The 69,573-nt window shown below is 58.4% G+C and overlaps 1 protein-coding gene across 9 annotated transcripts; it reads right to left on the reverse strand.

Annotated features, from left to right (window-relative positions):
• Window positions 1-2,313: 2,313 nt before the first annotated feature.
• IGSF9B (immunoglobulin superfamily member 9B) lies at window positions 2,314-54,779 on the reverse strand. Of its 9 annotated transcripts, XR_004477272.2 has the most exons (21): window positions 45,273-46,541; window positions 43,678-43,824; window positions 38,680-38,831; window positions 38,313-38,430; window positions 37,095-37,236; window positions 36,672-36,817; window positions 34,389-34,531; window positions 33,961-34,104; window positions 33,760-33,876; window positions 33,365-33,515; window positions 32,465-32,588; window positions 30,259-30,434; window positions 28,649-28,875; window positions 27,844-27,928; window positions 25,877-26,038; window positions 25,572-25,617; window positions 23,361-25,010; window positions 22,626-22,715; window positions 21,917-21,962; window positions 16,031-16,152; window positions 13,096-13,111 (listed from the first exon to the last, which is right to left on the reverse strand). XR_004477272.2 is itself a non-coding variant. In XM_049713229.1 (20 exons), the coding sequence occupies exons 1-20, from the start codon at window positions 54,557-54,559 to the stop codon at window positions 12,903-12,905; spliced, it is 4,323 nt and encodes a 1,440-aa protein (XP_049569186.1). In that variant the 5' UTR covers window positions 54,560-54,779; the 3' UTR covers window positions 2,314-12,902. The 9 variants fall into 9 exon arrangements, 7 of the variants coding, with proteins under 7 accessions (XP_049569186.1, XP_049569187.1, XP_049569185.1 ...); XM_049713229.1 differs by lacking the exons at window positions 21,917-21,962; window positions 22,626-22,715 and adding an exon at window positions 54,496-54,779 and having other exon boundaries at window positions 2,314-13,111; window positions 45,273-45,470; XM_049713230.1 differs by lacking the exons at window positions 21,917-21,962; window positions 22,626-22,715 and adding an exon at window positions 54,496-54,778 and having other exon boundaries at window positions 2,314-13,111; window positions 32,477-32,588; window positions 33,961-34,101; window positions 45,273-45,470.
• Between the last annotated feature and the right edge of the window lie 14,794 nt (window positions 54,780-69,573).

Below are 69,573 nucleotides of genomic sequence, written 5' to 3' on the forward strand. Positions count from 1 at the left end.
ACACTAGGAGGCGCTCTCCCGGCACAGCAGCCCTGGGGCGCACAGCTTTTTGGGCATTTATATGGAGACTTTTTACCACGGCAGGTGTTTTCAAATTTGTAGATGGACCTGCTTTTTTTTTTTTTTTTTTTTTTGGCTGCTGGGTTGGCTGTTTTTTTCTTCACTTGGAACCATGAGCATAAATAGAAGTATCATATTTTGGTATTTGCCCTCCACCTAAAGACCAGATGAAACTAAAAATAAGCATAGTAGGAGCTGATAGATTACCAGAGTATTGCCGAGACAGAACATAGGAAGAGAGGCTGTTAAGGAAGAGGAGGGGTGCCGGTGTGGTAGGGGAAGGTGAGCTGATCTCGCAGTCGGTCCCGCAGATCCACCCCAGGGCCGACAGCCTCTCCGAGTCGGAGGAGGCGCTGCACTGCTGACTTGTACGTGAATGTTGCTGCAGGCCCATTAGAGCTGGGACCCGCTCAGACAGGTGGAGTCAGGCCCCAAGACTGTCTTCATCACACAACTGAAGTGTCAGCTGTCTTCTCCCTGTTCTTAAAGATGTCAAGCATTGTGAAGTCTGCAAGTTAAAAACTCTATGAGTGGTCCGTTCAGCTTTTGCTCAGGGGCTGACTTCTGTCCTTGAGGGCCCCCCGCCAGCACTGATTCAAACTGCGCCCACGCCTCCTCCTCACTCCACCTGCCCCTCATCCTGCCCTAGTTTCTTCCCAAAGCTAGTATCACCTTATTCTACAACATGTGATTTTCTTACTGCGATAATTGCTTGCTGTCTGTCTCCCTACCACTAGAATGTAGGCCTAGAAGGGTAGGAGCCTTGCCTACTTGTTCATGATGGATCCCGAGTGAATTGTACAGTGACCCACACATGATCTACCCTCAGTGCACGTCTGCTCAGTGAATGAAGAGTATTTCCTTCACCTCCAGCCTCAAATCCTTTCACAATCACGTTGAGCCATGAGTTTAAAATCTGGGGTCGATTAAGGAGACCAAAAGCCAGAGAGGTGAGATTAGATGTCATCAGAAAGTACCTCCTAGGTATAAATAAAAGTTAGAAAACGAACTTTTTTAGCAAATGTTTATTTATATCAAAATACAAAACATTTCTGAAGCAGAGTAATGTTACATGAGAAGCAGTTAAATCCTAAACTTCTTTAATTTTAACTTGCAACACTCCCGGCATTCCTTCACTGGCTACACATCTTGTCTCCCATTGTGCCCTTTCTTTTCCCTTTGCTTGTTTGCCCATGTCTGTGTTTGCTTGTTTTGCTCTTTAACTCACTATATGAACATGCAGTGTTACTGGCGATGCATTGGTTAGTATCCAGCAAGCCTGGAAATGCCAGCGAGGGGAGCCTGGCACAGTGACCTGAGCCGAGGCTAGCCACAGGTCCTCTCCTGAGTCTGGGGTGTCACTCAGCTTTCAACTGGCAAGAGCCTAAGGCCAAAGGTCACTGTCTGTGGTAGGCAGGGCAGGCTTTATTGCTTAGGCCACAGAGCAGGCGTGGCCAAGGGGCACCTCTGGCCGGGTCTTCTTTGTGGATTGGGAAGAAGGGGTTGGGCAGCCTGAAGGGGTGGCAGCTGGAACAGGCCCAGGACCAGGACGGGAGGTCAGGGGACCCTGCAGGAGGAACCCCTTCTCCAAGAAAGCAAGCTGGAGCTGGGAAGGAGAAAGGTTCCTGCCCGTCCTGTGATTTGGTGGTTGGAGGTGCCTGCCTCTTGGACGGGCCCGTTATAAATGCTTAGACTTTGGAGATTTTGAAGAAAAAGCACCTGGTTGAGAGTGTAGCTATTTCCATAAACCTCCATTCCCCGACAGAGAGGAAAGGGAAGGAGACAGGAAATGGTGGAGGACACCCTACCCCTCTCATTACAACCAGCCCACTCCCAGAGCCAGCCTGGGTCTCCCCTTCAGGCCCCCGGTTGGTGCATTCTCTTTGGCATTGTGCACCTGTAGCACACCTACACACATATGCACACACACACACCCGAGCCCCCCCACATGCACACACATACACACACACACACAAATGCCTGGTGTCTTTCCAGAGTCTACTCAGGAAGCAGAATGGTGTCCCATCTTCACCATCATCCTCCGCTCCAAGGGGTCTCCTTGGCCCACAGGTCCCCAAGACCTGGCCCCAGGCTTGGCACACACTGGCATTCCCAGGCTTTGAGAAGAGGGTGACAGAACAGGGCACTCACCAGAGACAGGTTGTACAGAGTGTAGAATATGTTCATATAAGGCTTTGGTACAGCACCGATTAAATGTTCTTATCGTTTGATTTCTAAGTTGTCTCTTAGAAGAAAAAAAAAGCTTACTGAAAAAATAGTGTTTTTATTTACTTTTGAGTTACATACCTGAAGTTCAAAAAGTAAGCCTCTAGTTGCCATTCAGATTCACACTCAAAGGTGTTCTGTGTGCATCTGTACAATTTGTTGGTTTGTCTTTAATGGTTAACCAAAGTCAGCCAACCAATACCATGAAGTCAGCTGCCCATGATAACTGACTTTTTCCACTGCATACATACAGAAAAGAGAGAGAGAGTGAGAACACAAAAGCCACCCCTACGTCTCCCACCCCAAACCCCCAGGGGAAAAATCAAATAGAGGACAAAATACAGCAAGATTTAAGGAACCAGTTGGACGAAGGAGGTTCAGCCCAGCTGGCCTCTTCAAGAACAGCACCATAAAGCACCCTAGCGCAGTTACGTTGTAGTACTCAACATTCAAGAAATGGAAACGAGGTTTGAAGGATCTTCACAAGAAGACCTGGCATGGATGGGGGCAACCCCCAAAGAAAGCTGAAGAAGGAAAAAGCGTTTGCTATGAGAGCAGGAACTCCCATGACCAAACCGAGAGTCATACCCAGATTCCTCAGAAAAGAACTAATGCAAGAGGCCCCGGGCAGACAGAGGCGCAGGGCTGTTGGGGTGTGGTGAGGTGGCCACGGGACCCCGCCCCGCCCCCCTCCGTGTCTACAAGCCACTGGGTGAAATGAGGAAAAGAAATCCACACACGTTTCCAGGTGCGCAATGGAAGTATCATACCCAGGGTGATAGAGTCTCTCCTGGTGAAAGAGAAAAAGCTGGAGACGAGAGGAACCGGGCATCACTGACATGAAGCCGACAGAGTCCCTTCGGATCAGCGGCTGTGAAAAGGAGGAGCAACTGGTGAGCGCACACCCACCTGCACCCCTACCTCTGGCCCCGCAGATGACGGTTCGGAAATGAAATCTGAACGAGGCATTAAGACCTCTGGAGACTGATGTATACGACTTGGCAAGGGGGGCTTTAAACTGCTATTCTTCCCTAAACCAGCCATTCCATCTAAAGTCCCAGCAATCAAGACCCCTGCACACAGTGACCCCTCCCAGGCCCAGGGCATGGCGGCACAGAAGAGACCCCTACGTGCCAACACCGGGGCCAGACCCTCAGGGACAGGGAATGTGCTGTGTGGGTTCTCCTGTTCTCCCACCTTCTGCCTTGACGTTGCCCAAAGTGGGTCAGCATGAATACCTACAGCAAAGAGGAGCGGAAGGGCCAGAGGGCAATGGGCAAACCCCGCTTCCCCAAGCTACTACTCGATGACCAAGGAGAAAGGATACAGCCCACGCTGATCCCTGGGTGAGCAACGCCCAGTGCATCTGTCTACTGCAAACCCTGTTCCATAGAGCGGACAGAGGTAGCAAAACTAAAACAACTCTGTAGATGCCCCCACCACCTACCAAGAGGGAGAAGCACCAACATTCAGTATCCCTTCCACCACATGGGGACCGAGGAGTACGGCACGAGCACGTGGGCCGGCGCGCGGCTCCAGCCCCCAAAGACCTAACCAGAGCACCCATGCCACCCGCCTGTCTTAGCAACTGAGAGATTCAAAGACAGAAAACTTTGCTTACTCCACATATAATCAAATCTCAATCCGTTTTGCCCCACCTGCCTTTGTGAAAGGCTGGTTCTTCAGAGAAACTGGAGATCTCGGCTGGGCTATCTATCCTTTCCCCGCCAATGTCTACCGTTTCGCCATCTTTCTGAGGCTCAGGGCCAGGATCACAGACCAGGTAGAGATAAACATCACATCCCTTCCAAGCTCTGAAATCTCAAGGTAGGGCCATGTCCCTTGTCTTCACTTTTCTTCCCATAAATGAAGACTCCAATTGGAGGTAGAGGGATGGGATGGGAATGCACAGGTCAGTGACTCCTTGATGCTAAGGACCACATCTAGGCTTTCATATGGAAAGAAGCAAGAGTTTGAGAGTAACCCCAGACCCAGTGGGGTACTGACCCTCTGAGGGGCCTGTGATGCCGAGGTGATTTGTTTCGCTGGTTGCATGGTACCAGAAGTGGGACAGGGTCTGTGGAGAAAGAGAGGATCGCTCTAAGAGCTAAAAAAAAAAAACAGTAATGGAAAGCCCTCTTGGTGTGGAGTTTTTGGCAGGTTGGAAAAGGGTGCAAGCCGGGAAGGGACATAGAATGTGCTGCTTTTCCTCTTGTTCAACCTCCCTGAAAAATCTTACAAGAAACATCTGGCCATATCCTCCTTTGGCCTCCTGAGAAGACTGCAGGAAAGATTAGTTACCTGCCAAGGATGGACACACAGCCAGTGGGACCCAGTATTGGAGCTCCCCTGGTATTGCATGGACAGAGCCCATTTTCCTTCAGTATCCTTGGGAAATGAGAATGTCTTGAGCAGGAATGCAAGGGACTAAGGACAGTGCCTGAGTGAATGCCAGGGTCCCTTAAGTCTACAGTATGGTGGGAGAAGGGTCAGGAGTCAAACTCAAGCTCCACCCCTACCTACTCTTCCCATTAATATCCCAAATGTAAAAAAATGCCCTTCCCATGGCTGAGGTATCTGAATTCCTCTAATGACCAGACTCCATAAGACAAAAGCCCTTGGCTAGCATGACACTCTAGTTGGGGAGGAGGGGTTAGTATTGCATTTTTTTAGTTGACCAGCAGGGTGTGGGCAGAGAGACTGCCTCCACAGGTCTCTCCTGGCTGTCTGCACCATTTGGCCCTGCACCAGCTTCAAACACATCACTCTGAGCTCTTGGCAAGTCGACAAAAAAGCTAGCACCCAGAGACGACTGCTGAGGCTGCAGGGTACGTGGTCCTTGCAGCATATTTGAGGTCTTGAGTTCTCAGCGAGGTATTCTTCAGGGCACACAAAGTTTCTTGCTGAAGTGCCATTGAGTGCCTACTCCCCAGAATCTCCAGTTCTGGGTCAGACTCTACTGATACATTGTTCAGTTCCGGAAGTCCCAGGCCAGGTGCCAGAAGGAGGGTCCAGCGGCCCCATCCTCCCCATTACGCCCCAGGTTCTCCTCCCACTTCTCCTCCTCCACTCAGTGTCCCAGGATTGGACCATTCTGTTTCCAATGCCACCTATTTTCCAATTAAAATAATAACTGGAAAAAGCGTCTATGATGTATTTATACCAGACACTACACCCACACTGGTTCCAAGAACCTGCAGCAAGAATGACCAGGGTGTTCTTCTCCAAGACCAAGCCCATGCCAAAGGCCTCACAGAACTCTCCTGAGATGCCTGCAGGGGTGCTTGCGTCAAAGTGCTGCAAACACCTGCAGAGGTGCTGCGTCAAAGTGCTGCAAACCAGGATAGGTACTGCTGTCAGCCCCCAGGTAACCTCGATGAGGGTACCACCCCCAGCAATATGGGGACGGACTCAGAGTCTTCCCCTCTCCACACTCACTATATTATGCACCTGTGCCAAAGCTTTCAAGCCGCAGTGTCTCCTCCCAGTAACAAGAGACGCTGTGGATCCTGGCTCTCCAGGACTATCAGATCCAGTAGCTTCCCACAACCCTCGGCTCACTTGTCCTCTCTGTGGGAGCACTGTTTGTTTTTTTATTTTTTTAACTTTTACATACACATTTCCATCAGAAAGACCCAAGCAACTCTGAACAGAGAGTGTCTCAAAAGACGAGGCATGGAGGATGTACGGTGAAGGGGGGGCACCAAGGCATGAGCTAGAATCCCAGGTCACCCCAGGTGGTCCTGCCCACACAACTCTAAGCACAAGTACAAAAATAAAGCCAACTATGACTGCATATAGATATATAGACAAGCTAGATAGACAGACTTTATATAGGCTTTCTGTCCATTTATATATGTGTGCCGAGGGCATGAATCCCCGATCCTCTCGCCCGGCTTTAGTCTCTTGCCCTCCCATTTCCCACTCCCCAGATGTCCCACTACCTGAAGCCTCCCAATCATGACTGTTGCATTCTATCCCTGCACCCGCCCCCCCTTACATAAGCTCCCCTCTCTCCTTGAAATAGAACAAATTATATATATTTATATAATTTTATATACAATCTCCATAAAAAATACACTAGAGGTGGTATATTACTCATTTCACCCTCCTACCAAAGTAGGAGCTGCCTCGCAAAGAAAGAGTCAACCAAAAAGAGGATCTCCTAGGCCTGAGGCTACTCAGGCCAATTAGTGTGTCCCTACAAATCTCTTCTACATATATACACACTCAAATACATACCACAAACACACCACACATACACACCACACCACAAACATACCATACACACCACACACCACACCACATACTACATGCATAGGTACACACACATACACACCACACCACACACACACCCCACACCACACACACACACACACACACACACACCATGCAAACGTCACATACCACATGCATGTGTGCGGGGACTCTCTCTCTCTCTCTCTCTCTCTCTCTCGCTCTCTCTCTCGCTCTCTATCTCTCTCTCTCTCTCTCACTTCCTGAGCCCAGGAAAGGAACATGGACAAGACAGCTGGCTGGGGCTAGAGACCAGGGAGATAGCCTGGTGACTGCAGAGAGACAGGTGAGACAGTCCCACCTCTCTGCCCCAGCCTGGACACTGTCTGTTCACAACAGACCCCTCTTGGTTCGCAGTAGGCAATAGACATATTCGTTGAGACTGACAATTTCCCTTCCAAAGACTGCAAGATGGCCGTCAGGAGGTCTACTCCCCACACCAGAAGCAAGGTCTCTTAGATGCCATAAGCCAAAAAGGACCAAAAAGCCCCTAAGCCCTCATCAACCAATAGGAGGAAAGTCGGCATTTGCCCCTTCCTTCTACGTATGTTGCACATCATCAAAAGCATGCTGGCAGTGTTTGTGAGGCTGAAAATGCAAATCCCCCCTCCCCAGCCCAAACCTTCTCCCCTCTCAGATTCCCTTCCCCACCCAACCACTTCCCCATCATAAACCATGCACAAGGTCAGGATCCCTGGAGCCGTGAAGTGGGATAGGAAGGAAAAGGAAGTAACTGGTGTGTATATGGGGCGGAAGGGAGAGTGTGGCCTGGGTCCTACAATAAAGACGGGGAATCCAGTGCCAGGGAGGGGAGGGATTGGTAGAGCATATTTCTTCAAGCTCCAAAAGAAGAGGCCCAGCAGCCATTCATGTCACCATCAAGTGGGATGGGAAGGACAGATGGCAAAGGACCAGGGACAGGAACTGAGGACTTGTACCACTTCTCCCTAACCCCCCAGTCCAGCTCTCCCAGCCAGTGATCTGAAGCTAATGACTGTTTCATCAGCCTTCTTCGGAAACCCTAACTACCACTGCTGACCCACCACGGAGGAGACTGTCCAAGTGATTTTATTAATGGCTGCTGTTCTACCAGAGTATTTAGCAGTCAAGATGCACCAGCTCTTCTAGAACGTATGGGCAGCCAGCAGTGATGTTTGCACTTATGCCTCACTTTTCCTCATCCTACACAGAAACCCTTGGGGTGTGGGAATGTCTTTGGATAAGAGTCAACCTATTGATTTATTCTTCTAGCTTAAAATGGGTCATAGAAACACTTCTACCCGCTCAGTAACCCAACAAACAAAATATTATACTTGCTCATGAAAAACTTATTTGAAAGCACAGACAGGGGGCCCAGAAATAAAGCACTGGACCAGTGTGGATTCACTGCCAGTCAGAGGGGGTGGTAATGGACACCCCTAACCAAACATCGAGTTGCTCAAGCGCTGAAGTCCAATCTGGGCATTGATCCTTGGTTTATCAACTTTTTAAATTCTGCCTCTTGATGTGAAAGGAGGCAGATTTGGAGACATCAAAGAGGACAGAGGAATGGCTGGTCTGATTTCAGGGTGAACCCTTTCACCCTCCTACGTCCACCAGACTGGTAGCTTTCATCTCACAAAAGAAAAGAGGTGAGGACGAAAGCTGTAGGAACACAGCCACTGTGTAGCTCTGTGATCTGCAGCAGTCTTGCCCCCTCAGGAGGAAAGGTGTAACCCAGCCTCAGTCCCTCCTCTCCACCCCCAGCGACACTGTCTCAGGACCAGTTTCAGATCATGGAAGAGGCCAGCTGCCCTTCTCCTTATGAGAACAGATGCAAATCCCTAACAGTTCTTCCTTCTCCACTAACACAGAGCTGCTGGTAGCACAGGGACCTCAAGACAAGTCTCCCAGCTTTGGGCCTGAGGAGTCCCCACAAACTGGCATCACAGAGAATACATCCATGCTTGGTTTGGGCACTCAGCGTCGCAGGCTGACTCTAGAGGGAGCAAGGACGCCCAGCCAAGAAGCAAGACCCCTTCGGGATCCAAGACTCACCCCCAGGCTTCTTTCAATGACTGCATCGCCCCCCGCAAAGGTCTTCACTGCCTCCACCCCACCCCAGGGCAGCCTCTCCTCTTTCTCTTCCTGGGGCCACGCCCAACCTGTACACGGCACCCTGAATAGTAACTAAGTTACCATGTGCCCAGAGAGAAAGGTAAGCTTGATGTCCCTGGCTTTGGTCTTACTGTCACATCCATCCCCGCCTCCCACTCCGGGGCCGACCTGGCTGTCTACTCCCCTTCTGGCCTTACAGACACGCGGCAGAAAGCCGACCTCCTCTCCACACTCCAGCTTTCTAACGCCCTTCCCAAAACACTGCTGGGTCCTCTCCTCAAGGCAACAATGCAGACCCACGGGACTCCAAGCCTCCAGCCTCCCTTTATTTTGAAGATAGAAAGGTAGAACTGAGCCATGGATGCCCGCTTCCCAGAGGGGCTGGGGGACGAACTCAGGGGAGCCCCCAGGAACTCTACCTTCCTGCTGTTCCCCAACAATCCCTGTGATGCCCCCGCCGAAAGCTCTGTCACACGCAAGCAAAGCAAGCCTCGGGTTAACTATGAGCTTTTCTTTCCCTATGTTTCTCTACATAGTAATAAAATGTACTTTATGTACAGTTCCTTCCCCCAGCCCACCCCAATCCACCAAAAGGCTTTTTCTAACAAAATTGGAAGAAACAGCTCCAGCTATGCACACCTTGGCCCCGAATTCTAATCCTGGCGAGTGACAAAGTCGCCCTGATGCTCTGTGAAGTCTGTTTCCTCCCTGAAGCTATCTTGTCAACCTTTAAAAAAAAAAACAAACCCTAGTCAGGAAATTTCACCTGTTAATCCTACCAGGCTTCCTCTGCATGAAAAGGGCAAAGGAAAACAGGTGACATCAGTTTAACCCCAAATATTTTAGATCTCAAATCAAAAATAAAGATAGTATTGAAAAATATTAATAATGACTCCAGTCCACCCCTGCTTGAGACTCGCCCCTGCACACGACCATGGGACATGGGCTCCTCCTCAAAGGGGGCGCAGACCCCGCCCACCCTGTGGGATGAAGCATCCTTCCCCTGGAGAAAGCGGAGTCTCAGAAGGCCTCTCAGACCCGTGTCTCTGAGGAAAGCTGAGGGAGACAGGCTGGGAGCTCACAGACAAAGTTGACCACCGCGTGCTGGGCGGGGCCCACACTCAACCCCAGCTGGTCAGCCAGTGAATCAAGAAACAGGAAACCCACTTTCCTTATTAAACAGCTTATGGCATCACTTTGCCCTTTCCCCGGGCTCCGAGTCACCTAACCTGAAACAGCTGCAGTCTCCAGGCAAGATGCAGGACGAAGGGGCAGGTTACTTCTATGCAAGGCTACCAGATCATCCAAGGGGCAGTTTGGAAGACACCTGATCTCCCATGGACTGGAGCGTGAAAGTCAGAGGAAGCTTCAGAGTCGTCACTGCAGTTGTTCAAGGGCAGAGCGCAAAGGACATCTGGTCCTTAGAAATGGCTGCACCCCACCATGCAGACATTCACGAGCACACCCTCTCGCACATGCTCACACTCAGCACTTCAGTGTGTGCCTGTGACATCCCTGTCTCCATCTCATGGACAGAGGGAACTGTATTCTGCCAGTTTCCATCGCAATCCTTACAGGAAGTACTGAACCAGCTCCCCAAGGTGCAGGAAGGCTGCCAGTCTCCATGCACACTGTCACAAGAAGGAAGCCCTCTTGGGAGGAGAAATGAGTCCGAAGCTGTTGAGAGATAGGTCAGCCTTATGTCCTTCCCCAGCTTTGGGGACACCCAGCCCAGCTGCTACCCAGTGGCCAGCAAAAAGCACAGCTCCAACCATTTGGTCTTATCTGCTGAGGTACAGGGCACAGCCAGAGAAAGGAAGGAAGGAAGGAAGAAGTCAGCACCTTTGTCACCACTGGGGATGGCTCAAGGGCGGGGCCCTGTATGCCACCGTAAAGCAGCAGAGCCTTCCCCCATCTCCTCTTCTGTTGTAACCTCGGGGCCTACAGTCCCAGAACGGGGCTCAGAAAGGGTGGCCTAGTTCACCCTGAAGACACACAGCCCTGACGTCCCACGTACAGTCCAGCAGGATCTGCTCTGCTCGAGAAACAGCCACCATGAGAGTGCGCACAAAGGCCACAACCGACCCCAGGGCCCAGAGGAGGTGCCCATGTGTCCCCTGTCGGGCACGGTGGCAGAGGTAGTGCTGCCTCAGGAAGGAAGCAGAGTCGCTACTTCGCTGGAGCTGCCGCCCGGAGGGTGGCTTGGACTTGGACTTGGTGCCCAGCGAAGTGCACTGGCCAGATGGCGCAGGTTCCACCCGAGGGCTGGGCAGTGGACACGGCGAGGCTACAAGTGCTGCCCCTCCCACTCCTTTCTCCACGATGTGTTGCGTTTGGAAAGAAACTGTGGTTTTTGTGACCTCTGAGGCAGAGCCTCAAGGGTGGAATTGGTCCCCACTCGCTGGGCAAGAGAAGGAAGCACGGGGCGGGTCTGCGTGGCAGCAGATTCACCCCTAGGATGGAAGCTCCCCGGGATGTGCAGCTGCCTGCTCTCGGGCCGCCTCGCCTGGGTCACCGGGCTGAGAGCCACAGAAGTCTCCAGTGCTTTGACTGGGCCAACATCCAAGCAGGCATCTGGGGACAAGGGATGTCCCCAAACCCACCAAGACAGCAGCACCAAGAAGGAAGTACTTGGCGGAACCTGATAGCCCCCTCGATTCTCGGGTGGCCGGAAGAGCAGGCTCCTGCACGAGAGGAGGAGAAGGACGCCAGACGCACCCCAGCCACACTGAGGCCTTCTGCCCTGTCGAGGGCAGCGCCGTTACCTTACTGGAAGAGAGAGATAAATCTGTAGTCGCTGTAAGACGACCTCGCAGAAGCTTCTGGGTGCTAAGAGTCTGAGTTAGGACAAGAATTCGGCAGGGAAAGGATGGAGCCTGGCTCCTGCCTCCCACCCCTTCCAGCTTCACTCCCAGGCCTCAGCCAGTTCTATATAAACAGACCTGGGGGAATAGGAGCCTGAGCACCCCCAGAACCCAGAATCTGAGGCCCCCCAGCTTTATCTGATCCCATCCTGTGGGAGCTCAGGTCTGCGGCGGGCTGCACGTGGGAAGCATGGAGAGGAGCGCGGGCGGGCTCCCCACACGTGGCAATTAATCAATCTGGGGAATTAGCTCCCACAAAAGGAAAGGAGGAATCCAATCAGGGCTTTGGAACAGCGCTCCAGAGGGTGCGGAGCCAGGCTGGGATATAAATAGAGCCACGGCGCCTGGTGCTCGGCACAGATGGCTCCAGAGCGGGAGGCCCTCGGCCACAGGGCTCCAAGCCCGGCTGGACCAACGGGCTGACGATGAGCTTGAGTCTGAGCACAGGGCCACCTCCCGGCCCCGCTGCTAAGCAGCTTCTACTTCTGAGCCAAACCATGAAACGAAGAGAGATGCCTGTCTGGCCGTTCACCAGCCACCCTTCTTCACCCAGAACCAAGAAATAAAGGCTATGTTTAGTTCTGTGGTAACTCACTGCTGAACCCCCCAAAGCAGGCAGCAGGAACCATGGCAAGCCCCTACTTCCACTCTGAATGGGAGAAGGTCAAGACAAACGGGGAATTCAGCTGAGAAGGCATGAATCCCACTTCAGAAGGACTCACTCCCGAGATAGAGACACCAGGGCCCCCGCGAGCCCCTCACAAAGCCCACATGCCAGCTGCCCTCTCCCTCCTCCTTCCACTGACCACAGAAGTAAACAGCATTTGCTTCCACGTACATATATATACATAAAGAAACCCACAAACTACACACATACGCATTTGCATCTATATCTATATATATGTAGAGTCTGGAAGATGGCAGGAAGTCCAGCCCTCTTTCAGGACTTGAGAAACTGAACAGAAGCAGACAGCAGTGAGAGCCATTGCTTCCTCTTTTGCACTCCAGAGATATTTGAGGAGGTGGGAAAAATCCATCCAGTGAAGAGGGGAAGGCGGGGGAGGAGGCATAGCTCTCCCTGTCCCCAGTTCACTTCCCGAGCTCTACACACAGCCACGGCGGCCAGTCTGCCCTCAGCCCTCTCTGCTGGACACGAGGCCAGCAGGCCAGGATGCAGAGGAGACACCCGCTCAGGCCAAAGGGAGAACAAGCAGAACCAGGGTCTGAGCAGCCCTGGAAACTAACGACCAGGCCACCCCTCCACTGGCAGGAGAGGACGAAGCCCTGCACACCCATCACCCGTGCCCACCCTTGCCCCTCGGCCAGCATCCTCGCCCAGGGGACGCTTAAGTTGTGGCATCACAGCAAAGTGGCGTGGCCAGGATCATCGTGCTCCACGCTGCTGAGAATTGCCGTCTGGTCTTCCGGAAGCTGGCGGTGGCACAAGTCTGAGAGTCGGGCAAAGGGGTCGGGCCGGGAATGTCTCTTCTTCCTCCGGAGGCAGACAGCTTCGTCGGGCCACAGGACCTGAGAGTTTGGAAGGTTCTGAGCCTGGGAGGCAGAACCATCTGAGGAGGAGCAGATGCACACACACAGGAAAAGAGAAGACAGTGGTGAAAGGGAGAAGGCAGCCTCACACACCCAGCCGTCCTCTGCAGGGCACGGTGCCCGGCCTCTAGGGTTACACGCCGGAATCACCCAAGTGCAGAGTGTGCAGCAGAGGAACCACGAAGGGCCAGTGCCCGGGGCCACCCCAAGTGCTGTCCTAGTGAGAGCCAGGAAGCAGGACAGCTGTGGCTGTACTTCCTGCAGATTCACAGATCTAGTCAAGCAACATCTCTTTTTCATCTTGTATTTAATATTGAATATATTCAATACCTTTTATCTAATATTTCTTCTATTTATCGATATTAAAGAAATATTCATACGTCTCTTTTAGTGCCTCCTGGGTACCAGGCATCATTCTAGGTACTGCGGTTGGGACTCAGCACACTTTTCCCCCCCACCGCCTCCCCCAGGCAGTGATGGACGTCACACAGATTTTATCCATAAGCATTAGAGTCAGGTCTGGCCCACCCTGGACTGCCAGGGCCATCCCTCTGCCTTATGGTCCTTCTGGGGACACAGAGGTAAAGCCCTTGCATTCTAGAAGATTATACTTCAATGTGGCAATGGGGAGGAAGAGACAAACTATAAAGACTTAAAAACTACAGATATAAAACCGTCAGATACTGCAAGTGCTACCAAGGAAGATAAAATAGGATCACTAGACGGCAAATGAACGAGGCGCTGCTTCTACTCTGAAGGAGTAACCCCGAGGCGCGTCTTGAATTATGAACCTTCCACAGACCTGGGGGAGAAGTGTTCCCATGGTGTGAAAGCCCCAGGCTGAGAGCAAATGTGACCTGCTGACCGAAGGAAGGACATCGCGGTAACTCAGAGCGAGCAGAGTCGGTGAGGCAGGAAGGGCGGGCAGAAGTCTGTTCTGATTGCAGGGGGAAGGGAAGCTTCTGGAGGGTTTTAATCAGAAGCGTGTGTGTATGTGTGCATGCGTGTATGTGTGTGCACACTCCCGGGACTTTCTAAAAATCACTCTGGTCGCTGTGTGCTGAATACACTGCAGGAGCCAGGACGGAGGTAGGAGGGCCAGAGAGGAGGCCGCTGCTCTGGGCAAGGTGAGAGATGGGAATGACTCGTAATCTAGCTTTAGCATTTGAGACAGAAAAAAGTGGTCAGATTCAGGATGTGTTTTAAAAGTTAAGTCAACAGACCTTACCAGATGGACTGGATGTAAGACGTGAAAGGAAGAGGGTCAAGGATGAAGCACCCTGAGCAACTGGGCAGGTAGGAGTGCCTTTTATGAAACTGGGAGAGAACCGAGAAGCACATCTGGATAATCAGTGACTCTATTTTGGACACGGTAAAGGCTTACAGGACATCCAGCTGCATGTGGAGCAGGCACCTGGAAATATGAGACTTGAGCTCATGGACAAGATCTGGGCTAAATACGGGGGGCATCTGCGAGTTGTGGACATATGACAGGAAACAGGACCACTGCAAGCAGAACAACAGAGAATATAGGCATCTCGTGGGACTTTTTTGCAAAAAAAAAAAAAGGATAATAGATAAATGATAGGTAGGTAGGTAGGTATGTAGATGGGTCTTAACCTGAAATGGGCTTAAATGGGTTGAAAATTCAGCTTGGGGCTCTAATTTCTCTCCCAAAACCTAAAAAATTCATTTTCTTTCTCTCCACCTCAGTATTCCAACCTATAAACTAACAGGATAATAGTACCACCTGAAGGCTAAGTGAGAACTAAGTGCTCACTGCCTCCCAAAGATTCAAGGGCCTCTGTGTGTCACTCTTCCATAACCCAGCCTCTGCAGAAAGCTGCACTCTGGTAGATAAGGAAGACTGGCAAGGAAGCTGTGCAGTGGTCTTCCTGGACGGCCTGTCACAGCACTTCTAAAACCACTGGTAAAAAGACAGCACGTGATAAATATTTTCTAAGGCTGAAAAACGGCTGAATTATTTTTGCATTATATTAGAAGCTACCTATCGCTGCTGGATAAACGTCACACATTTCAGTAGTGGTGTCCTTTTCATGAAATACGGCAATTTCACTCTATCTCATGGAGAAAAGTCTGGCCAGCCCGCAGAGGCTGAGTCCATGCCACAGTGACCCCTTAACACTGAGTAGGACCCCAGAATTTCATGTCCAACCAGAGGCCTGAAATGATAAAGAGGAAATATTTAAGGAGATAGGGATATGTCCAAGGCATATGACAGAATGAGAAAGAAAAGTACTATTTATGTTGTTAAAAAATACAGGGGACTTCCCTGGTGGCGCAGTAGTTGAGAATCCGCCTGCCAATGCAGGGGACACGGGTTCGATCCCTGGTCCGGGAAGATCCCACATGCCGCGGAACAACTAAGCCTGTTCACCACAACTACTGAGCCTGCGCTCTAGAGCCTGGGAGCCACAACTACTAAGCCTGTGCACCACAACTACTGAAGCCCGCACGCCTAGAGCCTGTGCTCCACAACGAAAAGCCACCACGATGAGAAGCCCGCGCACCGCAATGAAGAGTAGCCCCCGCTCGCCGCAACTAGAGAAAGCCCGCGCACAGCAACAAAGACCCAACGCAGCCAAAAAAAAAAAAACACTGAAACAATGCCATGTTTTCTAAAGGCGTATGCACAGAAGGGTTCTGAACACACATACCCCCAAGAAGGATGGTTCCCAGGTTGGATGAAACAGAACTGGGAGGATGATCTGAGACTTTTAACCTTACTTTTCTCATTTTTTGATATGAAAATTCTATTTGTGTATTCCTTGACAATTAGTATTAAAGAGAAGCAAAGAATGAGATAAGCTGGAGGAGTCGATTGTGCAGAGAACCCAGGGCTGGGATCCTGAGCCAGACAAGCCCGTAGTGGCGGGTCAGGGTGGGAAGAGAGGAGCAGGGTGCTTCTCGACATTTACCGGATCGTTTCTTTGACTTCGAGGAGCCCTTGGATGACTTTTTGGGCTTCTTTATCCGTTGGTATTTCAGAGCCTCCAGCCTCTCAGGTACAGCAGCATTCCCAGGAGCAGGTGGATGTGTCCTGGAAGGGACAATTGGAGAGGCACAGGTCAGCTCCCGGACGAGAGAGCTTTGGAAGAGGAGCTGGAAGAAAGCCAAGTAGCTGACCCAGAGGAGACAGAGCACAGCTCTACGGAGTCCCAGGTGCCCGTGACCAGCTCCTTGACACCTGCCTTCCTGCTGCTCCTGGAAGAGAGAACCCCAATGGAGAGCTCCAGCAGTGGGAGGCCTGCTGCAGGTGGACACCAATCTGTAGAGCCATCAGATGGCCTAGGAAAGGGAGAGACAGGCTTTAATGGCGAACCCATCACACGGCACTCAAGCTGGGGCAAGGAAGTCGGAGAAGGAAGCAGCTGGGATGTCTGAAGTTTGTGGATCATCACAGTCAAGACCTTGAAATGAAAAGTAAAGGGGCAGATTAAAGGACCGGAAGAACAACCCCACCCCACTGACTGTCCTCCTCCGGGAAGGACAGGGCCGGGCCAGATGGGAACCCAATGCCCAGTGAAATCATCTCCTCCATCGCCAAGATTCAGGCAGAACCCCGGCAGCCAACAGCAACTAACAGTTTTCGTCCACCAACATTTCAGCAGCAGACTGGGCTCAGGCTTCATCAGTCATGTGAGAGAACAGAAGAGGATGGAAGTGGATTGTGACGGTGAGAGTGTCCAAATCAGGCAGGCTTGCAAAGCCCTTGATATCCGCAGCAGGTATCCGGTGGATCCATATTTTAAGATTCGACAGAAAAACCAAGGTTATGGGAGAGGAGACCACCTACGTCAGCGTCTCTTTCTGCCCTGGTTGTCCAGTGGGTGTAGCCGTTTGCCTAACAGAGCAACTGCATGGTTAGGACAAAGGCAACAACTTAACTGGAGCCTGTGCTGCCCAGGTGACAAAGGGGCCCAAAGAGAGCTGAGAGGATGGACTGTCTGTGACAGTCTGCGCTTACTGGAGAGAACTGTTCAAGGATCATAAAAGAAGAAAATCTAGAAGACATGGATCAATGCCATTTCTTCTCAAAGTAAGCCAAACTCGGACCCTGAGGAGTAAGGGGGGGAAGAGGGAGACAGGTCGCTCTTTCTTTCCCTCCAGTGCTGGCATTAGCACGCCATCAGGGAAGCAGGGACACTCCAGGACGCTGGTGGATGGGGGCGAGTCACACCTCCCTCTTCTACCTCCCTCACAATCAGTGGTGGGTAAATGCTGACAGGAAGGAGTAGACAGCCAAACCTGTGAGGGGGAAAAAAGCCCCCAGTGGTGAGCAAGCAATCTAAGGTTTAAAAAAAAAAAGAGGGGTGGGAAGACTACAGCCGCGTCTCCCCAACATCAGATATCTCTGCAGGGATGAGAAAGAAAAGCATACAGACTAACTGTAGATAAGCCTCTGGTTCCTGGGGTTTCTTGCGCTAACTGACAGTGAAGCAGCCTACATCTTCTTTGATGGATGCCATCATTCCAGCATCCTTTAGTAGATACAGCATGAAGAAGCTCCTCCCAAGTTCAGGTCAGAGACATTAATTTTCAACAGCCCCCTAAGAGCACAGAACTAAGAACCCAGCTACATGCACACACGGTCTCAGAGAGAAGGAGTCCAGCTCACCACTGGAGGTCGGGTCTTCACCCCGAAGACCTGCCTGCCAACTCCCCCTTCCTTCCTCTTTCACAAACCCCACAGCCTACCCATGGAGACCCTGCACAGCAGCAATAGTAAGGAAACTTGGGAGGCAGACAAAGGTTGGAGATGGCCAGGGCACGAGGGAGCATGACTTCCCAGAGCTGATGCAACGTCCTCACCCCCCGCTCATCCTGGACTAAGGCTTCTTCGTGCTGCCTAAAAGGAAAAAGACATGAATCCACAGCTCAGTTCATCTGCCTCCTGGTCCTGGCCAGAGTCTTCCAAAAGGCCATACAGATGAATGGTGTACAGTCTGAGGAGGTGCATGGCAAGCAAGTGGACCCAGGGTCCAGTAAGCAAACAGCGCAATTCAGGGTGACCCTCTGGGCATGAGAGAAATGGGTACAGGGTGCCCCCGAAAACTCCTAGGGATGCTCCAAGCCAGCTGAAACTTCCAGGGACAACATTATTATTACAAGCAACATATCACTACTATTACTGCTTTGATCATACAGCATTTACTTACCACTTACCACGCCAGGCACTGATCTATGTTCCCTGCAATAATTTTTCTTAACCCTTACAACATCCCTAAGAGGCAAATACTGTATTGACCCCACTTTTCAGATGGAGAAACTGAAGTTAGTTTAGAGAGGTTAGGCAGTCTATCTTATAATCCAGTTATCATGGGGTAAGAGCCAGGACTCTCAACATCAGATAAACTGCGTGTCCAGCTTCTTCCTAAGGGAAGCAGGTGCAGAAGCTGCATGGAAGGAAAACACTGCTTTCGCGTGCACCTGAGCAATCAGCCTGCCCTGCACGCGCTCGCTGCCACGGTCACTGACATCCTCTGCTTCGGCAGCAGAGCCAGAGAAGGCAGACCAGGGAGGGGGAAGGCTGGCTGAAGTGATACCCTCAGGCAATGATTCCCGAGCAGCAACAGTCCACTGAGTGGGGGAAGCCAATTTTCCCCTGTGAAGCAGCCAAGCTCCAGCTCTTCCAAGGCACCTGCTGTCCACCTGTTTTCGCGTTTGGCTTGGTGCTCAGGCTCAGATGCACGACAGGAGAAGGCTCCCCAAGGCACTGGAACACTCTCCCGGTACAGGAGGCAAAAAATAAAAGCAAGGGTCTGGAAGGACGGGAGGTACAGGGGAGGGGGCAAAATGGGTCTTTATATTCAGCTAATTATGTAGAAAAGTCACATGAAATGTGTCCCAGCACACATCAAACCACCTTCCTTCTCTGGGAAGGGGGAAGGGGGGGCCATGTCCCCTATCAACACCAAGCCCCCCAGGGGACTTTCAGGTAATGGACTTTTGATGCCGATGACGTTCAGACAGTAGGAGGCTGGGTGAAGCAGCTGCATCCCATCCCTGGAACAAGGGCAGGTAGTCCAGGGCTGGCCAGTGGGGTGCCCTCCAGGGAGGCGAGGCCGGAGTTCTCTTTCCAGTCAGCCCCAGTTCTTCCAGAACACTCAAGAATTCAGCAAACTTGGACCCCATCCCCCAGAAAGTGCGAGCATTACTATTACTGGAAGGTGAAGGCCTGAAATTAAAGCCCAGGGGCTTCTCCGGACCGTGTTCCCCATGAACCCCAGTTCTCTGTCCCACAGGTGTTTCTTTGTGGTTCACACCTACCAAAGACAGCCTGAAACTGACCTTAACACTCTCTTTTTCTCTCTCTCACCTGTTACAAAATCCATACAAAATCCAAATCACAACCAGATAGCCCCAGAGGCCGTAGTGCATATCTCTATGCTCACCCAGAGCAGGGGAAGAAAGACACAGCCAGGTTCAAAAAGGCAAACCACAGGGCAGGACAGTCGAAATCCTCCGGACTTTTCCTGCCCTCCTGCCCCAAGAGCTGGCCGTTACCCCGGCGGCTGCCGTGCCCGGTGACAGAGCAGTGATGAAGGAGCACTTCCTTCCTCTCCTGAGCGGACACTCTGCCGTCTGACTACAGGACTGGGGTGGAGACCGAGGACACCCACTCACATCCACGGTGTAGCCAGGACATGGGTGAACCCACCCTCTGCCACAGCACAGCCAGCCAGGAGTCCGGAGATCAGTGCCCACCACTGTGCCCACAGACAGCCCCCCTCTGGTGGGGCAAGTGTGTGGCCTCCGAACTCGGCAGAGGCTTTTACCAACGGGACCTCCTTCCCACGGTTCACCCAGTACAAGGGGCCCCTGCACGCTCCCAACCCACCTGCCTCGTGGAGGCCAAGGTCAGTATGAACAGGAAAGGGGATCAGAGGGGAGGCAAGAACAGGGCCGCTACTGGTGTCAGACAGGGAACGGAGAGCCCCATCCACAAAGGGACAGGTCCGAGAAGGGAGCTGGGAGGAGGAGGAAAGGGGAGAGGAGGTGGGGCGGGGCGGGAGCGGAACAGGGGAGAGCGAAGGAAGTGGGAACAGAGCAAGGACACACGTGGACGAGACGAGTCACACCACCTCCAACGAGACCCAGCGGGGACACATGCAAAGGCAGTGTGAGGGTGGCGCCCGAGAAGGAGCCTGGCTCCTGCAAGGGCCCAGCAGCCTCCACCCAGAGCTCTCGGCAGGCAGCACGGTGAGGGCCTGACTCCCCAAGGCTGGAGAGCTGGCCAGGCCAGGCGGAAACCACCCTGCATCGCGCCCCTGGTTTCCTGGTTTACCACAGCAGTGAGAGGGCACCCAGCCCCCAGGTCTGGCAGGTGGGGACACCGGGGAGGGGGTCACGAACCAGAACGGGGCCCAGGCCCAGGCACTTTCCCGGAGTGGAGTGAGAGCTGGGCCTGGAGTCATCACTCCTCTGGGGGCAGCAGGGGGGTCACAACTGGGGGCAGGGAGGAGAGCAGGAAGGTGGAGGGCGGTCCCATCACTGTCACCCCATTGGCCGCTCCTAACTACACTGTCCCTGGTCTCCCCGAGCTCATGGCTGCGGCGTGGCACCCGGCCAGCCTCACACAATCCCGCGACCTCTGGCTGCAGACACTCTCGTGGCACGGCCGTCCTCTTTACGGGAGGCCATCCTTACGCCCTTACGCCAGAGGAGACCGAAGGTCCTGAGTCAGGACCGTTAGCCCTCCTGCCGTCTCCAGCTGGGGAAGGGATGCAGAGACTTCAACCCAGGAAGCCAGAAGCGCCCAGAGGAGGCTCCCTCTCCCATCTGAGTGCCTGGTGCCTGCGTTTGCTTGTTGCCACAAGCACGGGACTGGCGTCCACGGCAAAAGGAAGATCTTGTCAGCGGCCATGAGACTGAGCAGGCCTCAGGGGACCACAAAAACCTCTCAGAGAGACTTGGCACCCCTCTGCTGTCAAGCTCCCGAGACCTCCACCTGGAAGGAGTCGCCCACATGGAGAGCAGAGCTGCCTTCTGCCCCGGGGGCCTGTCCTCTCCTCCGGCGGAGCTCCTCCAAGACCCCTTCCCGGAGCTGTGGCCCAGGGACATCAGGAGTGGCTACTGCAGGGGCCTTGAGAGCAACGTGAGCCCGCAGGCGAGGTCCACGCCTCAGTCCTGTGACAGCCAACAGGCTGCAGAGCAGGCTCAGGAGTGGTGACCTGCCCCTGCCCTCAGAGGACGACAGGTGGCCTGGCCCTGAGAAAGACCCGGCTGGTGAGGAAAGGAGCAGGGCCGTAGCCCAGCCGCATGCTCCTGGGAGGACCGAGCATCAGCAGGATCCCGAGAGGACAGTGAGGGAGCGGCCACCCCAGGGGGAGATCTGCACCCGGGGGGCTGAGGGAGGAAGGGGGTCTCTACGCCTGCTACTGGGGAAACCGGGCAGAAAGGGGCCGGTGCTCCGAGACACCACGTGCCCGGCCAGGTTTCCAAGGTGCAGAGGTGCAAAGCGCTCGTAGGCATTCTAGGCCCCTGAGGGTGCATGCAGGGCCCCAAGGGCTTCTGTGGGAAGCTCTGGGCAGCAGGATGGCGAGGTGTCTGAGTGCAAAAACTGCAGGGAGGCTCTGGGAGGGGCTCAGAAGCTGCAGCGAGGCAGTGCGAGTGAGGCCCGGCAGCTGTGGCAGCAGCAGGGCGTGGGGACCCAGAAGCCACGGGCCATCGGGGCGGAGGCTGCCGCCCCACAGAGGGGTGAGGGCTGTGGTCTGGATTCCCCTATGGAGGAAGCGCTGGCCCTGCGGAAGCCCGTCCGCTGGTCCGCCCCCTGCCCACCCACCCAGCCGGAGCTCCCTTACCTATTGAGCTGAAGAGAGGCTTGTCTCGACAACACTGCCCAGATAGCTGAGATCAATCAGAAACAAAGCGGTTATCAACATGGGTGCGGGGAACCACCCACGCACACCCAGAGGGAAGGGGAGGAGCACGGGGACCAGAGAACCGACAAGCGAGGCCAGAGAATGGGGTGAGCAGTAAGGAGAGAGACAGAGACCCAGACGGCACGATGGGACGAAGCAGATGAGGGCTGCACAAAGCACAGACGACAGGGCACAGCCCCCCGCATCTCCTGCACAGACAGCACGCAGCTCTCCTCCACCTCCCGAGCTGCTCCCCACCTGAGCCGGGGTGGGAGGTGAGGCTTGTGCTTCCAGGTACCAGAGTGGGGGGGAGGGAAGGGGGCAAGGGAAGGGCGCTGGGCTCCCTCCTCTCGACCTCCTCCCGTCTGCCTACCACCAGGCCAGCCTCCTCTGGACTCTGCTCCCCTGCACAGGCGGCCACATCAAAAAGAGACCAAAGGACGGAACCGGGGCAGGGGTCAGGAGGGATGGGGGACTACGGACGGTGCAGACTCTTCCCAGCAAGTCGGGCCAACCCAAAGAGGATGGAGAAGGAAGAGAGACGGACAGAAGGACGGACTTGGGGAGGAAGTAGTGGGAGGAGGAGGGAGGAGAGCAGAAGAAAGACCAGAGAGAAAGAACACGGGCAGGCGTCCAGGCTGACTGGTACCTGGCACACCAGCTGCTACAGTTTACAGTGGGCTCCCCCAGGCCGGCTGATCGCAGGGGCTTGTCTGTCTGTCTGTCTGTCTGCAGCTCCCTGCGAGGCACACAGGTTGGGGTGGGGCGTGTGGCTCGGGCACACGGTTCAGAGGCCTGAGGTTTTGCTCCCAGCCTCCAGGACGCAGCCTCCAGGGAGGCTGGGGGGCCAGGTGGGGGCGGGAGGCGGCACTCACTAGGCTGCTAAGGGCAGGAGGGTGGGGACAGGAGCCTGGTGGTCCAGGGAAGTCAGGCCCCAGGGTCCTGCTTTCGAGGAGGAGAGGCCGAGGAAGAAAAGGAGGCTGGATACAAGGTCTCCGGGCCAACCCTGGAACCGCCCAAAGCCAGGCTCATGGGGACGTGGTGGGCTCTCCACTCCAGAAGGCCCCGGGGGACCACTCATGGGGACACACCACACATCCCCTGGCCACGTCCTCTCCCCCGGCCCCCGGATGGCCTCCTGAGAGCTCTGGGCTGGATGAGGAAGACCCTTCATGCCCCTGGCAGGGTACCTGGGCAGGTAAGCCACACCCCCCCCCAGTGACCACTCCCTGCCGCTGCCAAGACCAGCGCTCCTCTCCCGAAGGGATGCTGCAGCGTGTCCCGACAAGCCCTGTCAGTCGGTGGATGGAAGGGCGAGGGCAGGGGAGGAAAGGGGAGGAAGATGACCAGGCGGCGGTGGGCAGGAGAGACGGCTCACACTCACCCTGCGGTAGGTAATGGTGGCGGGGGCGGCTCCGGTCTGAGCAGCTCCTCCCCCACCCTCCGAGGGGAAGGCGTCTGTCCAAACACATCCAAGTGGTCCACAGGCCCTGCGGGGCCCGGCGGAGGGGAGGGGTAGCCCGTGGCCAGAGTGGTGAAGCCCACGGTGGGCCGGTAGCTGGGGCTGCCGCTGCGGCTGCTCTGGGACGGGGAGCCCGTGGACGGCGTGGACTTGCGCGAGAAGCTGACGGCAGCCGGCGGCTGCAGGGCGGTCTCCGACACCTCGGCCGGCTGCAGGAGGCCGGGGCGCGGCCGGGCCCGCGCGGCGAGCTCGGGGGAGCTGGTGCGCGAGCCGAGGGGGCTCTGGGTCAGAGGCGAGAGCCGGGAGGGCTGTAGCACCACTTGATGTAAACTGGGCTCGGCGCGCCTGGCCTGCCGGGGGCTGGGCCGGGGCCGGGGCTGAGGCTCATACCACGGGGTGTCCAGGCCCAGCGCGCTGGGGCCGCCGTGCGCCCCCGGCTCGGCCGGCTCGGGGTAAGGCAACACGGGTATGCCCATGCCTTGGCTGGTGTGTCTCAGCTGCCCTTGGCTCACCAGAGGTTGCACAGGCCTGTCCTGCCACTTGGCGGCGGGGGGCACTGGGGCAGGGCCTCTGCTCGGCGCCTTGCCAGCCCAGCCCTTGGGCGCCTCCAAAGACAGGATGCCCGGGTAGGCTGCGGGCACCGGCAGGGAGGCGGGCGGCAGTCCTCGGGGGAGGCCGGCTGCAGGCTGCAGACTCTCAGCCACATCACACGGGTGCAGCTGGTGGGGGAACACCACGGCCGGGGTCTCCAGTCCCCCAAAGGGGAACTCCGGCCGGCCCCAGGGCTCTGGGGAGCGCCCGCCGGTGGGCGTCTGAGTCAAGGGCAGCGTGCTGTTGGAAGCGTTCTCTCCGTTCTCCTCGGGGATGGCGGGGTGGCCGAAAGGCCCCTCGGTGTGCAGAGGTGGCGAGGACATGACAGAGCTCAGGGGGCTGCCCACCTCCGGCATGTAGAAGGGCGGCGGCTCCACCTCCCCAGGGCTGCTGCTGCTGAGGTACCCGTAATACTGGCCGTGGTGGAAGGGCCGGGGAGCGGGTGGCCTGGCTTGGCCAGTGGCCTGGAGCCGGCCCTCCAGGCCGCCAGGGCCCTCCAGGCTGCGGGGCTGGAACCGAGGGCTGTATGCTGGTGGTGGCAGGTAAGACTCCTGGCTGGATGACAGAGGGGTCAGCTGGGACTTGAGGGCGGCCACAGACGCGGGCACCAGCGGGTCTTCATTCTCCTCGTCCGACTGGCGGAACTCAGGGTACATGTCGGTCTCCTCCGCAAAGGGGAAGCCCTCAATGCGCCGAGCCTTCGCAGAGGGTTCCACCTCGGAGGGGTCCATCACAAAGCGGCCGTCGGGGCCCCTGCTGATGAGCTCGATGGGCGTGGTGGCCTCCGCCTCGGCCTCCGCCTTGGCCACGCTGTACTTCTTGCTGCTGATGGCCCTCTTGGTCTTCTTGTACAAGGACAGCTCCTTCTCCCGCACGGGGCTCAGCATCCTCTTGGCCGCCGGCTGGGCCTGGTCGTCGGAGGACTCGGACGGGGCGCGGAGTGTGCGGATGCTCTCGGGGCTGACCTTGCCGGAGGACAAGCTGGGGACAGGGAGAGAGCAGGAGGCGTGAGGAAGCTCAGAGGACACTACTGCTTTCCGTTCTCCCTGCAAAGTACCACACGCGCCTAGGAGGACGCCAGTGAGGAGGAGGAATGCTGGCGGGTGGCGTGTGCCGGCGTGAAATACTCTGGCCGACCCTCAACTCTCAACTGTCCAGGCGTGCGCTGTCCACTTTCCAAATGGACACCTCGTTTCCGCGTTTATTCTGCCTGCTCCTATGTTTGCTACCTCTCTCCAGTCACACCTGCAACTTCACTCCCAGGTTGCTCAAGGAATGCAAGCTCATTTTAAGAGTAACTTAAACAAGGCATATTAAGAAGATACATCTGTTAGGATGGAAAAAAAATCAAAGAAATGAACAGCTCATCTACCATTTTGGGTCATCTACACTACTGCTCCCCCATTAGTGCGGACAACTTAAAATTACCGTGCAGATCAATTAAGGGAAAACAGCTTAGAAACGCTGTCATGGGGCGGAGCGAGCCCTCCACCCTCCACCCCAGATGGCCGTACCCTGTCTCTCTGGGGCTAGACCACTTACGGAGACTCCAGGCTCTTCCTGCAGTGCGTGATGGAGAGTGGAGGGTCTGGAGGGAGAAAGAGGGGAGCCCGCTGAGGCCTGACGCCACACAGCCCTCCCCAGCTGTCAGCAGGGCCCAGACCAAAGCCCCGCAGGGAAGCAGCACCCTAGCACCTGGCACGTCTGGGTCCAGGATCACGTGCCCCCACCGGGTCTTGCCTCCACCCTCGTTTCGGTCCCAGCCGACTCTCCCACCATCAGAGCAGGTCCCATCGGCAGCTCTGCCCACGAGGTCCCAGTTTCCCTGTTTTCAAGGCGACACCTACCTTTCTTGCGCTTGAGCTTCCGCTTGCGCTGCCTGTTGACAAAGCAGGCGGCCAGGGTGCTGAACAGGATGGCCGCAGCCAGGAAGCATATGGTGGCCACGATTCCAGCCAGTACCGGCCGAGCCAGGCCATCTTCGGTCAGGTCCGGCTGCGGGAAGATGTCTGGGGGGATAGGGGGAGAGCACGGGTTAGACCCTCCCTCCCTAGGGCCCCAGGTGGTTCCCCACCTGTGTAGGACAGACATCACTAAGGCTCCGCCCTAAAAATGAAGAGGTGGCGTGGCGGGAAGACGGAGAAGAGGGCGTTTACAGAGCCAAGGAATCGCTACCTTGCTTGTGGAGAGGAAACACCATCTGTTATCTCTTCCCTGTGGGACGCCAGCTCTGTGATGGTCTGCGCTGGCCCAGCACCTTACCAGCCACCCTCACCTACCAGCACGCTCTACACGGAACCAGTGACTAGCTGACTGGACACTGCAGGGGCCTAAGCGTCACGCGGGCATCGTGACTCCCACCAACCTCTCTATAGGACCAGGGCCCAGAGGGTGAAACTCTGCAGCAGCAGCAGCAGCAGGGCTGTTGCTGCAGAACGCAGGTGCCCCTTTCTAACCATCACGGTGCAGGCGGGCAACTTCTGCAGGGGGTCAGCGTGTCCTGGGCACCACAGGCACGTGCTGGCACGGATCGGGGCATCAAACAACGTCCTTGTTCTACAGGCAGAAGTGAGCCTCACTTGGTGCCCAGGTCCGCAGAGCTCAGAGTGACAGCCGAGACTGGACCAGTCCACTGCGTTACGTGTCACCTGACAGTTGTGTTAATAAGTGCTGCTCTACAGGCTCATCAAAGGGGAAGCCTATGTATCTTGATACATTTGGCCAGAATCCATTGCCATGTCGAGGACAGCGAGGGATTAAAACAATCCAGATCATGCCGACTGGTTGAGTAGAAAGAGGGCTCAGCCTCTGGAAGTGGGAGGCTTCGAGACAGGGAACGCCGAGGGAGCTGCATCCTTGTTTACCACGGGAACCTCCCGACTGCCGGGAACGAGACATAAAGCCACCGAATGCAGAACAGTTCGTGAGAGGCACCCCCAAACCCTCAAGTCCTCTCTTCTAGCTTGGCTGCAGCTCTCTTCCCTGGAGGGAAGCCAAGACAGAAGTACGCTCGTCTCTGCTGCTACAGCAGGCACCTCCGTGTAGAGCAAAACAGCCCCACAGTGCCTAGTACACGCGACAGAAGTCACAGCCGCTCCCCACCGGCTTTCTCGCCCGCCCACCCCCTGCCCTCCCCGCTGCCCCCATATCTCCACCAGGCCCGAGCACGAGCTTCTCGGCCCAGCTCTTGCCCACTGCCTCCGAGGGTCTCTGCGAGCGCTGCCCGAGGACGTGAGCCACTGCTGGATCACTAAGCAAAAACCTCTTCCCAGACCAAGGGAACCACTTCTGGGAGAGGGGCCTGCTACATGTGAGGGAGTGGAGCTGGAGAAAGATGTATAGAAATGGGACCAGAGCCAAGAGAAAGAAAGATAAATGGAGAAAATGCTGGGGAGTTGGCTTTATTTAGCCTGAAAATATCTACGGAGAGGAAGGAATGGAGGAAAACAACACCAAACAGCAATTTTCCAAATGAAACACCCTAATTATGAAGCCATCTTAACGAGAGGCGTCAGTAAGTACTGCTGACCTGTTTCTGTCTCTTTGCTCCAATTCGCCCCCCACCCCCAAGAGGATGACACCAGAGGAACAGAAATGTTATAGCAAAAGGGCTTAAGTCCTTTTCAACTATTCTAACAAGAACCTTAACTGGATTTCTCTCTGTGGTTACCTTATAGAAACGGTCATGAACGCAGCTCTTTAGACGGAGAAATCCTACCCACCTGGCAGGCTTCAGCCGGCGCTTTCGCTCTACTTCCAGCTCAACCTCTTCCCATAAGAGCTGTTCCACAGACGCCGCCCCTCCCCCAAGTACCTGTGCTGGAGACGCCGGCGATGTTGCTGGGCTCGCTGATCAGATCCTGCATGACAGCCAGGACCCGGAACTCGTACCACGTGTCCTACAGCCCCAGGGAGGACACCCCGTCGTCAGCCAAGCGACCTGGACCTGCGACAGCCGCCCATCCTCCCCCCACCCCAGCTCTGCGACTCGGGAGTATCTGCCGATTTCCATGGGATGAATACTCCCACCGTGGCCGATTTCAAGCTACCAGCGTGAGGTCACTGAAAGCAGAGTTGGGCAGAGATGCCACATGGGCTCTCAGGAGTGCAGGGAAGGGAGAGGGAACATAGGTGGGACGGGGGGCCCCTGAGAAATACGCTGCTGCCTCTCCAACTAGAGAGACCTCCCGGGTTAAGGGGAGTCAGCTGGAAAAAAGCACCGTCTTCTCCTCCAGGGGCTCGGGATTGCTAACGAAGGGACCCTACTCTGGGCAAGTGGAAGACAACCCTTCTGGGAAGCCTCTGCCCACGTCAGACTCCCGCAGGGAGCTGGGCCCCCAGCCCACCCTGGCTCGTGTCGGCACCTGGAGACGCCTCAAGCGAGAACGGCACTCCCGGCGGCCACAGGGCAGGCCCTGAACCTGCCGACCTCAGCTGCAGTGATCTGAGGATCCCAAACCTGGCAGGAGACCCGCGAGCACAGGGGTGCAGGTGTGGGACGGTACGCAGCGGCCCACACACACCTGAGCTGGGTCACTCAAAGCTTCCAGTGATTCTAGGAAGAGTCACGTCACTTCCGGAATTGAGAAAAGCAGCGGGGAAAACGCTAGGCACCTCACCTGGGACAGGTCCCTAGCAAAGAAGTCCCCATCAGTGCCAGGAATGGCGTCATCCAGCGTCTCCCAGCGCTCTCCGACGCGGAACTCCAGGATGTAGCGGTCGATGGGGAAGCTGTGGTTGGCAGGTGGGAGCCAGGACAGGAGCACACCCTGCTGGGTCCGGTTGGCTGTGAGGCACCTCGGTGGGGTAACCAGCACCAGGGGTTCTGGAGTTGTGACAGGGAATGCTGTGGGGGAGGGAGAGGTGATGGCGGGGTTGCCGAGGCCGCTGCAACCCCTCTACCCACACGTCCCTGTGGGGGCAGTGACCCCAGGGCGATGAGGGCCACATCCCCAGGGTGCAGGCATCAATTCAGGACACGTGTCCCATGAAGAGCCCTCGTGACCCAAGGGAAGGGGGCAGGGTGGGTGGGCCCGAGCCTCCTGACTCCATTTCCAGAGCACTTCTGACGACACACACAAGGGCATCAGGTCCCGTGAAAGGAAAGGAGTCAGGAACTTCAGGAAAGAAGGAAATGTAATTATCTTTTGAATAAGACAGTATCTTTGAAAAGATACTATAGGGACTTCCCTGGCGGTCCAGTGGTTAAGACTTCGCTTTCCAATGCAGGGGGTGTGGGTTCGATCCCTGGTCAGGAAGCTAAGATCCCACATACCTCAGGGCCAAAAAACCAAAACATAAAAAACATAAGTGGGCTTCCCCGGTGGCGCAGTGGTTGGGAGTCCGCCTGCCGATGCAGGGGACGCGGGTTCGTTCCCCGGTCCGGGAAGATCCCACATGCCGCGGAGCGGCTGGGCCCGTGAGCCATGGCCGCTGAGCCTGCGCATCCGGAGCCTGTGCTCCGCGATGGGAGAGGCCACAGCAGTGAGAGGCCCGCGTACCGCAAAAAAAAAAAAAACAGAAGCAATAGTGTAACAAATTCAACAAAGACTTTAAAAATGGTCCACATCAAATATATCTTAAAAAAGAAAAAAAGATACTACAAAACGTATCTTTCATTCTCTTCCAAGGAAGAAGGAACATCTTCCCTCAGCACTGCTCACTCCATCCGTTCCCCTCTGGCCCAGGTGGAAAAACAGGCCCCAGGGCACAGGGCTTCGGGGTGGGGCGAGCCTCGGCAAGAAAGACTGTGGGACGAGGCTGGCGTGGGGCCGCCTGGTCACAGCCAACCTCTCTGGCCGCAGACAGGGGCCAAATGCAACAGCAGGCGGGCAGGGTGAGCCGCTGGGTCAGGGAGGAGGAGGTGGCCCTACGCCTGCCACCAGACGAGGCCGGGGGCCAGAGGAAGGGAGCAGCGGGAGTGCAAAAGGAGGAGGAAGGACCCCCACCACCCCGGGAGGCCACAGAAAGACGCAAACACGGGGCCAGTAAGGAACGATGGAACTGAAGCTCTTCCATCCATCTGAGGACACGTCAGTGCAGCCCACAGCGCTCAGACGGGGCACGAGGCACCCTGGCCTGGACAAACCCCGTGGGACGGTAGGATAGACCCTTACTGGGAGGTCAGTGTTGGTTGTATAAGGCACTTAGCAAGGCGCCCGCATACAATGGGCAGGAAATGTCTGCTCTCCATCCCAGCCCCTCCAGGAGCATCCCGGCCCGGCCTCACCTAAAGTGTTCACAGTGACCACCTCACTGAAGGCGCTGGTGCCCAGCTTGTTCTGGGCCAGGACACTGAACTGGTATGCTGTCTCGGGCTCCAGGGCATCCACCAGCAGCCAGCTGGGTCCCGGAGGCACAGGGAGGGACAGCCAGTCGTGGGGCCCAAACCGTGCCCGCTTCATCCTGCCCGAGAGAGAGAGGGTTGGGGACAAGGGCGTGGGGTGGGTTACACTGGAGACTTGAGAGGGCACACAGGTGCTGGAGTTGGGGGCGCTGCCCCAGCCTCCCCAGCTTAGAGGTCAGGAGCAGGTCACAACCCCCCAGCTGTGGCTGTGCCGGTCCCCATGAAGCCAGGTCCCCAGCCACTACTGGCGCCTATTCTCTGAAAAGGGACCCTTGGCGTTACTGATGCTCGAGATACTGGTCAAATTACCAATTGCATTCTGGGAGAATCTCACCCTGGTCAGAGCCCTAAGAGTGGCGCAGCCCTGGGAGTGAGGACGCTGGGAACAAGGCAGGTACCAAAGTGGGAAAGTGGGGATGAGCAGGACCAGGGGGAGGCCGGGTGCCCTTGGCCACCCGGCCTCCCGGGGACAGCCAAAGTGGGACCTGCGTGACCCCGAGGGCACAATATGTCCGAGTGGGCTTGAGTCACTGAGGAGGAGCTGGGCGCAGGACAGAAATAATCAGTGCTTCCCCACAGTGGGGACCAGGACCCACCCCTACGGCTTCTGGGTTAGAGGTCACCAAGGAAGGCCACGCTGTGGCTACAGAACACTGGAACCAGGGGTGAGGGTCGACCCTTGCTCTGCAGCCCACTTGACTCCCTGCAAGCCATGAAGCCGTCGCCCAGGCGCAGCGCCCGGCGCCACCACGGGGAGGACACATCGTCCCGTGGGATTGGCCGCGCAGTCCCTCAGCAGCCTGAGGACCCCCGTGGAGGCCAGGCCCCTGCAGGCTAAGGGCTCACGGCTCACAGCTCAAGCCTCTGCCCGGGAATCGGAGCGGAGGCAGCCGAAAGCACAGCAGAGAGAAACCAGCGCTGGAAGGAGGCCTCCCCAGCCCCGTGACCGCCCTTCCCCCGCCGGCACCACAGCAGGCAGCAGAGTGACAAAGCGAAGCAGAGCCGCAGGCAGCGAGGGAACAGTCCACGCCCAGACCTTCAGCTCGGGCCTCCCCAAAGGCGGCCACACGCCCTGCCCTGGCCACGCAGCCGCCTGGCAGCGTCCCGCCTGCCCTGGGGAACAGGTGGGCATGGGAGGGGGCTCCGCTTCAACTCCGAGCCCCCCAAGCTCACCACCTAGGTCCAGTGGGCATCCAGAGCTCAGAACACCTAGGTAATCAGAGGCTGGGGAGCAGGCCAGGTCCCTCTGACTCCCTGCTGCTGAGAAGTATACGGAGGGCTCTCCCTGAATCTCCAGGCACCCCCGACCCAACCTGGTGAGCCTGGCTGGGGCTACACACCCAGATGAGACAGGTCTGGGAAGGAGGAGGTGAGGGCTCACCCTCCTGACTCGCGGATGTCACCCATGATGCAGGTGGCCAGTGCGTGGCTCAGGAGAGGGATGTGGGGAGAGAAAATCCTGAGGGGAGGGGTGGACCTCGGCTGAGGCCTCTCCTCCCAGCTTTTCTACACCTCCTGTCCTCAGCCTGCTTCATGCATTATTAAGATGTCTGTCTGCCCCGAGGTTTGGGAAAGATCTCAAATCTCTGCACTTCGCTAAGTGAACGTATAACCAGGTACAAAGACGACAGACACACGGTCCTAGGGAGAAAATGCACATGTGCAGAAAAGGCCAGGAAGGTGAGCGCCACTTCACACTGGGTTTCTGGAACCACTGGTGCAGGGTCAGAATAAAAGATCTATGCTTGTGGCTGGCTGTCTTACGATGCCCTTGAACATCCGGACTCTCTTCCAGGCTCCAGAGAACAGAGCAAGCTGGAGGAGCAAGCCAAGGACAGGGAGGGGCCACGAGATCAGCTGAGGACGTGCAGCACAGGGTGACGGACCATCCAGGCCCCAGCCCCGCCGTCATCCCAGACACCCCACCCCCCTGGAGCCTGGTCACCGGGCAACACACCCCACCATCCGGAGGGAGGTAGGGCAGGTGGAGAGCCACACCCTTCTCATAACCTGCCCCCTGACCCCAGGGACTGATGAGGGGTGGGGGTGGGGGGATAAGCAGAGAGCAAGGCGTGCGGGGGTGACTCACAGAGGTCCGTACCAAACAGAGAATGTCTGCTCAAATCCTCCATCGTAGCCTGGCTCCCAGGACACGTTGGCAGTTGTCATGGAGACCTGGACCCGGACACTGCCCGGGGCATGGGGGCTGGTGCCTGCAGGCCAAGCGGACACCTCAGGCGGGAGGAACTGAGCCCGCGGAGCCGGGCTGGCTGTGACCTCGTGCACCTGGCAAAAGCGGTGCCCCGGGGGAGACGTCGGGACAAGGACGCTCCGAGGAGCTGCGCCCAGCCCTGCTGGGTCATGGGGCTGGAGGAGGAAAACCGTCCCGCGGGCAGGCTCGTCCTTCCAGCAGGAGATGCGTGAGCATCAGGAATAAGGGCCGGAGGGAAACCAGCCCCTGGTCATCAGCCCCGAGAAGGCCCGCGCTCGTCTGGAGAGCATCAAGTGCAGCCGACGGCCACAGGTGAAGCCCAAAGGCCCCCGTCGCACACGGCTCTCTGGCCTGAGACCCAAACACCAACGTGAGAGCCGCCCACCAGCCCGGCACGGCAGTCAACACCTCCGGCAGGAGCTCGAGCCCTGGGCCTACCACTCAGTGCAGTGACGCCAGGCAGGGCATCCCCCCCAGACCAGCCTCGGTCTCAATGAGCGAGCGTGGGGGGAACACCAGCTCCCACCTCACACACGTGTGTGACGAGGCGCCCCTAGGTGCTGAGCCTAAAGCTGGTGGTAAATGCTCAAAAAGCACTGGCTGTTGTCACGACCGTGGCTGTCTGTCCCCAGAGGGGCAGGGAAAACATGCAGGCAGAGGAAGCGGGCACACGTGCCCAGAGCCCCAGGTCAGGGGACCCCTGTGCCAGGCCCAGCCCGGACCTGGGGGCAGACAGCCCCACACCCAGAGCCCGGCCCGCCTTCCCATGCCCCATACCGACGACAGTCAGGTGGGTGCTGGCAGTGATGCTGGTGACCACATTGGTGGCGCTGCACTCCCACTGCCCGTGGTCCTCCTTACTCAGGGCGCGGAACTGCAGGCTCCCGCCGGGCAGGGCGCTGTGCTTGCTTCTGCTGGGCTTCCCTACCTTGGCCAAACACGGGGGCGGGGAGGAGGGCGGGAGGAGGGGCAGGGAAGAAGAGAAGCCACCAACACTCAGGGGTCCAGGAAGGACAGGGGCGGCACCGGGCCCCAGCCCGCAGCCCTCCCTGCCCGCCCCCCCCCCGCGCCAGGAGTCACCGTCGCTACTCGGCCCCCGCCCCGTGGGAACAGCGCCGTTCCCAGGCCGTGCCCCTACCGCGCTCCCCAGGAGCCCCGGAGCCCAGAGGTACCTTCCTCCACGTGATGACAGGGAAGGGGTCCCCGGCGGCGGCGCAGGGGATGACCAGCTCCCGGCCGGCCTCTTGCCTGTACTCCCAGCCTGGTAGCACCGTAAAGTACGGGGGGTCCTAGGAGAGCACAGCGAGGCCGTGACGTCGGGCATTTCAGGCGCCCAGTGCCCGCACGGAGGCGGCCCGCAGCCCCGGCCTCACCTTCAGGACGAGCCTCGCGGGGGAGGACTGGCCCATGGTCCCCAGGGTGTTGTAAGGCACACAGGTGTAAGTGCCAAGAGCCTCCTCTGTGGCCTCCTCGATTCGGATGGAGCCGTCCTCCATCAGGGTCCAGCCCAGGTTCTGCTGGGGCACAGACAGCGCAGGGGAGCTGGCGTCAGGAGCCGGCGCTCGGCCCAGGCCCCTCAGCTGGACCTCAGCCGCTCCTCCGTGTGCAGGCTGGGGGGGGGGGGGGGTGCGTCTCGCGATGCGAGAACAGCCAGGCCCTGCTGGACTCGGCCCACGGGAAACAGCTCTTTGCTCTCCCCAAATCCTGGGGGGAGGGGAGGGGCCCTGGCAGGAACCAGATCCCCAGAGGTAGCACCTCAGGGCCGGGGGCCTCCCGCGACCGGCACACGGCCCTCCGGCACCTTCTCAACCTGCAGGGGGCGGCCGTCCTTGTTCCACTTGACCACGGTGGCCGGTGGCTCTGCGTCCACAGGGCAGCGGATGTAGCCATGAATTCCCACAGGCACGTAGATCACGGGGGGCATGTTGAGGACGCGGGCTGGGTCTGCAGGGCCGCGGGTGTGGGGAGGGAAGCAGAGGTGAGAAGGCAGGCGGGGGGGGGCGAGCCACCCCGCAGCCCAGGGCCCCCCACTCGGCGCAGTGCCAGGTGTCGGCCCAGCGGGGGCCACGAGATGGCAAAGCCCACTCCCCGGGCTGACCGCCCAGAGGCCACAGCAACCGTCCTGTCTGTGCAGCCCTGCATTCTTAAGAACACCCGTCTGAATGCACGGAGGCACCGCTGCTCCTGCCGGCCTGCAGCTCCCCCCACACACCTCCGCCCGGAGACGCAACAGCCGCCGGGACGCATAAGATAGCAGCATCCCTCCCGAGTGTCTGCGGGACCCCAAGCCCTTCCTCGCCCCACGTCCTCTGCGGACGGCGACCAGGGGCGGAACCACAAGGCTGCTTTTCTACCCTGCCTCGGTTTCCCATCTGTGCAGGTGGGGTGCAGAGTCAGCCACGGAGCTGCTGGAAGTTTCTCAGGACAGCAGGAGCAGCAGCTCTGTGACGTGGGTGAGCCGCCCCCCCCCACCAGGCTCCCGGGCTCCCACGAGGGCCATGGAGGAGAAGGACCCAGAACTGCCCGGGAGGCGGTGAGGATGAATGGGCGGCTCTGTTAGCGTCTGGAGCCCTTCGGAGAAGAGCATTGCATAAATACCAGGCCGAAGTATATATTTAGACATGGCTTCCTACTTTCGTATGGTAGATTTTTTTTTTTTCTCCTCCAAGGTTTTCAAAGGGTTTATGAATGAGAAATACTCTGAACACTGCTTTTTAGCAGAAATAAAGATCCTTGTCTCACCCACCTGAAAATCTCACCCAACAGGTTCTCTTTGAAGGCAGGAAAGAGGTAAAAAACGACAAGTGGGAGTGGGTGATGGTGCCAGAGGGAGACAGAGAAACGCTTCCCTCAGCAGACACGGCCACAGCCTGGAGGACAGAAGCCTTGGTCCTGGTGGATCATCGTCCTTTGGAGACCACCCCTGCCGGCCCTCTCCCTCCGCCACTGCCCCCTCCATGCCCGGGTGACACAGGCAGAGAGGTTCTGCTCCGCAAGGAGCCTGCCCCGCCCTTGGCACCTTCACAGCCTGGGCACACAGTAAGTAACTTGTCAGAGCTTTTTCTCTCCTGGGTGGGACAGGCCTGGGGTTCTGAGTCACACAGCTTTCCTTAGGCCTCACAGCTCTTAAGAACTCGGGACGCATAAGACAGCAGCTGAAAGTCGTCCTCGGCTGTGGACAGCGGAGAGGAGGCCTCTGCCCGCACCAGCAGCATCACCACGTGAGGGTGTGAGGTCGGGACTCGGGGGGCCCACTGCCAGGCCCATGCTCAGCCCGCCTCCCAGGGTCACCAGCTGTTCTAATGTCCTCAGCTCAGATGCCACCTCTGGGCCACGCCTCTCCAGATGGTCATACTCTCGCCCGCCCCTCCGTGTTGTGGGAGGGAGTGGTTCTTGCACACGAGCCCTTGTGTGATGGATAGGCTGTCACCTACCACATCAAAAGGGGCCTTTATTGTCAAAGTGACAGAGCCATCCTCCAATCAGGAGGAAGAGACTAGCCCTCGGCACTCATCCTCTCCCCCACTCGAGACCAGCAAGCTGAATGACGCTGCACAAAAGCCCTCGGTCGTTCCGGCCCAAGAGCAGCCCCTTCCCCTGGGTCTCGGGCAGCCCTGGAAGGCGCGGCAGGGAAGCCACCAGGGGCCCGCTGCTGGGGAAGCGGATTAGTCACCCCAGAGAGGATCTGTCCCCCTTGCCCACCCAGCAGGGGAGCAGAGAGCGGCAGGAGAGCTGCCCCACTGGGTCTGAGCCACATGGCCCTCAGATACTAAGAAAAAAACACCTCATTCAAGGTGCGGACAGAGGAGCTGGCCAGCGCCGGCACGAGGACGGCGTCCAGAAGGCCTGCCTGTCCCTGAGCCCAACCGGGGCGAGGCTGACGGAATGGATTAGTGGACACGGGCGGCCGTGCGGCCCGGAAAAGAGCCTGGCGGGGGCTCGATTCACCTCCGCTGGCCAGCCCGGGTCAGGCCTCCTCCCGCGCTGTCCCGTCCCCGCCTCGGCCCCTCCTCCGCCCACACTGCCTCCACGCAGCCCTCCAGCCCCCCATGTGGCCAGCGTGGCCTGAGCCTGCCCCACTCACACTGCACGGTCAGGTACGCCGAGGCCGAGGGCGAGCGTCCCAGGCTGTTGCTGGGGACGCAGGTATACTTCCCCGCGTCCTCAGGCTTCACCCGGAAGATAATCAGGGTCCCGTCGATCAGGATCCGCACCCTCAGCTTCAGATCACTGCAGGGACACAGAACACAGGACACAATGGCGGGGGGGGCTGGGGGCGGGGGGCAGGCGTCTTCCATTCAACACTGGGACGACATGCCAGCGAGTCCTCCGCACGGCTGAGGAGGGGGCCAGGCGCCGTCTGCACACACACTGGCCTCAGCATGAGGGACACATGGACCGGATGCCCCCAACCCCTGCCAGCTCCCAGAGCCCAAGGGCAGCCCCTGCTCGGAAGCTTCACCCCGAGGGGGCCTGGCTGGGCCCCAAGGGAAGGGCGGGCACTCACTTCTGGAAGTAGACATTCTCGTCCTGCCAGTACCAGGTGTAGGTAAGGTTGCCGGGATAGGCCTCTGCCCGGCAGGTGAGCAGAGCATCCTGGGATATGTTGACAGTGATGTTCTCAGGAGGGGAGACGATGAAGGGAGGTCCTGGGGGGACAGGAACAAGCATGACTTCTCCCGGCGGGGGGGTTGGGGGGGGACCACAGCGCTGGGCTCCCAGGAGGCTCCGACCCTCAGGAAGGGGCACCCCAAGCCCTGGGAGGGACAGCGGGGAAGGCACTGGTCCAGGAGCTGGCAGCGCAGCCAAGCAGTTGTCATGGAGACGCATCCAGCTGCTGCCTGTGCTCAGGTTCTTCCTCTCCCTGCAAGTCCCAGGGATGCAAGGGGTCCAGAGGTGTGGCCGTGTGCTCCCAGCCTGCTGTAGACGCCCGCCCCACGCACAGCCCCGCTGTAAACCTGGCTCCCGAACAGCCAGTTAACCCCTACACAGGCACGCACACACGCGCACCCGCACACGTGCACACTCACATACACACACGCACACGGCCCTCCCTGCCCCTCCTTCTCTGCAGTGGAGCCCAGGGCAGCACATGTGCAGCAAGGAGAAAGGAACCGCCTAGCCTCTGGAGGAGTAAGAGGCTTCCGGCTGACCAGATAAGGGTGGCGGCGGGTTGGGGCAGGGGAGGAGAGGGGTGGAGCTCCAGCAGCCCCGGCAGTGCGAGCCTTCCAGACAGTCCCGAGTCGCAGAAGCAGCGCACAGCCGCCACCTGACCCCTCGAGCAGGACGGAGGCTGCCCCCTCTGGGGGCTTCGAGGCCCCAGGCAAGGCAGACCGGCATCTCAGGTGCGGACCCCACAGACGCCAGCCCCACCAAATGCCCTCCGTGTTATTTAACCCTCTGGGGTTGGACGGAATTCCTATCTTTATTTACTGATGCCATCGTCAGAGGGTGGAGGCCTGAGAGAGGGCTCCTCCCCCGGGGAAGGAGGAGGCCCAGCGGGATGCCCTCCGGACATTCAGAGAAAGCAGAAACCCACTCGGCATGGTGCCTCCCGCCACCTCACGGGAGGGCCGCCGCAGGCCACCAAGGAGCCCCACGATATGGAGAGGAGCTCCCACCACCCCCAGCTGAGCCACCCACACCCTGGAAAGAACCCCCCAAGCTCAGTGGGGCCGGAACTCCCTGCCAGAGGCCCAGGGCATAGAGGCCAGATCGCTCTCACCTTGGACGAGCAGGTGGGTGGTGTGGATGGCCTCCCCCTGGATGCTGTACGCGCGACAGGTGTAGGCACCTCTGTCCTCCCGACTGACCGAAGTCACCGTCAGGCTGCCGTCACTCACCTGTGGCCGGGGAGAGTCGGGCTCAGCTCCCAGCCCTGGGCCCGCCAACCCCATCCCAGGTGGAAGTGGCCTGGGGCCCATGCACCCGGGGACACGGAAGCAGGCTTCTCCCTCCAAGGACACGGGTGCCAGCCGCTCCGCCTGCCGCCTCCAGCCCCACCTGCGCCTCCGCAAGTGTGAACTGTCACGGGGACGGAGGCGCAGGGCAAGGAGAAGTGGGTGCAGCGGCCGCGGCAGACCCACACTCACCTGGTACTTGCCGCTGGCACCTAGCAGCATCCCCTCCTTCAGCCAGGTGACGATGGGCTTCGGGTTCCCAAAAGCTGTGCAGGTCATGGTGATGCTGCTGCCCTCCTTGGCCTCAATGTACTGGGGGGGGGTTTCTGTAAAGGTGGGAGGAGCTGCAAGAGACCCAAGGCGCGGGGTGGGGTCAGCCAGCAGCCCTGCACACAGCGAGGGCCCTGCGCTGGGCCACCCCACGAGGCCGGCGCCCTCCAGGAGGTCGGAGGTGACACAGGTGGCAGGCCCTGCCTTGTGCGGGGGGACCTGGAACTCAGCATGGCTGGATCCCATGTCTAAACTTCCCCCATTGCACACACCCAACTCCCAATAAAGGACTGTTTGTCCAGCACCCACAGGGAGGCCCCCATGCTCAGCACCAGGGATGCGGCAATAAATGAGGCACCCGTCACCCCACGATCGTCCAGACGCCCCTCCTCCTGTAACCCCAGCCCAAGCAGGCCCACGGTTCTGGGACATTTGCCGTCTGAGCCCTGTCAGGCCTAGCACGGATCTCAAGCCAGGTGACAAAGACTCGCCCAGGCTCTGCAGCAACGATCCCCCACCAGGCAGATGGCCCGGTCCACGGGCTCCTCGCTCCTGAATTCTCTAAGACTGTGCCAGACTGTCCCCAGCACCTGCCTCAGAGTTCTGACCAAAATCCCATCCGGTACGAATAACACACTCTGTCTCACCTGTCTGAGCTGCCTATAGAAGCCACCTGATCAACCCCAACCCCCTGGACGATCATGCGGGGTCTTCTGGAGTGGGGGGCACTGCTGACACCAGCCTAGGGTCCACAGCACCGGGCTCAAGGCTCCAAGTTCAAATCCAGCTGCCACTCGCTCTGTAAGCCTGGTCTCAGCCGCTCTGGGCTCTACCTAAACCCCACCCTCAAGACCAGTGGCGGGAATTAGCGCGGTAAAGTCCGTGAAAGGAGCTGGTAAGACGTACACGTGTGAAATGGCGGTCATTCTGTCGTCACTGTCATCGCTGTCGGCCGCCCAGGGCTCCTGAGGCCCCGACGGGAAGCCGTGAGAGGGGTCTCCTCGGAGGCTGCCCTGCCCCAGGCCCAGGACACGCCGGGGTCACGGCCACCCACCACCTGCCACCAGCCTCACCTCCCGTTGCACACCCCTCAACTCTGCTCCGACACATCAGCCCTCCCGTCTTCCTACACGTGCCAAGGACTTCCGTTCCTGGGGGCTCTGCGTCGGCCACCCCCCCTCCTGGGCTGGACCCACATCTCACCCTTGCGGCGCCTGCTCGCCTTTGCTAAAATGCCACCTCTGCCTCACCTGGTCAGCCGGGCTAGGAAGGCACCTGCTGCATTCCTGTCTCCTCAAGACTGTTTAAAGCACTTACGACCAAGTCTCCTGAGAGCAGAGATATCCAAGAATCCCACTATGTGCCCAGCTTTTAGCGCAGTTCCTGGCACGTAGTAGAGTCTCGACAAACATTGGTTGAACAGACAGATGAATGCAATGAAGGAGCCACACACCTGCACACATGCGCACACACACACAGCAGAGCAACACAAATGCAAACACAAAACCGAAGACAAGACCATGGCGAGACGGCTTTCTTCGACGATCTCCCCACCCCTCCGCTGAGCGTGGCCGCACAGGGGGCACAGGAGTGAGGACTGGGTGACCAGAAAGCAGGCTTCATCACTCACGACATATCCTTGAGAAAGTCCATCCTCACCCAACGTCTAATACACCAAAAGTGATGGTAAAACTCATTCCAAGTCCTTGCAGAGGGAACCTGGCATCCGAACCCCAGGCCCCTCCTGGCCTGGCCATGCGCTAACCCCAGCAGAGCCCTCCCGCCACGCCTGCCCTTGAACTCCAGCTCACACAGCCATGGCCTCTGTTACCTCTGCGTCACACTTAAAGAAAAGATAATATGATAAATTACATCCTGAAGTGACAAATTAATTACTAATTACATAATTACTTTACTGTTTAGGTGCTAATCAGGAAAGCACTTGGAACAATTTCGAGTTTTCCGGATTATTTACTGGATCAGGTGTGAGCTTACCAGCTGCATTTCTAGGCTTAATTCTTCTCTACAAATGCCCTAAAATTAATCGTGCACGTTAGAAATAGGCTGGCCTCTCCTCCAAGCAATTCGTCGACCTAAAGCAAGGTTTCACTCTGGCTTTCCAGGTATTTTATATGCAATAAAGAAACAACTGGGCTTGTTTCCTCCCAACTGGTCTTCGAGAAAACACAGAAGGAGAATAAGACAACCTGTGATTCTAATTTTTCACTTTCCAAAGGTGATCCCAGTCAGAAATGCCTGACATTAAATATTCTAGTTTGGAAGCAACGGAATGTTGGTGCTCCAAACTCTTTCCTTCGATAATGGAAGTATTTACACGGGAAGGAACCTCAGGATGCAGGAGGAAGAAAGGGTGAGATCGCTCACGGTGGGAGGTGCCTGTGGTGTCCACCCTTGGAGAGGGAGGCCCCTGGTGAGGGGAAGCATCCGATGATGAGCCCCGGTGCTAAAGCCTGACCCTTCCGTTGCCTAAGTGCGCCGGCTCTCCTTCCTCTGGGCCTCCAGGCATGCTGTTCCCTCTGCCCTGGAACACCCTTCCCACCTCCAGCCCCCGCACCTGGCAGACTCCTCCTCCCCGAAGGGTCTCTGCCCAGGGCTCACTGCCTCAGAGAAGCCCTCCATCCCTCACGCTCCCAAAGCCCATACTGCAATCCTCTCTGGACCTGACTGCCTCGTGACGTGTCCTTCAGAGCTGGGTCTGGGTCACACCCACTGCGTTTCCCCACAGCCGGTCAAGTGGATGTTCAGAAATGTGTGTTGAATGGGTGATTGTGGGTGTATTCCCAAGGGCTCTCCGACCACCACAGGCCACCTCTCCCAACCTGAGGCGCCTCCTGTGCTACCCGACTTCATCTTTTTCTCCCCTAAGAAGGAGGATAACCAGCATTCTGCACACGATGACCCTGCGCAGCCAACCTTCCAGGCGCGGTGCCAGACGTCTTCACCCACAGCGTTTCCCTTAACCTTCACAACAGCCCTACAAACAGGCTTTGTTCTTGGAAACACAAAAGGGAAGCTCAGAGAAATGATATAGGTGCCAGGGATCAGACAGCTAACGCGGTGGATCCGTGAAATAAGCTGAGTCTCATCGGGCCGCGTTCCATGCCGGTCCATCCGAGCAATGAGGAATTCCCAGCCACGAACTCCGCCTGGTGCAGACGGAGCCTGAGCTCTAACAGGACACACGACTCTTAACAGGAGGAAGCTCTGCATCCCGGCTCGCAGTGTCTGCGCATGCCTGCTTCTCTGCTCGCTGGACCGGACCCAGCAGTGATGTGAGGGGAGGAGGTGAGGCTGCAGGAGGCGTCGGCCCGCCTCGGGAAAGGGCAGAAGCAAGCAAGCAGCGTGGGGCTCTTGGCTCGGTGCTCATCAGTGACGCTGTCAGCAGCAGGTTTACCTTCCTAATTATGTTCTGCTTGGGCTAATATTAAGCCGTTTTCATTCTGGGCACACACAACAGCTGGCATCGAAAAGGGATGACTCAAAAACTCGCGGGTGGTGGGGACAGCCCAACCAAGATTCAAAATAAGCCTCCAATCGGTCTCTGGGGACTGACCAGCAGGTGCGCCTGCATCCAGGGGCTCAGGCCGCCTGGACCACTGACCCAGGGCCACCGTCCCTAAGTTCGCTTTCCAGAGACCAGTGCTCTGGCTAAAATACTCTATTCTTCCAGGGCCCTGGATGGGTTTTCAAGGCGGAAGGAGCACAGCCTGACCCGACCCCACAAGGCAGGGACCCTCGAGGCTCAGAGAAACTTGCAACCCAGGCAAGCGCCCATTGCTCTCTCCAGACCGTGGCACCCAGGGTCACAGGCATCACACCCAGAAAGACGCAAGCAGTGGGGGGCGTGTCCAAAGCACACCTGTTGACACCTCAATAACCAGTGCAGCGTCTGCAACACGCGGTGGCTGAACACGTCGGCTCATAAACTGAAGCAAGAGTAACTGTATGGTCAGAAAAACAAATCAAAGGGCTTTCCTGGTGGCGCAGTGGTTGAAAGTCCGCCTGCCGATGCAGGGTACACGGGTTCCTGCCCCGGTCCGGGAAGATCCCACATGCCGCGGGGCACGTGAGCCATGGCCGCTGAGCCTGCGCGTCCGGAGCCTGAGCTCCGCAGCGGGAGAGGCCACAACAGTGAGAGGCCTGCGTACCACAAAAAAAAAAAAAAAAAAAAAAAAATCAAAGCAAAAACCCTGCTCCCCTCCACCATGGGGACCACTTCTTCCACTTTCTGCCGGTTCCGGCGCCCCCTGGCTCCTCCGGAATGTCCCCTCCCAAGCGAGGGCTCCCAAGGGCACAGGGGACCCTCGGTCCAGGGAAACCTCGGCCCCTGGGAAGCACGGCACAGCACGAGGGCGGTAAGTACCCGCGGGCATCAGAAGGTACTCTCCGGACCGGGACCAGCAGGATCCCCGCCGGCCCTGGGTGCGCTCTGCTGCTGCGGATCACCCAGCGTGGAGACTGGCGCCCAACGGTTACTGAGGCGAACGGTCTAAAGGAAGAGGCTGTAACGGGGAGATGCCCGGAGAGAGCCTTCCTGCGGCTCCTCCCAAGTCCGCCCCGCAGATCCTCAACCCTACCAGTTTCGGGTGCCGGTTTCCACCTCCCTGCGCTGGGCTCTGACGACCCCGCCCGCGGCAAACGCCTTGGTGCCGGGAGCTGCCAGGCCTCTGTGCCCATGGCCCCCAGGGGCTCCAGGACGAGCGAGGGGGCCTGGGGCCCCCAGCCCGGGAGCGCCGGAAGGAGGCGCACACGCACGCACGCACGCTCACATGCCTGCGTGCACAGTCACGCAAGCACGCACCACGCACGTCTGCCCGCTCACTCGCACGCACGCACACACTCTCATGCCTGCACACAGGCACGCACCACGCACAGGCCCACGCACGCGCACGCACGCACCGTGGATGGTGAGGTGCACCCAGCTGCCGTTGTGGAAGGTGTCGTACTGCTGGTCCAGCAGGAGCACCTTGCACTCGTACCAGCCCTGGTCCTCGGCGCGCACCTGCTCCAGCCGCAGGGATGCCTTGTCGTGGAGGCTCGCGCGGCCTGTGGAGAGGGGACAAAGTGGGTCGGGGCGCGCAGAGCACCCTTGTGACCCCAGCCCGCCGCCGGGCAGGCCCAGAGCAGGGCGGCCCCGAGAGCCCCAGCCTCGCTGCCCGCCAGCGGCACCGAGAAAGCCTCAGTTCCCTGCAACTTCCCATTCTCTTGGAGCCAAGGAAAGGCAGAAGGGATACGGAGCTGGCGGGAAGGGGGCCAGAGAGCCCAGAAGAAGAGGAGCGGGACCCCGCCCCAGCAGGTCCCCGTGGCTGCCACGCCCAGCACCCTGTCTGCCCAGCACTCCTGTGGTGGGCAGAGAAGAGGCCGCTGGGGACAGGGTGCCGGCGTCCCCTTCTAGTCCTGTCGCGGAGGCCAGAGAGCAGAGCGTTCATCCAGCCAGAGCCCAGGTTCCGAGCGTGGCCGCAGGGCCTGTAGCCCAAGAATGAGGAGTGACTGGCAGGCGAGCAAAGACCCGAGCCGCCCTCCCTAACTCCATTCCCTTCCCCAGAGCAGCCCTCGGGGTCCCCCCTCCGCTCACTCTCCACTCAGGCCCACTCCTCGCCCCAGTGTCACGACCTCCTGTGCTTTCCTCCTTGTCTCCTCGGTAGTGGCAATCTGCCTACAAACCAGACAGTCAAAACCAACCAGGGCCGAAGAGACACAGACACAGGAGGAGGAAGAGGGAGAGAGAAAAAATAGAAGCTGAGAAAAATGCAATGCAGACCTCAGAAATCAGAGGTAAAGATAAAAGCTGTGTCCCACCAGTTTCCTCTCTTCCTTTAGACCCCAACACACGCGCATGCGTACACACACTCAGACATGCATGCACACACACAAGCCCACGTGCAACCCTCGCACAGGCACACACGCCCCTCACTCACACCGCCCCATGCCCTCCTCCCTGGCAGGCAGGCCCTGACAGTGACTCAGTGAGGCCACCACTGGCAGGAGTAATTGCAGAGCAAGACAGCACTGGGGCCAGGAGGAGGGAGAAGGGAGGCCGGAGGACGAGGCACCAAGTGGAGCAGGCGCCCAGACACTTCCCCACACTCAGGACTGGATGAGGCCCCAACTTCAGAGCCAGAGGGAGGGAGTGGGCAAAGCCAGACAGAGCAAACCCCGCGGCCGCCACGGCTCTGACGCAGCTGCTCCTGCCGAGCCAGCCGCCCTCCCGCTGGCCTCCTCTCCCACACATCAGGCTCCTGGGCTCCCTTCTCCTCCTCTGGCCTTGGCCCCTGCGGCCCAGCGGGGCTGTGCAGGAAGCTCTGTGTCTGCCCCACCTCCGTGTCCCTCTCCTCACGCCACTTAATTAAAACCTACCAGAGTGCAAAGGATGGGAGGACAGAGACAGCGACTGGAAAACAGAGATAAAAGGCCCGTCGGAAAAGACAAGAGGCCACGAGACACAGGCAGGAGGGACGGTGCGGGGGCCCTGGAGCCAGGCGGGAAGGCCTTACCTGCATACTCAGGGTCCACATGGGGCGGGTAGTAGCCAAACTTGATGAAGATGGGGATGGGCACCCCGAACTTGAACCACTCGACGACATAGGGCGGGGGCTGCCCCGTCACCGGGTGGACCACGTCGCATCGCAGGACCACGCTCTCGCCGGCCCTCGCGGTCACGAACTCGGGCTCCTCTCGCAGGCCGTGGGCACCTATCGGGACAGCCACACGGGGACACAGGGAAGGAGGTGAAAGGAGATCCTGCCCGGCCCCCGCAGAGGCCACCCCTGCCCTGCCAACCCCAAAGAGCGGAGCCCGACCGCGCCCTCCCCCATGACACCCCCGCCAGCTCTGAGGAGCGTGGCCACTAAGAAGGTGGAGGGGCCTCGGCCCCTCTGTGGACACCGTGGCCCGGGCGCTGCAGCGGGTGAACATGGGACGTCTTCCTGCACCAGGATGATTCCCAATGGAGCCTGGCAGGGGCTGCAGAGGCAGCCGTCCTCCCACGCCCCGCCCCCAGCTCAGCCTGATGTTCACAGCGCGAAACAAGAGTGCTCCATGCAGGAGCGGGGAATCCCTAACAGGCTGCGCAGAGGCTGCTCGTGGCATCAGCAGACGGAAAACCCCGGGGGCCGGAGCTGGCCTTTCTGCCCCTCCTCCCTCGGTCCACCGCGCGTGCCGCAGAGGAGGGAGCGGGAGGGGCCTCCAGCCCGCCAGTTTCCACGCCCCAAGCCTATCAGGCTGCGAAGCCCCAGACATCACCATTAATACCGCAGGGGACTAGGGACGCAGGAGGGGGACCCTGGGGCTGCTAACCTCAGCCAGCTAAGGGGAACATCCCCACCTCCGGCAGAGGACGAGGCGCACGGCTGGATAGGGCTCGGCCACCCTCCCGAAAGGGACTGGAAGGGACGGAAGATGAGGCGGGAGAGGCTCCCCAGCGGCCCCACCCCCAGCCCAGCCGCAGAGAGAAGCGGTTAACCCAGGCTCCGCCCCGAGGCCTGCAACCCCACCTCCAGCCCAAAGGCACGTTGTCCAGCTCCCATCCAAAGTGAAAGAGGCCCCTCCCGCTGCCTTCCCTCCAGTACCCACACTACCCCCCAGACCCCAGCCCTTCTACCCCGCCCCTCCCCTCCAGTCCCGGCTGGACCCCTCCAGGCAGCACCAGGGACAGCAGCTGCTCCGCGGAGGCTCCCAGCCCGGGACGCCCAGGAGAGCAGCCCCCGTCCTCCGCGCGCCTCTGGGCCTGATTCTGACCACCCCTTCCACCCCTGGGGGCTCCGGCCCCGCACCTCTCGTCCGTCTGTCCTTCCTGTCTCTGTGTCTTTCTGACTCTCTGTTCGGCTCTGGCTCCTCCTCCAACGTCTGTCTCGCTGTGTCTCTGTCATTTCTCTCTAGCTCCCCGCTTCATGGGTGATTCTGTCTACCTGCCTGTCTCTCCCCACCTCCCCGTTTATATGTCTCTATCAGCGCGTGTGTGTGTTGGGGGAACGTGTGGGGTTCCGTTCGCCTGTGCCGGGGAAGGGGTTTTGCTTTTCCACTGCCCGGTCTCCGTGGTGCGCTCTGCCTCCACCTCTCTGGGTCTGTGTCTCTGTCTGTCTCTCCTTTTCTCCCTCCCGCTCCAGCTCCCTCTCCTCCAGCAAATTGCGGAAGAAGGAGGAGGCAACCCTTCCAGAGCTGATTGGCTACCGGTGACATCACTGTTTTCTAGAGAAAGAGCTAAGATCACAGAGTATTTTTGGAGCAGAGCAGACTGTTGCCCTCACCTGCCTGAGGCCCCAGCCGGTTTTCCAACCCTCCCAGCCCTGCTTTAGGCTAAGTTTGAATTCCAGCCCCTCAGGGAAAGCGCAGCAGGCACCCCCACCACACCCCAGGGGCACCAGGTGGGGACAGAGCCCGCGCAGCACCTGGGCACAGAGGCTGCTCCTGGACCCTGCAGGGATGGGCAAGGAGCAGGCCACCTGAGCAAGCAGGGAAAGCAGCGCGTGTGCGCGTGTGTGTGCGTGTGTGTACGTGTGTGCATGCACGTGTGAGTGTGTAGGCTCTGGAGGAGGAGAGAGGCAATACAGGAACCAGGGTAAGAGGAGGGGGGTCCTCCCGGGGGCCGTCACCTGGGGGGCAGAGGCCTCCACAGAAGGGGCTCCTTCCCAGGCTCTGGCCCCAGCGCCTGGGGCAGGGGGCAGGGTCGCTTGCCCCCCTCTCACAGCGAAGGTTCTGGAGGCTCTGACGGGGTGAGGGTCTGCACCTGGGCTGCCTCATTCTCACCGCACAGCAGCGAGGCAGCCTCTTTCACACCGGCCCCCGCCAGCCTGGACTCAGGGCTATGCACCCACCCCACCAAGGCCCACTCAGGCCTCAGCCCCGCCTCCATGGTTCTTCCCGAGGACCCTTCCACCAGCGGCCGGCAGCTGGGAGAGGACACGGTGAGGCCAGCAGTCCAGAGACGGGAGCAAAGCCAAAAGAGACCCGCTTCCCAGGAAGAAGGCCGGGGCGGGGCGTGGTGGGGGGAGGCCCTGCCCCAGCTCCCACACTCAGACCAGCCCTCCTGGCTTTCTGAGTCCTAAAATATTTATCAGCTTCCCTCATCTCCTCAACACACACCCACACCCACACACACGCCCACACACACATACACACACACACAGCGTGTGCTCTCACTCCATCACCCACGAGCACTTCCCCCTCAGCCTGAGCCTTTCTGAGCCAAGCATGTCTAATAAAACACTTTCTCCAGAAAAGCTCACTGCAAAAAAAAAGTAAACATTGCTGGCAGCAGAGACCGAAGAGGGGCTTGACGGAGGAGAGAGATGACCTCAACCCTAGGAGGACACGACCCAAGTCGAAGAGTGAAAGAGAGTCCAGGGGCAAGAATGGAGACAGATGGTAGGGTGCGAACAGACAGAGACAGAGAGAGACAAACAGACAGAGAGATCTCAGAGGCACACAGGACTCAGCCTGGGACACAGAGACACAGGCCTTCAGAGGACCCAGAGCCAGGAGGGGGCAGAAGGGAGGCCGTTAGTCCAGGAGCAGCAGGCTGCTCACGGTGGCTGGCTCAGAGGGGAGCAGGAAGGAGGGGGCAGGGGAAGACAGGGATGGGTGGTGACCTGAGTGGGAGGGCTGCAGCGGGGGGAGGCCCCAGACCCCTCCCCAGCACAGAAGCCTGCAGCAGCGGAGGGACAAGGCCGCGAGCCTCAAAGGGACGCTGGCGTCTGCAGGGTGAGCACCGCAGGGGTGGGAGGTGTCCTGGATGCCACACACCCCTTTCAGAGAAGGCAGGACACAGCTGTACCCGGAGGAGCAGAGCAAATTTGCATCTTGGGGACACACGCTGGTGGGCAGAGAGGGCAAAGCAGGACGCGGTGCCCCTGCGGTCTGGCTGACCTTTCCGAAAGCCCACTGGGGACAAACCTCCTGCTCTCTGGGCCAGGTGGTGCCCGGCGGGTAGCCGGGTGCAGGGCTGCCACTGGATCCCCCGTGAGCACAGGACCACGGGGCATCCACGGCCTGACGCCCCCACCCCCCAAGCTGGGGCCCTTCCACAGGCGGGGCTGGGGGAGGAGAGGTCCAGGACCGGAAGGTCTGACGGCAGGAGAGCCGGCCACCAGGCAAACCCGGCTTCCTCTAGGCCGCTCCTACACACCAGGCCCGTGCTGGGTCGCAGCGCTGGCTGACAGGCGTACTACCATCTCCATTTCACAGGTGAGCAGGCTGGGGGCCCCCTGGCTGGCTCAGCCGCCCGCCGGGCAGCAGGTCGGAGCAGGTTCCAGCTGCCGTGTCTCCCCTTGGCCGGGCCACAGGCCCAGGGACCAAGGACGAAGGCCCCTCCCACGCCGACCCAAGAAGCAGCCCCCTCCCCTCCGCTGAGTCAGGCCAGCCCCTCCACACCGCACACTCTGGACAGGTTCTCACAGCCAGAGCTCTGCAGCCCTGGACCCAAGCAGGACGGCGGGGTGCGCCTGGGTCAGAAGACAGCTGCTGGCACTGGGCTGAGCCCCCTCCACCTGGGACCCGGGAGCTCGGGCTGGGTGTGGCGGCGGCGCCAGCCTCCTCCTCTGTGAGTACAAGTCCTCAGGGAGCCTCCCCTCCCCCGCCCACCCCAGCCCCCCAACCCCGTCCCCCTCCCCCTCGGGCACCAGGCTCCCAAACCACAGGCCTGTTGTCTAATAATACCAGCGCCAGCCACCACCTCCATCTGCCAGCCTAAAAATAATCCCTGCTGAGTCCAAAAAAGGCACAGCCCCCAACAGTCCCCCAGTCCCTCCTCCCTGACACGCCAGGGGGTTCCAGGAGATTCCAGGGAGCTTGTGATCGGGCTCCCCCGGAACAGCACCCACCCCCTACCCGGGGGGTGGAGAGCCAGAGGCTTGCACGAGGAAAGCTGAGGACAGACATACCACCCAAAGCCAAGTGTGATGCGGAGGAACGGCCGTGTCCACGTCAGGCCGCACCCTGGTTGTCCTTCCCAGGAGGCAGGTGGGCCGGAGGGCACCGGGACAGCCTGCCTCCGGCCAGGACCTCCACCCCCGCCTGGGCAGATCCTCCTTCTGCGGTCTCCCCAGTGCTGACCTCACGGCCCTTTGGCCCCCACTCCCTATCAAACTCTCAGGGCCCAAGTCAAAGGTCGGTTGAGCCCAGCCTGGCCCTGGCTGGGAACCTTTCCATTTTCTCTCGAGGCCCTGGGGGAGGGGCAGGATCTGCAGGCCCCCTCCTCCGTGGGCGCCTCTCCACCCTGACCCTCCTGGCCCAGGCAGCCCGAGAGGCAGCAACGACGCTACTAGCAGCCTTAATTTGCTCTGGGCTAGATTGTATTTCCAAGAGCCTTTCCCCAGGAGCCACTGGCAGGAAGCAGTCAGCAATCCAACCTCCGCTCTGCTCCTGCAGCGGCTCCTCCATGGACAGACCCAGCGACACCCACCCTGCCCGCCTGCCGGGCGGGTACAGGCCTGGTCCAAGTGCCCGTGAGCCGGGAGAGCCCTCGGGTAAGGCGCCAGGTGGTCACGAGTAAGCGGGGGATCGAAGCCCGTGTCTGCTCGTAGTGAAGCGTCAGCACTCCCTACTCAGAAGCCAGAAAACAGGACAGCGGCTGCCCTCATGTAGTGTGTGCAAGTTACCTGCCACAGCTGGCGGCCGGGCCTGGACCAGGAGGGAGCTCAGGGGCGGGGCGGGGTAGAGGGTCGGGCAGAGAGCAGCACCCAGTCCCCTCCCTTCCAGGAGGACAGGCAGGCTGGCTGAGACCTCGCTCACAGCCTGGCCCACGAGGAACTGCTCTCCAAAACCTTCATGGAGCCCCCGACTCTGCTCACCAGTCTTCTGCTTATTCACGCAAGAGAGAACAGAAAAGCAGGAAGATTCCTAAGAAAAATAGGTCAGCTGCCTCGGGCAGGCTGGGCTCTCCCCTATGGGCAGGGCCAGGCTACAAGCTGTCTCTGCGCCCAGCTCCCCAGGGACCCAGCCCCTTCTCCACTCAAGAGTCTGGGCTACTGGGCAGCCGAGACCAGAGCCCACCTTACAAGACAGACCCGTCTTCTGCATCCCTGGGGCTCTGCCCGTGTGTGTCCCCACTGAGGCTTTCTCTCGGGGAGTTCAGGCATCCTTCGACCAGCCCCTGGGCTGAGCCTCCAACTTTGGGGGCTTCTGCGCTGCCCAGACTCAGGTGTGGAGCAGGGGGCAGGGAAAGTCAGGCGTCTGCTCCAAGTCTAGCCTTACTGCCACCCACGGCCACCAACACTCAGATGGGAGTGATGCCCCACCTCATTCCTAGAGACTCTGGGTCGCCTGTCTGCTGCATTCACGTGCACATGCAAACACACAGCTGCACACACTGCGTGCACACACGCACACACGCGCACACACACACACACGCGCGTGTGTGCAGTCACCTCCAGCAGCTTGCACCAGTGACAGCTCTTTCCACAATTCAGATCCACTCTCACACAAGCTGCTTTACCCATCCTCGGGCGCAGACAGGAGACAGCTGCTCCCGAGACCCGAGCCCAGCCTGAGGAGGCATGGGACGTGCAGGGGGGCAGGAAGACTTTCAGAGAGGAGAGAGTTCGTCCCTCTCGGGCCTCACCCCCTCGCGCTCAGGTCCGCCCTCACTCCCTCAGCGCAGCAAGGCTGTGGCAGCCAGGCCCGAGGAAGGGAGATCTGAGGGAGGAGAGCACAGGGCCAGGAGCCAGGACAGAGGGCAGCCAAAGCAAGGCTGGAGTTCAGCACCTCCCGGCCAGGCAGCATCTGCTCCTTAGGTAACCAGATCCCAGCTTTCTGTCTCAGAACCTCAAACCTGAAACCACCAGCCCTGGGACCCGGCAGCTCCAGGTCCAGCACACGCCGATCTTGGGGCCAGCAGCTGAAAGCTGATTCTTCACACACACACCCTGCTCGGCTTCTCCTGAGCGCAGCCTGCCAGACACACCCCTGCCTCTAGCGTGTGTGCTGGGGACGCACACACATGCCACTTGGCCACGTCCCGAGCCAAGTCCTGCTCAGCTGAGAGGCTGCCCGTGGGTCTTGCTAGCAGCCTCCAGGCCTAAACTTCCTCCCTCCCACCTTGGCTGCCAAAGGGAGGGAGGAGGGTCAGGGCCAGGCCAAGAGTACAGGGCACTGGTCCAGCTACCAGCAGGATCTGAGTCAGAACCCACTTTCTTTGGGGACACTAGTCATGCAGGATTTGTAGTCAACAGGAGGAGGCAGCCTTGGCGGTAAAGGCCCGGGTCCTCCCCCCAGGCTTGTTCAGCAAATGTCTGGGATGCAGACTCCAATAGCCATCTTCCAGGCTCTTCTGCACACCCTCCCCAACCTCTCCACTGCCCCCCGGACACACGTGACTCATCCCTCCCTCTGTCCCAACCCTTTCGCCCCTCTGCTGGAGCAGCCCCTGCTCAGCCCAACCCTAATGCTGGCACCGCAGAGTCCCTCCCCTCAGGAATCTCCCGGAAGTCACCTCTGCCAGTCGGAGAACAGCTGAGCTCACACAGCAGCATCTGAATGCTGGCAGTGTGCAGGCAGCAGCCTCACAGGCCTGTCTCCTGCCCCCAGAGGCTGTGCGTGACGAGCTGCTTGCCTCCTGGGCTCCCTGCATCCTTCCCACAAGGCTCTGGCCACTGACAAAACTCCAGTTTTACAGATCTTTCAAAGGATTTCCGAGCAGCCCTCCACATCTCCCCGGGCAAGGTCCACCTGGGAAACCGAACTTGGTTCCCGACAGAGGCAGCACCTGAACTTTACCCCAAGGCATTCCCAGCTCCCAATGCCCTGAATGGCTCAAGGGAAAGAAATTGAGAGGGGGGCCTGGAAGCCCCAGACAATGAAACCATCATCATCATCATTTACTTACTTTCTTACTTACTAAAGAACGCTAATGTTCACAAAAACCCTACAAGCTCAGGCTGTTAACCCCCAATGAGGCAAGTGACAATCAGAGAAGCGAAGCAACGTGTCCAAGGTCACAGGCCAGCAAGTGGCCGAGCCAGACTTGACTCCAGGTCCTGTGACTAGACCTAGGTCCTTCACCACCACACGCAGAGCCCCTTTGGCTAAAAAGACCCCGAAGACCCACAGGGGTGGCAGGCAGGGGTTCATGTCCAGCCACCGCAGACAGAAGGCAAAAGCTTCATAACCAACAACCTTCAATGCTGGGAAGTCCTTCCTTCTGTCTAGCCGCCTTGTGTGCTGCTGTAATAAAGCCCATTTTCCTTTATTCTGTGCTTAAACTTGTAAAAAGTCCATCCGCCTCCCCTGAAGTCTCATCCCCTGAAGTCTCAGGCTTGGAGGCTATTTCAGAGCCTCCCTTTGGAGTTTCTTTTTTATTCAAAGATCCCAGCACATCCTTTTGTGCTTTCAGCCACAGTCCCATAGCAGGAACATACCAAAAACTGGAGGGGAGGAAGCTGCGGGCATCGGAAGACTACAAGGGAATGAGGGGGTGAGGCTGAGGCTGCAGACAGGTTCTCAAGCGCAGTTCGAACGACCTCACACCCCACCCCACAAGCTTCTGCGGTCACTCTGGCCTCAGTTTCCCCACCTGACAAAGGGAGAGTTTTAAAACCATCCAGGTCACACACCATTTAACAAAATCACCCTTCCCTTCGCCCTCCTCTGTATTCACACACTCCCAAACAGCACGGAGACCTATTCCATTCCAGAAACTTTCCCAAATCACTTCCCCTCCCCCTACACAGCCCCAGACACGGTGAGGAGAGGACCCTCCTGCGCGAGCGCGGCCGGACGCGGGGTATCCCGCTGCGGGTCCTCCTGCGGCCGCCCACTCCCGGCGGTTCTCCCCGGAAGCCATCCCTCCCGGCCCTAGGAACCTGTCCGCAGCCGGGTCGTGTCTGCGCGCTGAGCACCGTGAGCTCAGAGACCCGGCACTTTCAGGCTCCGCTCCTACTTCCATACAAGGGCCAAGAGCCGGGGTGTCACACAGAGGTGGGCAGGTGGCTCTGCCGTCTCCAGAGCACAAGCCCGCGCGCTCACGTGCGCATCACCCAACGCGCGGGCTTCCCTCTGGCCTCTTCCCAGCTCAGACCGGAAAAACGGAAAGAGGAAAACCTCCCTCCGCCCGGAGACGCGGCAGTGGGGACCCCCTTCCGCCGCCCTCGTCCCCGGCCAGCTGTGCCCGGCTGCGGCGCGCTCCCGGGGAACTTTTGCCCGGCCAGTCTCAGGTGCGGTGGAGCGGGGCGCGGGCAGGGCCAGCCGACGGCAGCCGCTCCTCACAGCCGGCGAGGAACCCCGCACAGAACCAACTCTTCTCCTCTCGCGGAGCTCCGTGCGCCCCGCCCTGCGAGGGGACCCGACCTCCAGCTGCCAAGACGTGTGGTCCGGAAAGACGCGAGCCGGAGCCAAGCCCCACAGCGGCTCTCCTGCGGAGCGGTGGCGCTGCGCGGGATCCAGCGTGCCGCAGCCGCCCGAGGACCCGCAAACTCCCCGGCGGCAGAGTTCAGAAAGCCGCCGCCTCCCCAGCGCTCGGGGCGGCGGCTGCGCCCGCGAAGGGCACCGGGCGCGGCACCCGCTGTGAAGCCCTGGGGCCAAGGGTGGCGAGGTGGACCGAATCCCGAGGCGTCCTCTCCCGAGCGCCGGCAGCCCGGGCTCAGGCCCTTCCCGCCGGCCGCGGCCCCGGCCCCCGCCCTCCCCGCGGTGCTCGGAGCGCGCCCGCCGGGAGGGCGCGGGCTCGGCAGGAGGACGGGGCCGAGAGCGCCGGGAGGCTCAGGGGAGGGACACTGCACTTCAACTCACCTTGAGCCGCAAGACCTCGGGCGCTGATCACACTTGCTATCAAAGTGGCCACATACCAAATCATAGTACTACCGCGCGCCAGCCAGGAGCCTCATCCTATCGCAAAGTGCCCCGCGCCGCCTACGCCCCGTGCCGGTGCTCCCGCGGCTCCTGCGGCTCTTGCAGACCGGGCGGCCCGCTCCCCATCCCTCCGCGGCTCCGCTCGGCTCGGCGCGTAGCCTCCCGCCCGGCGCAGCGGCACCTGCACTAGAGCCCGAGCGGAGCGCAGCCAGCGCCGAGGAGAAGCCCGGCCGCACCGCCCCAGGCCCGCCCCCGCCGTCCGCCCATTGGGCGCGGCTCGCAAACCCGGAGCCCGATTGGCTGGGACGCCTGCCCGTCGCGGCGAGGGGGGCGAGCCCATTCAAGGTGCGTTGACGTGTGGCCAGCCCAGAGCCGCAGAATCATGCGCATTGCCGGGGAGAAGGCGCTACCGCGTCTCCGCTTGGTTCTGCTCCCTGCTCCCGCTGCCTGGCAAGTTTCTGGGGGAGGGAATGTGGCTGCCGGGCCGGCTAACGGGACCCTGGAGTCTTGGGTACCCTGCAGGTCTGAGGGGTCGGCGCCCCCGCCCACCTAGTGAACCCAGCATCCGGTTTCCATCCAGCAAAAAGGCGTCCCGGGAGGACGGTGCTGATTCAGTGATGGGGAAACCCGGGAACGGCAGCCTGGGGAAGCTGGGAACGTCCTTCGCCGGATATCTTTTCAAAGGGGTCACGCGCTACCGCCACCAACCCCCTCCCTTCCACACACGGCCACTCTTTTCTCCCCAACTCACCCCCTCCCACCCAAACGTGAGATTACATTAAGCTCCATCCAGCCCGAAGGCAGGGGGATGACTAAAATGACCTCTAAAAGTCGCTAAGATTTGGGGTGATTCATTGGCTCAGCTGCGGGAGAGTCACGGGCCCCGTCGGGAACACACGTGTGCACACTGCCACCCCCAGTGCAGGTCATAGTTGCTCATCACCACGAAATCTCGACTTTGAGCAGTGAAAGTGTTTGTTCTTCTCCTAAAAAGGCTGTCTCCTCAAGCACAAGGTTCCTCCCCCCTCCCCACCCTCCTGGGAGCCTGGCCCCATCAGCAGCATGAAGCCAAATGGATTTGGGGAGCAGTGTAGGGGTCTGGGATGGAGGGACCCAGGGAAAGTGGATTTCTTATTCCTTCAGTAGAGGACAGGGAGGAAACTGGAAGGTGTTCATGTTTCCCAATCTCATCCCCTCCCCCAGTGCAGTTGTATTTGCAGAAGAAATAAACGAGTGTCATGGAAACATCTACTACAAACAATCCCCTCACACGGGCGTTCTGAGGCTGAAGTGAAGATGCCTGTTCTTTCAAGGAGTGAGAGCAGTGGTGAGAGGGGCACAGCTCCCCAGGATGGGCTGCTGCCACAGAGGGGAGACAGAGGGGCAGCAAAGGGGAGCTCACTGGCTCTAGGACATGGAGCTCAAAGAAAAACAAACAAAAACAAAACAAGAGGGAAACTTGCTTCTAAGAAAACACACACACACACGCACACACACACACGCACACACAGACCATGCATCAAAAGTGGCCTGAATACTGGGGAAACAGCCTTCCCTGGAAGGTGAACCCTCTTAGCTCACCGCCAGCCAGGAGATGGAAAGCTGGGACCCCCGCCCCAGCAGAGCAGCAAACACACTGGTAAAGTTTAGCATTTGGATATAACCCGGAGAACCAGAATCCTGCCCTGCCCAACTTCTCCAGTCATGAGACATAACTCTGGTGATGCAGGGACAGTTCTCCCTGAGCCATCATTTTAGGGTCTCTTTCTCTGCCAAGATGCCTTTCTTGGGGATGTGAAATGAGTTGGAAGCTCTGGTCCCCCACTGAAGGGCTGATTCCCAGCCAGCGTGTCCAGGAGCTAGAGCTCTGCCCTCAACGTATACACGTGACCAGGGTCCTAGGGCTATGAGCCTTTAGGGATCCCTTTGCAGAACTAATGATAACAGGATTCTCTTTCTAAGGCCCCTAAGCAGCTAGCTCGCCTAAAGAGAAATGCTGGGTCCCCCAGGGCCGCCCCAGTCCCTAGCCCTTTGTAGGCATAAACACGGCAGAGGAGTGGGAAACATTCTTCTAGGGGCCTGAAGGGTAAGGAAAGGGGTGGAGCCACTCTCACCATCATCTTGACTGTATTTGCTTGGTCATTGATTTTGTCCTACTCAGCATGGTAGTTTCTGCTAGGGAACTAAAACTGTCTGTCAGATTGAAAGGAAAAAAATAACATAAAGAGCTTAAGAGTGTGAGTTCGGCTGGGAAGGGTTTCAAAAGATCTGAAAAGGGGACTAAATTTCTTCTGGATAAATCTACCAGAAATGCAGCAGAACAGGGGAGTGAAGGCAGAGAGAAAAGGGAGGAAAGTTGAGATTCAAAGGGAAAAGTTAGCGTCATCCTCAGACATGTCTCAGTTTGGTTTCATATCAACTCAAAAGAGATGTACAATGTCAGGTCCCAGTGAGGAATGAGACAATTAAGTCTTTCCCTCTTGGCACGTGGCGAATCTCGGGACCCAAGAAGGATGGGACATGTCCAGTAATGGACTCAAGGTGAACATGGACCCCAGCATCCAAGACGGACATGAGGGAAGGATGTAAGCCACTCCTGGGAGCAGCTCCTGGGTGTAGCTGGTTAGTCACCAGTGTCTCTAATAATGCAGGTGTGTACATCAGGTAAGGGAGTAGATGTCAGCCCTCCTACATTTTGGAAATACAAAATGCTAGTCTTATCAGTTCCTCCATGTAAAACCATCTAGCTACCTACCCACACATCCCACTGGAGCCCTGAAGGACAGGTGTCTGCGGAAGCTCAAATCTAGGAGAGGAGGGGGTACTCACTCCCTCCTCACATCCACTGAGCACATAGGACTCAAAAGCAGTTGTTCACTCACTGTCATCCCCCCTTCCTCAGTGGTCCCAGACCTCTTTGTAGAATCTAGGTGAGGACGGCCGTCAGAACAGTTGCTTGTGAGGAAGAGAGGCATCTCCAAGTCCAAGTAATTTACCCCAATGAGCACCAGAAAGGGTGTTTAGTGTTTCTATAGTCAGGAACTGTATCGGTTATCTTGCCATATTAAAAAAAAAAAAAAAAGCCATCCCAAAATGTAGCGACTTAAAGCAACAAGAGTCACTTATTTGCTCACAAATCTGCAATTTGGGCAGGGCATGGTGGGGACAGCTCTTCTCTGCTTCGTACAACATCTGACCAACCGGGGGAGGGGAGCTGAGCGCTGCAGGCGGCTCACTCACGTGGTCAGCAAGTGATGCTGGCTGGCAGCCAAGGCTGCAGGCAAAGAACTGCAGTTATTCTCCAGGTGGGCTTCTCCGCGGGATGCTTGGGCTTCCTTACAGCATGGTGGCCGGGTTCCAAGAGCCGGCATCCCAGTAGAACCAGGCAGAAGATAGACTTCCCTTTATGTCCTAGCCCTGGAAGACGCATAGCACCACTTCCAGCAGAGTCAAAACCCTGCCCCGATTCCAAGGCAGAGAATGTAGATCCCTACCTCTTGATAGGAGCAGTGTCCACATCCCAAAGCTCGTGGGATGGGAGGTCGTGCTGCAGCCACTGGGGAAATGATACAATTTGCCAGGAAAACAGTCTCCAAAATTCAGCCAAAAATGAACTCTAGAGGAAATCCCTAGAAAGAAAGCATTTGTAGACAGACAGCATCTAGATCTTAGAATTTTCTTGCTTGAATTCAAGCTGCCACCACCAGTCCCAGGCACACAGGGATGTGAGCGTGACCAATTACGGAAGCCTAGCCCATTTATGAAGCAACTTCTTTCACCTTGTTTTCTCTCAATATGCCAGAGACCAGTCAGCATGTTTAAAAGAACTTGGAAGGAGAGAAGAAAATAAACAAAGGAAATTGGATTTCCGAAGTATAAATATCTCATCTTAAGATCTGATGCAGGAGAAGTGGGGAAAATCTTTGCAGGATTCTAAACCTTCTTATCATAAGAATTTTCCATCTCAGCTCAAAATGCTCACAGATCTTTGCAGGCACCTGCAGCCTCTGGCCATACGTTGTTTTTCTGGACCTGAATAGCTATTCTAACAGTCCACTTTGTCCTCTCCAAAAATAAATTCCTGGAGACTTTTCTTTTTAAAACTCAAACTTCATTATGATTCTAATTTCCCAGAATATCCAGTATTCTCCTGCTCAGTTACAGTTTCCCTGGAGGCCACATCTTGGTGAGATGGAGGTGGTGACTGGCCCAGAGACAGATCCAGGCCTTCCTGGCTTAAGACACCTGTTCCCACCACATAGGATCATTTTATGATGTCTCATCCAGATGGGTCCCCAAACATGGGAGGGGGTCTACCAGGACCCCACCTGTTACAGAGCGTGATGCTGCAGAACCGTGTGTATGGTGGGATATAGCAGGTGGGTGCCAGTTCTTGGAATTTTAGCCAAACTGTATTCGTTTCTTGTCTGGCTGAAAAGAGATCAAGTTTTTGCCCCAGGAAGAAAGTAGAGCCATAATTTAGGACGATTTTATCTGAAAACCAGATGATAACCCTCTCAGCCTCACCAGCCACGCTCCTCTTCCTTCACGGCCTTCCAGGCCAGCTCTGAACAGTCTCAAAGAAGACATGTTTCATGTTTTTGCGGCTTAATGTAAGAATGCAGGAAAGAGGTTCTCCGCTTTGCATCAGATCTGTCCTACAGAGCTTAGGAGCCCTGATGACAGCCCTCCCTGTGAAGTACCCACAGGAATACGCGGCCGTCGCTCTTCAGAAACCCCTCACCATGCCAAAGGCTGCGTCACAGAAAATGATTGACAGGACTCCACCTGAGTCTGCCCTTGCCTGCCCGGAACTAAAGGCCCGGCAGCGAGGCACTGGAGCAGGTGGAAAGCTGTGGCCCTCACTTCCACGCTCTGGCTTCCAGGTGTCTAAAGGGGCCATCCAGCTCTGGCCCTAACAAGCTGGGGGTCTGGGTCATTCTTTTGTCTGAGCCATACTGTCTCCATCCATAGAGGGGGCAGGAGAAGGTAATGGGGATGAGGGTCTGCAGGAGAGGAATCTGAAAGGACGTATGTGCTATTTCTCTGTCTCCGGTTCTGTGCCCCTGCTGCATTACATCGGAGAAAAGCTGGGCCCGGCCTCATCCCAAGACCGTTGACCAACCAGAGATTCTAGTATAGTGTGGAAGCTTCTGCAGAGGCACATGGAGCCATGGATTGGAGCTCCTGGCATCATTGAAATTGGCAAAAGATTGATGTCAGCGGAGGATCAGGAATTTATGGGGAATCCGCCAAAGAACAAGTCATGCCACCACGCAGGAAATGGAGAGATCAAGGAGCAGGGCTCAAGGCGCAGCAGAAGAAGGAATTCTCCAACTGACAGGCAGCCTCGGAACCAGCTTGCAGTCAGCACTGTGCCAGGCACCGAGGAGGAGGACAGAAGAGTGACAAGCCAGCAGCCCTGTCCCCTGGGAGCTTAGCAGCCATTTGGAAGGATCAGGCTGGGCACTTGAGCAACACTTATTACTCTGTCAGCGGGGGCCTGGGGAGAGACTGTGGTCCAGGCTCGAACCTCCAGAAGGTGGAGACGGGTGAGAGCTGAGTGGAGGGTGTGAGGAATGAGCTAAACCTTCAGGGAGGGAGCAGAGGAGGCAGGATGGGGAACAGGGGCTGCTGCCAGGGTACCTGTTGGTCTGGGAGCCCCGAGGGCAGAGTTGGCCTGTCTCACTCTCTGCTCTCCGTACCCTGGTGCCTGCCGGGCAGCAGTGCTCAGTGGGCGTGCGTGGGGATGGACCTACAGGCGGGGTGGTACGGTGACACGGGGACAGCAGAGACTGCACTGGAGGACTGAGGAACCGGTGGGCCAGGAAAGGCTGAAGAGAAGCATCTCTATCGGCTCAAGTAAAACCAAGGGGCCAAGGGCGGTGGGGGAGCGGGGGGAATGAGGGGCCCAGGCAGTGAAAGGGGAGGGGCTGCGCTTCTTCTTTGGACCCACAGATGGATGGGCGGGGGTGGGGTGCAGCCACAGCTGGAGGGCTCGAGCGGGTCTATTTCTGGCACACATTCCACCCCCAGCCCTCTCTTTCTCGGGCCCCTCCACACTTGGTTCTCAGCCCCCACACAAAAGGGCCTTGTGCGGGAGTGCTAGGACATGCCCAGGGCATCTTTATTCCATGCCCCCCCTCCCCCAGAGCCTTGGCATGAGCATCGCTCTACCAGGTGCAGGAAACAGGAGGGGGGGCTGGGGACCAGACAGGAGCCAGAGGTCGGATGCAGATGCAGCCCCGCCCTCCCGTCCCCAGGCTCCTCTGCACCCAGCGGCTCCACCCTCACCCCCCACCCCTTTGCCCCTGCCCCCTCCTTCTTTCACTGCCCCCTCTATCACGAGCCCTCACTGCCCAATTTTCTCTCCTTCTCTTCCTCTCTGTTCCTCCCCTCGTTGGGTTTCATAGTCGTATGGGGAGCCTGGAGACAGAACCGGATTTATTCTTGGAAAAAGCATCCATTGCAGAGGGTACCACAGCAACAAGTTGCCATGGTGCTTGGACACAAGGTAAATATGGTGTAAAGAACCAGTTGCTGGACCCAGAGTCAGGAGACCTGAGTCCCCTCCCTGCCTTGTCTCACCAACAGTGCATCCTTAAGAAAGTTGTGCGACTTCCCTAAGCCTCGCTGGGAATTCCAGAAACGTCCAACCATGTAATCAGCAGCTGGCACTCACAAATGTGTACTGAGCACCTACTGTGAGCCAAACACCCCGCGAGGTGCAGGATGAGCAAAAGGCAGACGCATCCTCGTTGTCACAGAACTTACAGCTAACAGCCGATAGGGATGTTCAGAAGAACACAGAGAGCTAAGGGTCCGCGCAGTGGCCAGTCCATAGCTGGAGGAGGAGGTGTACCAGGAGCCCCTGTGGGACGCAGCTGCTTCGGCGCCGGTTAAAATTAGAAGGTGGTGCTGAACCTCTAACCTTGCTTGCAGCCCAGTGTCTGTTTCTAGGTGGTTAGAAACTAGGAAACAATGTGACAGAGTGAAGATTTATCTGCACAGGAGAGGATTGCCGACCCAACCCGGGAAGAACCAGCTATAGGGAGATTCTGGCGTGTGTTCTGAGAAGGGTGTGTTCCCTGGGGTAGGGTGGGAGAAAGACATAAACAGTGATGAGCGCCATTTTGGAAAGGAGGAGAATTCTTCCAGAGCCCCAACTTCTGAGGGCTTCGAAGCTAAGCTCCCTCCCCCCTCCCTTTCTAGGAAACCCACTTGGAAAAGCCCATGGCCTTGCGGGGCGGGGAGTCATGGCTGCCAGGGAAGCCCAGGGCAGGAGGGTTTGTGGGAGAGGCCAGTTGAGGCGCTGAGAAGATCCCATGGGGGACCCAGACAATAAGCCCATAGAAGGAGGGCTGTGCAGAGAGAGGGTGGGGAGGGGGGCAGGCTGTCATGACGGCTGCTCTCCTGGCAGCCTCCCAAGGTTAATTGAGGGGCACCAAGACGACCCTGCTCCATTCCAACAGGAGGGGGGCTGGTTTGAAAAGAGCATTTGCTGTGGGAGAAAGAGTCTTTCTCTGCCCGGGGCTGCTGTCCTTTGTGGAGGTTCTTTGAGGCATGAGCCCTGCAGAAAGGCACGGGGCACGGGGCCGGGTGGATGGTCTGCCGTCTCAGCAGCAACGGTCCTCCCTGGTGGACAAGAAGGGGGTCCATGGCTGGTTCCGCTGCTTTCAGGCCCCTGAGAGGCTGTTCTCTCTATGCAGAATTCCAGCGTCTGACTGTACCCCATGAACGACGTGTATTTACAGGGGGGCAGAAAGGGAGAGAAGGGAAGAAGCAGCTGGAAATCGGGCAGCACGTTTAGAGGGTGGGGTCAGGGGTTCACAGCCCAGGAAAATATGTGGACCCGTCCCAGGTCCCTGCCTAGGTTGAAGCCTTTGGCATGATAACGCCAAGGCTTTACCACGTGGCGTGTTTGTACCACTGGAACCCACCTCTCTCCACAAACACACACAGTGCACACACCTTTGCAGGGACTCACACATGAAAAATCACACACGTGATGCGGGACACGCCTGTGCCCACCTCCATAAGCAGGATCTCTTCTCACAGCCACGCACGTGTCATGTCCACCTCTGTACACGCCTGCGGAGTGCACATCCTCCCGAGCTCTCACAAGGCAGGTGGGTGCCTCAGCCTTCCGCCCCCGAGCGTCCCACATGCACGGACCTCCTGCCTTCCCAGCCAGGAGGCCCAGCATGGCATCCGGTCCTCTTGCCTAAGTCAGGCCCCAAGGAGCCTTGTCCAGTGACGTCCACCTTCGTCAGACTCGCCCTGAACCCCGCGTCCAGGCGGCTCTGGGCTTCGCCCCAATTCTTGTCTCCGGGGGCCCAGCTCCCCACCCCGACCTGTGCAGACACTGGGGAGAGGAAACCAGCAGGTGGCGCCAGCAGGAGCCGCCTGTAAGCCCGTCTGGAGGAAAAGCGGCCGTGCAGGTGCCGGGCCCCGTGAGTGGATCTGCCACAAGCACCAGGCCAAGGACCCCCACTGCCGAGGGGCTGGAGGGGAGCACGAGGAACAGGGGCTCCGGAGAAGAGGGGCTGAAGGTCAGGACGCGGAGGCGCAGGGCGGCAGCTGAGTGGACGCGCGTGCTCACGTTCTGTGTGCGCGTGCCCTGCACAACTGCTGGGCTGCCTGTGCCCGTGGATGTGGAAGACGCAGGTGTGGACAGGCTTGAGGGTGCAGGTGTGTGTGCGCGCGTGTGTGCACCTGCGTGAGCGGCTCGGGGCGGAGGTGGAGATGAAGCCCAGCTCGCGGGGCTCCTCACCACGCCGCACCGCCAGCACCACGCGCTGCAGTCGTTCACCCCCGTCCTCACTCTCCACGCCACACACTCCAGGGACACAGGCTCTCACCGCCCACGCGGACAGGTGCTGTGGCACCACGTTCGGACCTGCCGCCCACGCGCTTTCACACATATATGTGGCCCTGCGCAGAACCACGGGGATACGGATAGATGCCTCCAAGACGCTCGCCGGTGCCCAGCACCCGCGTCACGTGTATGCACACTTGCACACTCCGTGCCGTATCCGGGAGCTTTCGGTGCCGCCGCTCCCAGGAGAGATGGCTCTCCCAGCTACACAGCATCCCAATTTCTGAGCAACGAGAGCCCCTGGTCTGAGGATTGTGACAGCAGAGTCAGCACTGCGGACAGCGCCTCCACCTGCCGGGGACCCCTGGGCCATTCTGGAGGGGGGGACTCTGGGTCTCCCTGATCTGCACCCAGAGCAGCACTGGAGTCAGAGACTTTCGAGTCCCAATCCTTGGACTTTGGGGTCTTCTAAACGGGGGCTGTTGTGAGGGTCACATGAGCTGAAGACCACAAGGCCCCCAGCACCATGCCTGGCAGGGTGACGAGGGCAGCAGCCCTGGGTTCCAGCCCATGGCCCTCTAGCCCGGGAGCTGACTAGTCTGTGCAGAGAATACCGATCTGATTGGTAAGAGGGACTGAGAGCTGGTGATCTGCGTTTGAGCTCCAGCCTTGCCAAATTTTAGCTCTGAAACCAGGCCGCTCGCTTACCCCGCTAAGTCTTGAGCTCTCCTTTTATTGACCCGAAGCAGCTAACACTAACCGAGCCTCCTATGCACTGGCCCTGTTCCCAGCACTTTACAAAGAGCAGATCACTGAATCTCGTGACGCTAGGTGGGACGCTCTGTTACATCCCCATTCTGCAGAAGAGGAAATGAAATCCCTTGCCTAAGATCCCACCAGCGGCAGGAGCTGAGGCAGGGCTGGGACCCAGGCAGCTGCCTCCAGAACCCGTGCTCGGAACCGTGATGCTGCACCACCTCCTCCTCGGTGTCCTGTGCACCAATGACATCATGGGCCTAGCTTGTAGTTTGCAGACAAGGCTTGTCACAAACGTGAGGGCCAGTTGTTATGCCTCCCAGCCTGGCTCGTGCTCCGAGTAACTTCATGGGAGCAAGAACCGGGATGAGTGCCGGAAACAGGACGGGCTCGGTGCCACCGGGGCCTGGCACGTCACTCAGGAGAGAGGGGCTCCACGCCACAGCCGTGAGCATCCTTCACTGGGGCTACACTCTTCTCAGGCCATAATGGCCTGGCACCCGAACGGCTCTGTGAAGCGTTAAGATCATTCTCAAGTCTCCCAGGAAGTTCCTCTCAATTCTAGCTGCGGCCTCCCCAGCTCCCTTCCTGTCAGCAGCCACAGCCCTAGTGTAGACCGTGTCACCTGCGGTGGCGTATTTGGGAGTTGCTGTGATGGGACAGCTGCTGCTGTAGCCCAGAGCGTCCTAGGAGGGTCTCATAGCAGAGCCAGGGTGAGCGGGTATCAGGCCCCCCTGCCGCCTCAAAAAGCAGGACGTGGAGACCAGGAACTCTGTTTGCAACTGACTTCGGGGAAAGGAGACCCCTGAACAGTCCTTGAACCCCAACCTGACTCATCCTGGAGGAGATTCTCTGATTCTCAGAAATGAATTGCTCCACAGATGTGGGGAAGAGCCCCATCTTTTTGGAAGCTCCCTGCCCCCCGACCTCACTTGCTCCACATAAGACAGACTAGTCACTGGCCGGGGACGGAGGGGCCCTTAAACCCCTCACACCACCCCACCTCCTGCTTTTCCCAACCCTCCTTTCCAGAATCTTCCCCAGCCTGGTCCTTCCTGCCTTCCTCTCCTGGCTGATGACCCATCAGGACAGAGTCCTTTTCTTCTGCCCCTCAAGCTGGCAGCACGAACCCAGCCGTTCACTGGGAATGGCTGTGAGCCTGATGCGATTAGCAGAGCCACGAAGGTACACAGCCTCCCAGCTGTCTTGTTCCCGCCCCTTTTCCATCTCCTGTCGTGTCCCCCTCGACTCAATCTGGATCGCCCTCCTGCATAAGAAAGACACAGCAGCTCCTCCTCTAAATTCCAAAGAACGAGCTTCTTCAGGAGCACGCACTGAACTGGGGAGGCTGGGAACCCCGTGAACCCCAGACACCCTGGCTCTAAAGGGTCCTTGTCCCGCCCCCTCTTTATTCATGGTTTGGACCGCCCCCCCCCCCCAGCACCTTCCCTTCTCTTTCCACCTACCGCAGGCCCACATGGTGCCCATCACTCACATCCTCTCCCGACCGTCCTCGCCCTGAGCTGGAACAAGCTTTTCCAGATGTCCTCCTCTCAGCCCCTAGCGCTGTGCTTCTCCACAAGCGGCTCCGGGTCCACCTGCGTTAGAAGCATCAGTGAAAATCTCAGGTCTGGGCCCAGCCCTCCTGAGAAGCAGGAAAGGCCTGAGGACTCGCCCTGCAGAGCCCCTTGTGGCTCAGGCCCACACGTTGAGGACCTGCTGCCCTAATGTGCGGGAACCAGCCTCCAAAGCCATCCTTACTCACAAGCCTTCACCCCAGACACTTGCATGTCTGTGCTGCACTGGAGAATCGCTGGTGTAGCCCCAGGCTGGGCTGGGACGGTGCACAGCTCCACCCCGACTGTCCGCGGTGACTCGACTGTCCCCGTGCACCTGGCCTATGCCTGCTCACCTGTAAGATGGGGTGATGCTTGTTCTCTCACCTTAGGACTATGCTCTAAGGTTCAAATGAGAAAAGAAGAGTGAAACCCTGTGGAGAAGCTAGAAGCCTTGACTAAATTACATGTGTTTTTATTATTATGTAAGCGATGCATGGGAGGGGGCGGCGAAGCATCTGTCAAGGGCTCCCGTGCTCGTGCCCCGGCAGCAAGGCCAAAGCCAGGAAGCTTGGCCCCCAGCCCTCACCCTGAGCCCGTCCCAAGCCCAGCGAGGAAGGAAGGCTCGTTGGCAGGAGGGCTCGAGGCAGAATCGCTGGGACCCCCTTGAATGAGTCTCCTTTCCCCGGCACCCCAGCTGCTCCCAGGCCACCAGCCTGTCAGGCGCAGGGCCCGGCCCCTGCAACTGCTCTTCAGCTCTACTCACTCTGGCACCAGCCCTGCAACCAAATTACAATTGATCCTTCACTCCTCCTGGGTCAATGCCATCGACCCAGAGCAGGGGGATGAATACAAACTCCCCTCGAGGAAACCGACGGCCCGAGGTCACGCCCAGCACAGACCCGCCCACCCAAACTGTGCACGTGAGCACGTGCGCACACAGACACGCACGTGCACTCGGGCCCATACGCACACATGCGTGTGCACGTGCCCAGGAAGGCACACGGATGAGTGTGTGCACAAAGGGCACCGGCCACACGTAGGTGTTCGCGTGGAGACACGTAGTCTGATGCCCATTCCTGGATACTCTCGTGCATGTGTACACAAGTGTCCACAGACACACACGCACACGTGGGGGCACGCACCTGCCGTTGGCACAAAGAAGAGGCCCTCTGGAGCCACAGGAAGAGGGTCCTGGCCAAGCGGAGAGCAGAATTCTAGTCCTCCGCAGCACCTCCCGCCCGCTCCCCGGCTGCCACTCAGGGGCCCGCAGGCTTGATTCACACCCACGTGCTTCCGACACGCCTCGGGCGGAAGCCTCTGTGGCTGTGTGGGGCTGCGGTGCCAACACCTCTAGGACGTGCCCTGTCCGCTAATCTCAACGGGGCCTGGAGCAACGCCCGGCGACTTCCTCCCCTGGCAACGCCCACTGCAGCTCAGCCGGGCTCCCGTTACACCGCCATCTGAAGAGAAGCGTGGTGTGCGTCTGCACCGGGGCCCCAAACAGCGGACAATGAGGTGCCCAGCCATCCAGAAGCCAGAGCACAGGGACAGCCACCAGCGCGCTCCCGTCGGCTGCGGCATGGGGACCAAGAGAGAGCGTCAAGTGTAGAGCAGAGAGAAGGCAGAATGGGACCCCCGCTCGGTACGGCCCATGCTGAAGCCCAAGGCCTCAGACTGCACGGCCCCCTGCCCTCGAGGTCAAGTTCTTCCACTCAGCCTCACACACACCCCCAGGCCACTGACCTCACGCCAGGTCCCCCTCTGGGTCGAGTCACAGAAGCACCGAATGTCAGAAATAGAAAAGGCCCGGGTACTATCGGGGACCCCGCCCCATCCTCTCAATGCCCACCTTTCCTTGAGGACTTTCTGGATAAGTGACCGTCCGTTATGTAAACATGTTCACTGGACACTTGGGAAATGCAGAACCTTCATCCAGTCCCAGGACGAACAGCTCTCAGATTCTCTCCAAATAGAGTCAAAACCTTCCTCCCGACAGCATCCACCACTTGGCATGAAGCAGATTTTAATCACAAATGGCCGGCTCTGCTACTGCGGCTACTTCCAGACAGGGTCACCGTTTCACAGCGTCTGCTCACAGCTCCCAATAGGAGGCGCTGTGCAGAGGCGGACGACCAGGCCCCGGGTGGTCTGCCCCTCGGAAGGACGTGCAGGTGACTTTGACCTTAATCGTGCAACAGGAGACGATGGAAAAGTCCAAGATGCTTTCAGCCTTTGCAGGAAGCCTGACTTGGGTTCCGGCTCTCATTCTGTAGACTGATCTTCCTAAGTGACCGCGGGGGTCCTCTGGGTTCACAGGATCGTAGCAGACGCCACGTCCAAGGTCTGAGACGAGCATGCGGGCTGCCGGGCGCACCTGCTCATGGACGCCCAGCCTCGGCCCAGCTGTAGACTCTGGCCCTCAGCCCAGGAGGCGGGGTCCCTGAAGTCCCCTTCTCCACTTTGTTTGAAGCTTCTCCGCTTGACCCAGCACCCCTCACTCACGCAGAGCCTTCCCAGGCCCTCCCTCTAGGGCCTGAGGACCCTCAGCCACACCCCTGCCCCACCCCCAGGCTGTAACTGCTACTCATCCCTCCGTCACTCCAGGCAAAACAACAGAGGGTCCGTCTGGGGGAGAGAAGCCTGTGGGGGACTCCATGTCACTCCCCTCCCCACCGTCTCCATGGAGAGGTTGGAAGCCGCCCCCCGCCCCACTTGATGCTGTGATTCCAGGTGTGAGTCAGACCCCGTCCCCGACACACACCCACACAGCATCGGGATGCCCAGCAGGTGGGGGTGATGTGCCTGCAGCCTTGGCTGTCGGCCTCAGGGTCGCCTGCCGGAGCTTCCGTGTTTAGTCTTCATTTTCTGCATTTGGTAAACAGCAGCCTCTCCATCCGACTGTCTGATCCCCGGAGTCTATGGTCTGGGGCCAGTGGCAGCTCCAGCCTCACCGGGCTCAGCCCCCCGGCAGCCTCAGTGCCTCAGCAGCCCGGATTCTGCACTGGTCTGGGAGGTTCTAGTCGTCCCAACACTGAACCTGCCTCTCCCACCCTCCAAGAGTGCAAGCCCCTGTGACCCTGTAGCACATCCCTCTCTGCTTGGAATCTCTAGAGGGGAGACGTCGTCCTTCTCTGGACCTGGACAAACAAGGGGACGCTGGGTCAAGGGCAGTTTGGGAGTCAACTCAGTGTAGCAGGTTCTTGATGAGCACAAACTGTTTGTTTACCCTGGCCCGGTGCCCACGCAGACACGTACACATCAAGGGCAGGGGGAGCAGAGTCTCACCCACCCAGCCAGCTAAGCTCAAGGGAGAGAGGCGTGTGGAAGAAAGGGGGCCTTGGGAGGTGGGCAGATGGGCTCGGGCCTGGCTCCAGCGCTCACTGCGGTTGAGTGTGGGCACGCTGCCTACGCTCTGTCTAGGGCTAGGCTCCTTTGCTTTGCCCCTGCTGCCCCTCCTCTCCTTTGTCTCCATCATTCATCTGCCCAGACACTGGGCAGTGTCCTCTCCCCAAGGTCCCCTGGATCTCCTCCATCAGTGCCTCTGTTCTACACTAACCTCTCCCATAACCTCTCTGCATGGTCCATACAAAGTGCTCAGTAGATTGAGGGCTTCCCTGGTGGCTCAGTGGTTAAGAATCCACCTGCCAATGCAGGGGACATGGGTTCGAGCCCTGGTCCGGGAACATCCCACATGCCGCGGAGCAACTAAGCCCGTGCACCACAACTACTGAGCCCACGTGCCACAACTACTGAAGCCCGCATGCCTAGAGCCCGTGCTCCGCAACAAGAGAAGCCACTGCAATGAGAAGCCCACACACCACAACCAAGATCAGCCCCCGCTCGCCACAACTAGAGAAAGCACGCACGCAGCAACAAAGACCCAAC

Source organism: Orcinus orca, chromosome 8 (assembly GCF_937001465.1).
Source record: "Orcinus orca chromosome 8, mOrcOrc1.1, whole genome shotgun sequence".
Lineage (NCBI taxonomy): Eukaryota > Metazoa > Chordata > Mammalia > Artiodactyla > Delphinidae > Orcinus > Orcinus orca.

Bases quoted from the DNA above. Each gene is read 5' to 3' on its own strand.
- IGSF9B (XM_033407017.2), bottom strand. From the start codon at position 46,023: ATGGTGATGTCTGGGGCTTCGCAGCCTGATAGGCTTGGGGCGTGGAAA. The intron at 43,825-45,272 runs GTAAGGCCTTCC...CCCTCTCCACAG, and splicing joins TGTGGACCCTGAGTATGCAG to GCCGCGCGAGCCTCCACGAC. The intron at 33,877-33,960 runs GTGAGGCCGGGG...GTGCTCTCCTAG, and splicing joins CCGCGAGGCTCGTCCTGAAG to GACCCCCCGTACTTTACGGT.